Raw genomic sequence first — 57,912 nt, forward strand, 5'->3', positions numbered from 1 at the left:
CTAGCAGATTGGCTACAATGATAGCAGGGAAGAGTAATGAATGTTGGAGGGCATGTGACAAAATTGGGACATTAATGCATTGCTGGTGGAGTTGTGAACTGATCCAACCATTCTGGATGGCAATTTGGAACTATGTCCAAAGAGCTCTAAAAGACTGCCTGCCCTTTAATCTAGCCATAGCATTGCTGGGTTTGTACCCCAAAGAGATCATAGATAAACGAACTTGTACAAAAATATTTATAGCCGTGCTTTTTGTGATGGCAAAAAAATGGAAAACGAGGGTATGTCCTTCAATTGGTGAATGGCTGAACAAATTGTGGTATATCCTGGTGATGGAATACTATTGTGCTCAAAGGAATAATAAACTGGAGGAATTCCATGTGAACTGGAAAGACCTCCAGGAATTGATGCAGAGTGAAAGGAGCAGAGCCAGAAGAACATTGTACACAGAGATGGATACACTGTGGTAAAATTGAATGTAATGGATTCCTGTCCTGGCAGCAAAGCAATGACCCAGGACAATTCTGAGGGATTTATGGAAAGGAATCCTACCCACATTCAGAGGAAGAACTGTAGAAGTGGAAACATTAGAAGTGAAACAACTGCTTGAACACATGGGTTGATGGGGACATGGTTGGGGATGTGACACTAAATGACCACAGCAATGCAACTATCAATAATATGTAAGTAAGTCTTGACTGATCATATAGATTAAAACCAGTGGAAATGCACATTGGATATGGGGTGGGAGGGGCTAAAGTGGGGGTTAAGGGGAATGTAAAAACAGGAATCATTTAACCATGGAAAATTTTTCTAAAAAAAACAAAATATTTAAACTAAATTCATGAAGATAGTGAGTAGCAAAACTGAAATCTGAAACTACATTCTATATCCAAATTCACTTCTCTTTCCACAACTACATGTTAATCTAGAGATATTCCTGACTAGGAAGCCTCCTCTGGTGGGGTACACCTTAATCCTTCAAACTGTGTTGGATAAATCAGTGTTACCTAGAGAAGCAATGGAAGAGTTGAATAATATAGTTCTTTATCATTTTCTACTATCAGAACATACTTTCAAGCTCCTATATCATCTTTTTTTTGATCCCAACAGAACTTAAAAATGTTTATTGTTAAAAATGTTTGTTGTTTTCCATTATTTTCCATAATACAATAATGTAGACAACAGTTTTCTAGAAAAAATGTGGATAAGTCCTTAGATATTTCCATTTTTCCAGTAACATCTCTTCTGAGTAAAATTAGGTATAAGTCTCCCTAACTCTTCTCTCCTTCACTTGCTAACACTCTCCTACCTCTCAGAGCCTTCTTTGTTCCCTTTTGTACCCCACCAAACTTCTATAAGAAGTAGTTCTGCAATATCCTTTCTTGCACAGGCTACACCTGGTGTATTATGGTCAGTCTGTGGCACAACATTTTAGAAAAGGCATGGACAAGCTAGAATGTGTCCAGAAGATGAAGAACAGAATGTGAGGGAACTAGAAAAAGTTATGAAGTATTGATTTAAGGAAATTGGAGATGTTTACTGAAGAGAAGAGAAATTATGGAGGGGATAAAATGGTTGTCTTCATATACTTGAAGGATTGTTTGGAAAACAGCATGAGATGATTCCAGGAAGACACACCCAGGACCTAAGTAAACATTGTACTGGTGCTGATTTCACGTCTAGGTAAGGAAATCTTCCTATGGATTAACCTATCCAGAAGTGTAAGGGGATGTCTCTGGAAGTAATAGCTTCCCCCTCCTAGGAGGTCATGAAGAGGATTTTAAATGGCCACCTGGATCAGAAGTAGAAAGGTCTGCTGTTCAGTTATGAATTGGAGTAGATATCTCAGGTACCTTAGAGTTCTTAGAGTCTATGATTGTGAGTTATCAGCCCAAACACATCAGCATTCACACTAGCAAGTGAAAATGCCATTTTTTTTCTTTCTAGTTATTTCAGTGGGAGATGGAGGGGAAAGGAGGAGATATCCAAGGATCAAGATCATGTATATTCCTCTTGTTTTCTATGAGTTTTAGTTCAGGATTAAGTCTGCAAAGTAGGAGCTGGGGTGGAATTCATTGCCATAAACTGTGTTAAGTGGAGGAACAAAGGGAGCCATTTGAGGCACAGCAGGTTCTAGATCATCTGCAAAGCTAGGGATTGCAGTAATCAAAAGGAAATAATAAGAAGCAAATGCTAAGAGTTCTGTTGTTGGGGGCAGCTGGGTAGCTCAGTAGATTGAGAGCCAGGCCTAGAGATGGGAGGTCCTATGTTCAAATCTGGCCTCAGCCACTTCCCAGCTGTGTGACCTTGGGCAAGTCATTTGACCCTCATTGCCTACCCTTACCACTCTTCTGCCTTGGAGCCAATACACAGTATTGACTCCAAGAAAGAAGTTAAGGGTTTTTGTTTTGTTGTTGTTGTTGTTGTTGTTTCTTAAACAAACAAACAAATAAATAAAAATTTTAAAAAGAGTTCTGTTGTTTTCGGTCATGTTCGACTCTTTATGACACCATCAGTGGTACTGGTTACTGAAGTGATTTACCATTTTCATTTCCATCTCATTTTACATTTGAGGAAAGTAAGACAAACAAGATGAAGTGATTTGCCCAGGGTCACACAGTTACTAAGCGAGACCAGATTTGAACACAGGAAGAGAAATCTTCCTGACTCCAGCTCTGGCACTTTATCCAATGTTCCTCCAAGCAACCCAAGTGCTAAGAGAGAGATAGCCAAAACCTTTTGACTTTGAGTAAAACAGCTAGAAAACAGCTGCCTAAGGAAGGAAACCTGAGATATTTTGTCCCCACCTTGAATCTGTTACCCAGAGCAGGGTGATGAGTGATAAAGTTGTCAGATGACATTCATTCCAACTCTCAGCACTAGTTCCAGAGTCCCCTAGGATCTCTTTCTACTCTGGAGCTTCCTGCTCAGACTCTCTATCTCCAACTCATTTTTTCCCTCTGGGCAATGAAATGCTCCTCACTATTGCCTGCCTGTTCCACTCATTGCTATCTCCAACCCCAGTGTCAACAGATCTCCCTATCTTCCTAAATTGTCTTGGACTGAAAAAATTGCTCACTGTAATTTCTCTTGACTTTTTCAATCTGAATTTGATCTGACATTTTTTAGGTTTTCATGAAGGATATCAGCTGAAAGTATGAGGCAAAAATGTTTTCTCTGAGTCTACCATCTTTACTACTTCCACATTACTAGTTTTGGAAAGACCAATTTGAGTTGAATGAATGGGGTCTGAAGGAAAATTATATAGAATTCAGAAGAAAGTTAAGAGGAGAGGAAATGAGTCACTGATTTTAGAATGCCTTCTCAAGGATTTTTGCCAACCAAAGAAGATATTCATGGGAAGATAGTTGGGATGGATGGACCACATGAGAGTTTTCTGAGGAAGTAAGAGACATGGGCTTTTTGACTTTCAAAGGAAGAAATCAGAACTATCAACAACTATATGGGGAAATGCTCTAAAACCATAAAAATTACAGAAAACTTATTGAATATTTGTAGGCAGTGAGAAGCAACCCAAAGGCAGGGAGAACTTGAATCTAAGTGGAAAAATTAGGAATGATCAATGGGAAATGAACTGGAGGAGAAAGGAAAATAGAGGATCACTTGTGCATATAAATGGATTTGCCTTGGCAAGAAGAAAGGTAATCTCCTTTTCCTGGGAGATGGTGTGAAAGAGGAGAGAGAGTCAGAAAGTGATTAGGATTATGTTATATAAGAAGCATGGTATAAGAAACAGTTCTCTTTCAATGGCCTTAAATTTTTCAGATAGTAAAATATAGCTGTCTAGGGAAGAAGTCCAAGCTATTAACAATCTGACAAAATGATCAGAATCATTCATAATTAGAAAAATGCACAAAAAAGCAATTCGGAGGTTCTACTTCATTGGCCTACTTCACACATAGAATAATGCTTATGGTAGAGCATCTGATCATTTCAAATGTGTTTCAGTACATAATTTGTCAATCATGTTCCTTAATTCCCTGTTCATTTTTTCCACTTGCCCTGAGATCTGTGGGTGGTATGGCATATGAAAATTAGGCATATTTTGGCACAAATGTTTGTGCTAAAATTGAATCTGTAAAATGTGTTTCCCTGGTTTGCAAAAAACAGACATTTGACCATGGAAGAAATTCATGAAATTGTCCCATTGAATATGCATGTTGGCCTGCATTCTCTGTTGGGAGATTTGTTGTGACTTAACAGTCAAGAACTGAAAAAAGGAAAATTCCAAGCAACATAAGGAGAAGGAGGCAATCAGGAACCTTAAAGGTTCCTAATTGGGCAAAAACCATAAGAGTTTCTAGTAGAGTAGCATTCATACTGCTGAGTATTATAATCAAAAAGGGTAGATTAAAGGAAAGTGGAAAAGAGAATAATTTTCAATGTATATATTTTTGTATGTATTTTTATTTTTAATTTTTTAATGTATTTTAATTTTTTTTTAATTTGGGGTAGGGGCAGGGGTAGAGTATTTTGTCTTATTTTATTTTATATGATGTTATATGATTTTATTTGCAAAACAATTTTTTTATTTATTTGTTTGAGTGTTTGCTGCCCTCTGGTGGCAGAAAACAGCCACTACAGCTCAGCAGGAAAAGGGAGGTGGGGGGAGGTGCTCAATACTGTCCTCTGTTGGCTAAGGCAACATTACAATAGGGAGGGGGCGTGGTTGTGTCTGCCAGAAACCAAAATGGAGGATATGACTACAAAAGAGTGCGGGTTTGATGCTCAGGGGTCTAAAAGGGTCTAAAAACTGCCACAGCTGGAAAATGGGAGTTGAATTGGTTGCCTTGCTTTTTGAAACCCAAGTTGGGGCAGGGAGGGGTGTGGGGATCTTACCTTTTCAACAGGGCCAAAGAAAGCGCTTCCAAACAGCTATCAGATCTTCCAGTCAATGGCTGGGGCAGAAGCAAGGAGAAAGCAGGGAGCAGGGAGCCCGGAGAATGCCAGGGCAGGAGGGATGAAGTTGAGAGGAGGGGTGCAAAGCCTTGGAGTGGACAGGTTCAACGGGGGTCAGAAAGGAAGGGAGAAAGAGGAAAAGAGCAACAGTAGCAAGAAGCAGGAGGTCTGGATCTGGCAAAGGAAGGAGAAGGAGGGGAGGGATGATAGCAGGAAAGCAAGGAGAGAAGGGGTCTTTTAAGCTTACCAGTCATGGAAGAAGTGGCAGAAGCAGGGATGGTCACTGCAACGGAAGCCACACCAGGTGGTGGGGCCTGCTGCACCTTCTAGCAGCACCTGGAGGTACCTTGAGGAGGCAGCGGCTGGATGCAGGCAAGAGGGGAGAGAGGAAATCAGCAGAAAAGAGGTAGAAGCAGGGAACTCAGGGATATGGCAGGAAAGAGTCCCCCTGGAGGGCTCAGAGGGGGAGCTGGGAAACTTAGTTCAGGAGGAGATCTGGAGGGAAGGAGGAAGTAGAGGAAAGGATGGGGAAAAAAGGGAGAATAGGAAGGATGAGGGGGACAAGGGATCAAAAGGCAGTAGATGGAGTGGAAGCCAATAGCTGGCTTCCTGCCTCTTGCATGGGCAGCAAGGGGGGGATGTTTCCTACTTACCAGTAGGTTGGGTTCTGGGGTCCCTTGTAGGTGGCCAAATGTAGAGTTTAAAAATTAATATTCAATATCTTCAATGTATAATATTTATAAAGATTTATTAATATTTAACTAGAAAGCTAGAGAACACAGGGAGCATCCACCACTCCCAAGGAAGAGAGAGCCCAGGGCCCTGCAAAGAAACAGGTAACAAGCAAAAGTGAGTATATCTATAATCACATGGCATCTTCTGAGACAACTGTAGGATCTGCAACTCAGATGTCAGTTCTAACACATCATCTCTAAGAGCAGATATAGCTGTAGAAAAATCATGATTAATTCTATCCTGTGACTGAAAAGCCTTGATTACATTGTATGCTAATACCTGTAGGTAAGCAGCTTGATGTATTTGAGTCTGCACTGTTTGCACAGATTGGCTCAGTGAAGCAGAGATAATTAAGAGAAGCTAATGCCATAATACCAATTACAACACAAGATATACAACATTTCCATCTAGGCTTAATTAAGCCATGCAATGACTCAGTGACCTGATCCCCAGGTGACCCATACCAATGTTCTTCCTTTGATGCCATAAGTGTGAATGGTGTACAGCTAATTACAAATATAACCCCATGATTCTCATTTTGACTGTCAAAACACTTTTGAAGTGAACAGTTCTTACTGCCCACAAAACAATATCTATCTGTGTGTAAGGTGATGTTAACATTAGCTGAAGCACAAATCAGAAAAGCATAATTATCTTCTAAACAAGCTACAGAAGATGCATTATATGTAACATGATGCACATGACCAGCAGTATTAGAAGTAGCCTGCTCCAGACTAGTGGCAGCCAGCATTTTCATATCTGAGCATTTGCACTCTGATTTCCAGTTCACCATGGCTCAGGGTAGTCACCTATTTGGCAATGTGGATTCATGCTCCTCCTGCAGGTGGTGTCATTGTGTCAAGACACCAGGTGCCAGCCTTAAATGTAGATGCACTGAGAGCAGGACATATGACATTGGAAAAATGCTGGGTCGATACTTTGAGCCCGTGCTCCACCAGACTCACAGAGAAATGAAAATCTGTGCCCTTGGGTAATAGTACAATGTGTCCCAAGTATCCCATGCATGGTGACAGTGCTGTCCCCATAAGCATGGGTCAGGCTCCCATCATATAGTTCCATTCCAACTATCCGGATGTGAGTATTCTTATTCATGACATCTCATGACGCTACTAGGAAACAAACTATAATGAAAATGTGAAAAGGTAACATTCTGTATCTGGGCACATTCTGAGAAATTAGTCAATAATGAAAAATAAAGCAGAAGTGTCTCCACTGCCCCATGGAAGGTAAAATTCCTGATTTTCTCATTTTTCCTTCTATTATCTTAAGGGTCCCAAATTCCTGTGCAATAAATCTATTCCATCAAGAGTATATGACAATTTGGAACTATGCCCAAAGGGCTTTAAAAACCTGTCTGTCTTTTGATCCATCCATACTACTGCTGGGCTTATACTCTTATGGTAAAAACTGGGCTTAACTTATATATTTTATCTGGGTTCAGAAGGGTGAGTAGGAGACAGGGATGGACAATAGACTGGACAAGTTAGGGAAATTGGGTTTGGCAGTTTGGGAAATGGCAGTTGACAGGAGTGACTGTCAGGTCTTAACTGTCACACTGATCCACCTAGCCAGGGAGTCTGTGAAACCAACAAGTGACAGGGCAGTACAAGGACAAAAGAATTATAAACACAGGGTTTTAATAATAATTGAAGGTCAGGGATAATGGGAAAAGGTCACACTGAATCTGATCACTTGAGACCACACAGGGATTGGGAGAATGGGTTAAAGCCTACACTGCACTATCAGACTATTACAGACTAGAAGGGAAAATGGGTCTCTCACAAAGCCATGTCCACTTCAGCTCCTCTTGATGGCACAGGAAATGGGTCCACAGAAAGGTAAATCCAGGAAATACTAATCAAAGAGCTTGTCTCAGACTGGGATGTCCACCACCCCAGCTAGATCTTCTTGTTCACTTGATCTTCCCTGGCAGGTCTTCCTTCTCAGTGGTAACTCCATACTCCTTGGGATCCTCACTGGGCAGGTAAAGGCATCCAAATCCTCTCCCTTTCCCAGCTTGACCAGAGTCCTCAAGGGCAAACAGTTTCCTTCCTTCATTCTATTTAGAATGTCCCTGGCTGACAGCCAAGGCTTTTCCCCTTAGTCTGTCTGCTAAGTCTGCTTTCCTACTTTTATTATTATTATTATTTTTTTAACCCTTGTACTTCGGTATTGTCTCATAGGTGAAAGATTGGTAAGGGTGGGCAATGGGGGTCAAGTGACTTGCCCAGGGTCACACAGCTGGGAAGTGGCTGAGGCCGGGTTTGAATCTAGGACCTCCTGTCTCTAGGCCTGACTCTCACTCCACTGAGCTACCCAGCTGCTTTCCTACTTTTAAAGTATATTTCCTATTACAACACCTCAAACAGATTATAAGGAAAAAGACTGTACAAAAACAGTTATAGCCGTGCTCTTTGTGGTGGCAAAAAATTGGAAAATGAGGGAGTATCCTTCAATTGGTGAATGGCTGAATAATTGTGGTATCTGTTGGTAATGGAATACTATTGTGCTCAAAGGAATAATGAACTGGAGGAATTCCATGTGAACTAGAACTGATGCAGAGCGAAAGGAGCAGAACCAGGAGAACATTGTACACAGAGACTGATACACTGTGGTACAATCTAATGTAATGGACTTCTGTACTAGCAGCAATGCAATGATCCAGGACAATTCAGAGAGACTTTTGAGAAAGAACACTATTCACATCCAGAAAAAGAACTGTGGGAGCAGAAACACAGAAGAAAAACAACTGCTTGATCATGTGGTCCTATGGGGATATGGCTGGGGATGTAGTCTAAATGATCACCCTAGTGCAAATATCAATAATATGGAAATAGGTCTTGATCAATGACACATGTAAAACCCAGTGGAATTGCTCCTTAGCTATGGGAGGGGGTTGGGTGGAGAGAAGGGAAAGAACATGAATCATGTAACCATGGAAAAATATTCTTAATTAATTAAGTAATTAAAACTTTTCAAATTAAAAAAAAAGTTTATGAGCCATTACTATATAATACAGGTTCAGGTACAAATTGGTCCCACCCCACCACCTCCACAAATGGAGGATCCTTCCACAGAGCTCAATGTTCCACCCCACTGGCCACTTTCAATTGTTGACACCTCACCACTATGGCCTTCAACAGCTTCCAGTAATTAGTAGCATCTTTCTTTGTTCTTCTCCTCCCCCTCCAAGCAGCTCTTTTAAAGCTCAGTACCTAGAGACAAGGCCGAAGCAAGTTGGATCCATCGCTTGGGCAACCAGAGGACTCCTTCATCTGAAACAATAGAAACATGTCCTGGACCGTGTGTTAAGACTTGCAGTGGCCCTTCCCATTCATCTTGGGGTGTCCTGTACATGGTTTTCTCCTGATAAGTACTTAAAGATGAAGCACAAAATTCAGGTGGAGCCCACAGCTGAGCAAAAAACTTTGAAGCTGGGGTTTCATTATTATCATCAGAAGTCAAAAAATTCATAGTGTAGGTTGCCATAACCAGCTAATATCATACTGACCCGTGGCTTCTCCCTTTTGTTTTTGTAAGAAAGTTTTCAGTGTCTGATGTTAGTGTTCCACAGTAGCTTGTTCTTGAGGATTGTAAGGGATTCCTGTAACGTGGCTGATAGCCCACATCTTACAGAATTGTTGAAATTGATTTGGGGTGTAAGCTGGACCATTATGGGTTTTCAATTTTTGTGGTGGGCCAATAACTTGAAAAATGAGAAGAAAATGTTCCATCACGCCTTTACACTTTTCTACAGAGTGACATGAGGTAAATGGGAGACCTGAGAAAGTATCAACAGTGATAGGAATGTAAGCAAGTCTGCCAAATGCAGAATAATGAGTTATACATATATATATATATATATCTGTCTGCCATAATTGCAGAGACGTAGTACCCCAGGGATTAACTCCACTAAGAGGGGCTGGCTGAAAAGGAAGGCAGGCAGAAGAACCCCTGACAAGGTCTCGAGTTTATTGCCTGGAGATTGAAAACATCACTGCAGCACTTTTGCAGATTCCTGGAAAGTGGAATGTGAAAGCTTATCCTGTCTCAGGGCACAAAAAAAAAGGCTGATCCACTATGCTTTTCCAGCTGTGATAGGGCCATGAATCTTAGTATGGGAATATACGTGTAAAATGTATAAAGGATATGCCCTTTGCTGAACAAAGTTTTGCCATCTTTAAACAAGTAAAGTACTGAATTATGTCTGCAAATATTAGCTGTTTCAATTCGTTCAAGCAAGCCAGTAGCATATTTAGAATCAGATATAAGATTAATGAACTGAGCTTGATATTTGTAAAGAGAACACAAGAGGGCGACAAGTTCATTCTTTTGAGTGGAATCGAAAGGAGTTTGAATAACTGTGATGGTGGGATCCTGCTCTACATAATAAACCACTCAGTGCTAAGCACTGGAATCGGTAAAGACCTTAATTAACTCTTTGCACCAGCGTGGCGGAGACCACTTGTCAAAATATATGAGGGGTGATTTGCAAAACTGCTAAAAATCCTTGAGGGCTTTTATGGACAAAAGGAACAGAAAAATGCAGCAAATTTTGCCAGGATGAAGAATAACTGAGATCATCAATCTGCGCATTACTCTAAGGGAGAAATATATGGGAGGGACACTGTTAAAGCCCCGAGAGGGGGGCTGAACAGGCCCAAGAGTACCCCAGGTAAGAGCTAGTGAAAAAAGAGTCAAGTCAAAGTTTGGGGTCAGAAGGGCTGATTGCTGGTGGCAATTGAGTCCAGGCCTTGATTGCTAGTGACAATCAAGTACAGTTTATTGAATGAATTGTATATTTTATATATATTCTGCTTTATAAAGGCAGAAACCACAAGGAATTTTTCTCAGGGAATTGAAGCAACTTTCTCAAAACAAGGTAGCCTTGAGAGAGAGAGCCTTGAGAGAAGAACTGATGGTGGGGACATAACAGGAACTGAAAAAGGGGAGAAGCAGGTGCTGATCAAACAGAACAGATATTCTGTCTGGAGAAAGGTCTGGTAAAGAAGCCTGGGAGAAGATTATTGCCTCAAATCAGCAATTTGTTGATTTGTGGAAACTGAGGTAATCAGCTATTTTGATGGTGGAAAATGTGGAAACTGAGGGATCTCAGGCCTTAGTCAGACCCTGGACCTAACCTGACATCAGGGCTTAACAAACCTTTGCCTTTTCAGACCCTGAGACCTCAGTCCCTAACAGGATACAATCCTGCTAATTGAAGTAATCTTTTAACCAGTTTTTCTAAAGTTAGAGCAACCATTTCTGGATAAGTTTGTACAAAAGATGTGGGCTGGTGAGGAAAATATCGATACTCTGATATTTATTCAACTGAATTAAAGCACCAGTAGTGCTTTTTTTTTCAAAAACAATTTGAATATCAATATCTTTGCCCAATTCATATCTATCCAAACTAGCTCTAGTAATAGCATTGCTAACTTTTAGTAAAGCATCCTGGCCTGTAGGGGTTAAGAGATGTGGTGATTTTAAATAACAGTCTCCTGCTAACAACTGGAATAGTGGAGCTAATACATACATAGAATCCTCAAAAAAGATCTCAGCCAATTAACATATCTGAGTAACTTTTGAAAATCATTTAATGTTTTTAAGTAATCCTGTCTTATCTCCATTTCCTGTGGCTGTACATGAGTGTCATGAATTTCATACCCCAAGTATTATAAAGGGATTTGCATTTATTTCTCAAGGCTTCCTTATAATTCTGGATAAGCCCCCCCTCAATAGAGGAATGAGCAATAAGGATGTCATCTATGTAACGAACAACCAGAAATTGAGGATATTTTTGATGACATCTGATTGCCTGAGCTACATACATTTGACAGAGGATCTGTGAATTTCTCACATCCATTTCATATCAGTCATGAGGTTCTTGCAAATGAATAGAGGGAAATGAGAAGGCAAATCTAGCACAATCCTGTGGCTCCCGTTGCCTGATCTTACTCAAGAATGCTAATGGGAGGGGAACATGGCAAAAAAAGGATTCAACTCTTTGCATTCTCTACATAAGGCATCACCTTACACCTAGTAGATTGGCTAATATGACAGTAAAGGGAAATAATAAATATTGGAGGGAATGTGACAAAATAGGGACACTAATACATTGCTGGTGGAGTTGTGAATTGATCCAACCATTCTGGAAAGCAATTTGGAATTATGCCCAAAGGACTTTAAAAGAACGTCTGCCCTTTGATCCAGCAATACCACTACTAGATTTGTACCCCAAAGAGATAAAAAAGTTTGTACAAAAATATTTATAGTCCATGCTCTTTGTGGCGGCAAAAAATTGGTGAATGAGAAGGTGTCCCTTGACTGGGGAATGGCTGAACAAATTGTGCTATATGATGGCGATGGAATACTATTGTGCTATAAGGAATGATGAACTGTTTGATTTCTATAAAAACTGGAAATATCTCCATGATTTGATGTGGAGTGAAACGAGCAGAACCAGGAGAACATTGTACACAGTAACTGAAATATTATGGGACAATCAAATGTAATAGACTTTGCTAATAGCAGTGCAATGATCCAGGACAATTCTGAGGAACTTATATGAAAAAATGCTATCCACAGTGAAAGAAACAACTGTGGGAGTAAAAAACACAGAAGAAAAACATATGATTTCTCATTTGTTTATGTGGGTATAGGATTTGAGGGTTTGGTTTTAAAAGATTATTACAAAAATGAATAATATGGAATTAGGTATTGACTGATAATACTTATATAACCCAGTAGAATTGTTTATCAGCTCCAGGAGGGGGTAGGGAAGAAGGGAGGGAGAGAATGTGAACTACGTCACTTTAGAAAAATACTTAAAAATAAAATTTAAAAATCTGACCTCAGACACTTCCTGTGTGACCCTAGGGAAGTCACTTTACACCCATTGCCTAGTCCTTACCACTCTTCTGCCTTAGAACCAAGGGTCAACATACCCCAGGTGAAAAATCTCTAACATAGACAACTATTACTTTTATTTTGAAGTCTAAGGACCCAATCTTGTAGAAATCCCAGACCTTCTCTACACTCCTACAGTTGACCTAGCCTGAACTTCACAAGCTAGTATCTAATCATCATCCTGTATGATATACAGTCATTTCATATGTGAACAATTTATCCCAGTTACCCAGAAAGCAGCTTAAGGGCCCTCTAGTTCAAGAATCTTCCCCCTTCACTAACTTGTTATTTGTCATCATTCTACTCAATAATCAAGTTTTTAGAAATTATCAAGCAAATTTCACTTTCATAGAAACCCTAGAGATTGGAGGAATTGATTTGAATATTGGAAATTGTTTTAATTGATTAATGAGTCAGTCAACTAGAAATTTTTTTTAAGAGGCTTCTCTATATTAGACAGTTCCCTAAGCACTGGGAATAAAAAGAAAGGGAAAAAACCCTTTTTCTCAGGAGCTCATAGACTAATAGAGGAGACAACATGTCCCAAATTTTGTATAAACAAGATATATATATGCAGGGTGAATTAGAGATACTCTCCAAAGAAAGGGATTAGGATTAAGGAGGACTTGTAGAAGGTGGGACCTTAGCTGAAGCTTGAAAGAAGTCAGGGAAGCCAGGAGGCAGAGATGAGGAAGGATGTCTTTCCAGTCCTGGGGAATGGGACAATGAATACCTTTGGAGTTGGAAGATGGAATATTGTGTTCATGGAAGAGTAAGGGGGTCCATGTAATTGGATTACAGAGCAAAATATCTGGAAAGGAGTGACATGTAAGAAAATTGGAAAGGTCAGAAGGCAATGAAGAGCTTTGAAAGCCAAAGAAGGAGTTTTATATTTGATTTGGAAAGCAATCAGGAAGCACTGGATTTTATTGACTAGGGATATGATATAATCCAATTTGATATTTAAGAGATCAGTTTCATAGCTGAGTAGAGAATGTTGAGCCTAGAAACAGGAAGACTCCTCTTCTTGATTCAAATCTGGCTTCAGACACTAACTAGATGTGTGACCCTGGGCAAGTCACTTAATTATTTGCCTCAATTCCCTCATCTGTCAAATGAACTGGAGAAGGAAATGGCAAGCCACTTCAGTGCCTTTGCCAAAAAACCCCAAATGGTGTCACAAAGAATCAGAGAACTGAAAAAAACAGCAATACACATCAACAAGAATCTGAACTGGAGGGAGACAGGGTGGAAACAGGGAGACCCTGCATCAGGGTGGAGAAAAGAAGAGGGCACAGAGGGAAGATGGGACCCAGAGAGAGGCAACAGGACTTGGCCACTGACTGGATATAGGGTGAGCACAGGAGAAAATGATAGCTCAAGGAAAACAGAAATAATAATAGCTACGATTTGCATAGTACTTATGTGCCAGCCTTTTCTATATTATTTCATTAGATCCTAACAATAATCCTTAGAGGTGGGTGCTAGTATTATCCCCATTTTACAGGTGAAGAAAACGAGGGAAAGTGACTTATCCAGAGTCACACCATGTGTCTGAGGCCATATTTGAACTCAAGCCTTTCTGTCTCCAGTCTAGTGCTCTATCCATTGTGCAGACTGGCTGTTCTGAATAACATTAGTTTTTTACCATGAGGAGGGGCTGGGTGAAAGGCAGTAGCCTAAAAACTAATAAGGAAGTGAGAAAGAAGGATTGGAAGGCAGAAGATAATTGGTTCAGTTTTGGATCTATTGAGTTTAGGATGTCAACAGGATGATCAGGTTGGGGTCTAAAGGTCAGTTGGAGGTGCAAGACAAGTGCTTGGGAGAGAGATTAGGGCTACCAAAAACATCAGAAAGTCATCTGCATAGACATGGTCATCAAAGGAAGTAGTACACATAGAGAAACACAAACAGCCCAGGACAGAGGCCCCACAGTGAGTGGGTGTGATCCCAATAGATAAAGTAGTCAGACAGCTGGGAGATCCTGGAGGAAGCAGGGTCACAGAAGCTTGGAGAACATAAGGGAGAAGAGGGTGGTCTACTAGAGAGATATCAAAGCAGCAGCAAAACTCCTGCATTCAGCCCCAAATCAGAGGAATGAAAATGAGAAACAACAGAGATAATGGTAATTTTTGGTTTTCTCCCTCACTATGTGATCTGCAAAGTTGGGTTTGTATATGAATTGGAAATCACTGATATACAGTGTCAAAAGCTACCAAGAGGTTTAAAATGGATGAATACTGAGAAAAGGTCACTGTCTATTCAGAAATAACTGCCTCTATGTGACCCCATTTGAGGTTTTCTTAATGAAGACACAGGAATAGTTTGCCCTTTCCTTCTTCAGCTCACTTTACAGATGAGGAAACAGAGGCAAACAGGGTTAAGTGACTTTACTTAGGTTGACTTAGGATCATCCAGCTAGTAAGTACCAGAGTTCTGATTTGAACTCAAGAAGAGGAGTCCTTCTGATTCCAGGTCCCACACTCTTATCTACTGCAGCATCCAGCTGCCCCCAGATAGAAAGAGAAGCCTCTAATCCTTGCATAAGGATCCTAATAGGCCATAGATTGACTTCAGTGTAAAATGGAATGTTATTTGCTTTACTTTTACTTCTTTGTTAAATATTTCCCAATTACGCTTAAATTAGGTTCCAAAGCACTCTGGAATATTACAATCAGGCAGCAGGCTGTGTATTTGACATCTCAACTGAAACCTAAACCTGCATGGAATCCACACTGCAACAAACCACACCAGAGTTGGTCACCCAGGCAATTCTTTTTTTTTTTTTTTATAAACCCCTTACCTTCTGCCTTAGAATCACTATTGTTTATTGGTTCCAAGGCAGAAGAGCAATGAGGGCTAGGTAATGGGGGTTAAGTGGTTTGCTCAGGGTCACACAGCTAGGACATGTCTGAGGCCAGATTTAAACTCAAGACCTCCTGCCTCTGCCTGGCTCTCTATCCACTGAGATACCCAACTGTCTCCCACACATGGGCAAATCTTGATGACCGTCCAAGGAGGAGTTCACAACCTCCTGAAGTGGCCCCTTCTGCTTATGGACACCATTAATTGACCTTTAATTGCTTTTTCCCCCCTTCTTAATTAAGTCATGTCACCTCCCCAGGCCTTAAAGATAACCAAGGAGAAGAGAAGAGAAGAAGGAAATAAGATGGTTGTCTTCAAGTGTTTGAAGGATTGTTTGGAAACAGCATTAGAGGAGTCCAAGAGGGTACAACTAGGACCTGAGAGAAAATTGCAAAGTTACTGATTTCACTTCTAGATAAGGAAATCTTCCTAAGGATTAATCTATCCAGAAATGTAAGGAAAGTAATAGCTTCCCCCTCCTTAGAGGTTCCTTTGCAGACACTAGATAAGCACAGGGTTAAGATCAAAAAGAGATTGTGGTTCAGATATGAGGCACTTTGGAGCTCTCGGAGTCTACAATTGTGAGATAACAGCCCCAACCATCAACATCCACGCCTGCAAGTGAAAATGCCATTTTTACTCCCCTCAATCATGAGAGGAAAAAAAAAATAAGAGAACAAGGAAGAAGAAAATATCCTAGAACCCCCAAGCATAGATGCTTTTTTGTTCATATGAGTTTTAATCCAGGATTAAGTCTGTCGGTTTAGAGGGTGGCATTGAATTCAGTGGCCTCAGCTGTAGTAACTGGAGGGATGCCCAAGGGACCACAGGGCCCTCTACAAACCTAAGGATGACCTTCCTAGAAAGAAAACTCTAAGAGGCAGAGTCCAGCAAGTACTAAGAGATAGATAGCCACAATTTCTTATCTGGAGAGAAGAACTAGAAAACAGTAGGAAAGACGGGTGGCATATTCATTGGTTTGGTTCCTTAAGAAAAAATACTGCAGAGACCAGAATAAAATGAACATCTAAATAACGAATGGCATCTTGAGGTCAAAGAAATATGTTTACATTCACTAGACTGAAAGTTAGGTGAAAGGTTTTTCTTTAGAGCCATCTACAGGGACTAAAGAAATTAAGAATGTGGTTAATAACTGTTAAGAAAAGGATAACCAAAATGGAAAACGATCAAGGGCAGAAGGGGTTGGAGGAAAACAAGTGTACTGATGCCCTTGTAGTGAGGCTATGAATTGGTACTGACATTTTGGACAGAAGTTTGAAACCATGTCTCAAAAGTAACTAAATTGTGCATATCCTTTGACCCAGCAATACCACTTCTAGGTCAATATCTTAAAGAGATCAAAGAAAGAGGAAAAGATCACACACACACACACACACACACACACACACACACACACACACACACTAAAATTTTTTTTTAAACCCTTACCTTTTGTCTTGAAGTCAATACTGTATTGGCTTCAAGGCAGAAGAGTGGTAAGGGTTAGGCAATGGGGGTTAAGTGACTTGCCCAGGGTCACACAGCTGGGAAGTGTCTGAGGCCACATTTGAACCTAGGACCTCCCGTCTCTAGGCCTGACTCTCAATCCACAGAGGTACTCAGCTGTCCCCACAAAACAGCATTCTTGTAAGGGCAAGGAGCTGGAAACTAAGGAAATATCAATTCATTTGAGAGTGGTTAAACAAGCGTAGGTATATGAATCCCAATGAGATGGTTTCAGAGAAACAAGGAAAGCTTTGTATGAATCAAGGCAAAGTGAAATCCAGGTGAACAATTTATCCAATAACAACACTGCAAAAAAATTAAAAAATTTGAAAGCCATGTGAACTCTGATCAACATAAATATCAACCATATTTCCGGAGGATTAATGATGGAGAATGCTACCCACCTCCTGACAGATGAAATAAACAGAATAAGACACATTTTGGGACATAGCTAATTTGAGAATTTGTTTTACTTGACTTTGTTTATAAGATGGATGAAGGCAGGTAGGAGGAAAAAGAACAAAATGCCAGATAACTGAAAAAAAATTTAAGACATAGGCTAACACTAATTTACAAAGGGATTGTAACAATGGTGCAACCTGGACTTCTGAGGCACAGCAATCTCTAAATGTGTAAGAAAGAAACTCTAGGAAAATGTGTGGGTGAGTGGTAATGATTTCTAGAGCTGTCCAAGAAGAAAAGATAACTAAGAAAGTGTTAATAATTTAGGGTAATTTTAAAAGTATATAGAGACAGCCCCCACCCCTTCCCAGAGACCATCTGTTAAACATTTACCAGCAAAACCCTGATTACAAGTCTTCAGAGTAACCATTTATTCTAAGCCAAACTCCAAAACAAATTGCCTTTTATATGGTTTTTTTTCTAATTCTATCACCTCCATTAATTCCATCAATGATTTTTGGTGTATCTCAAGAAATTTCTAGCTTTTTTGTTTGCTATTACTGTTTTTCTTGCTCCTGCTTCCTTTCTTTTTTCTTGCCTTTAAAGACAACAATGAGACAACATAGCAAACATTATGGAATACTGGAGAGTAAAAATGATGGGATGCAGGAGAGGTGAATCAATTTGAAAGAAAAAAAGATTGAACTAATTGTTATGAATAAAAATTAATCTTGAAGACATTATATTAAACTTATAAGTATTTACTAGTAAAGAGAAGCAAAGTGAGAAAGAGAATTTCCAGCCTTTTTATCTTAAAGCAAGTCCACAGCAGAAGTTGCAAATCATAGCTCCTGGATTTTGAGGAGGGCTTTGAGAGAGCTTCTTTTACAAGCCAAAAAAATAGCCAAATACCAGCCCACTTCTCCTGGCTCTTTTATCTTGTGCATGATGTTACATTACTCCACTTTCAATAGCACAGTCTGAGTCATGTGTTCTGACATCCAGTCCCATAATTACACTGTGCAGGGGAAAGAGCTTTCCTCCTCTCTTAATGTACATGTGCCAACTATGAGTTATATTTCTCTGTTAATTTCACACGAAATGAAAAGATTTAGTTTTTGTGAGGGAAAAAAGACAATAAAGTAGATCAAGCATTGGCTAGTCTGATTTTTTAAAAAAAGAATAAAACCAAATTACCAGTATCAAATACGAAAAGTGTGAGTATGTTGTGGGAGAGCTAAGATAAACCTGGGAGGGAAGGATACTTTTTTCAAGAATGACAGGCTTCAATGATATCTTCAAAAAAGAGAAATTTATTAAGTTGAATGCAAGTTGAATTATTGAGTTGAATGGCTGAAAGGGAGGTGCAGGTGAACTCCTTCCTCCCCTATGAGAGAGGGTTCAGGATTTTTATACCTTACTGGGAACAGGGACTACAAGAATAAAAAGGAGGGAAGGAGGATGTGATCTACGATTGTAAGGGACCTTAGTATCTGGGGTAGAAGTTCAGTGTCCCCAAATACAAAGAAGGGGACAGCTCAGGAGATGAATTTGATATGGGAGATGCAAATGGATGCTTATCAAGAGCAAACTGAGAAGTATATATCTGTTTGTCAAAAAGTAGGGGAGAAAGCAAAGAGAGTGTCTCACTTAGAAGCTCCTTCTTATCATATTGACTTTTGTTGCTCAACAGCCAGCTCTGCAGCAATGCAAGAAAAGGATTTCCTCACATGGTCTCTGACCTGGGATATCTTTGGGGTTTTTCAGTGTCCAGGGGAAACCTGTCCCCCATATCAAATACACAACCAATGAAGATGAAATAAAAGCAACTATCAGAAAATATATTTCCGGGGCAGCTGGGTAGCTCAGTGGAGTGAGAGTCAGGCCTAGAGACAGGAGGTCCTAGGTTCAAACCCGGCCTCAGCCACTTCCCAGCCGTGTGACCCTGGGCAAGTCACTTGACCCCCATTGCCCACCCTTACCAATCTTCCACCTATGAGACAATACACCAAAGTACAAGGGTTTAAAAAAAAATTCTAAAAAAAAAATATGAAATCTTCATATTAACTCATAAGAAAATACAAGATTTAAATAACCTTGGAAAGACATTGAAAAAATCACAAATTAATTCCTCCCCACCACAAAAAAAAATACCCTAGGATCAGATGGATTTACAAGCAAATGCTAACAAATATTTAAAGAAAAATTAATTACAACAATATATGAAATGCTTGAAAAATTAGGTAGAAGAGTCCTCTTAAGTTCCTGTTATGATACAAATATAGTTTTGATACCTAAATTAGGGAGAGAAAAAAACAGAGGAAAAAACTATATTCTAATGTCACCAGTTCACACTTTGGGCAAGAATTGGCTTAAGTCCCCTCTAATTCTGATTCTGATGGCTTAAGTCCATCCCATGATTCTAACTGTGGGAGGCTATCCCCACTGCTGGAGGACTTTCTCCAGTGTTGGAGGGGCCCCACTCCCTGTGGGATCACAACTAGGGAGCTTCCAGGTACAGAGCTGGGAGACCTGGATCAGATGATCTGCTTATCTACTACAGGTGTTGTGACCACAGACAAGTTCCTGGCTGGCTCTGGCTTCCAGTTTCCCTGACAAGAAAGGGACTTGGAGATAGTTTTCAAGATTCCACCTGGCTCTCGAAGTCTTTGAAGTTAAGAAAACTGGCTTCTCTCACTAGAGAAAAGAATGTTCATCCTGGAAATCCACTTTCCTGTATATCAGGCAAGGAAGGGAAGCAGAGAGAGGCATCCACATTGTCCCAAGTGTCCTGTTCAGCCTTTGCCCCATCCCTGCCCCATTTAATTACTTTCTCCTCAAGACCTGAGAATAGAAATAACCACTTTCCTTGTAAATAATTTACATTTAAACCACATGATTTACCTCTATCAGCCCTGGGGCTAAGGAAATGCAAGATTAGCCCCATTTTTCTGATTCTCAAGTCATTTTGTATTGTCTTCTCTGTGAATCCCCCCAAAAAACATCTGCTCCTCCAGGACAGAACTGCTTCATGTTTGTCTTTTGTGACTGCAGCACCTACTACGTGCCACCAGCTCCCGTGGGGAACCTGACACATAGTAGGTGTTTCTCAGACTGAGGATTGTTACAGAAATTGCTATTAAAGAAGAGCTCCCATTTTGCCTTTTATGGAGATGCTCTTCAATGAAAAGTAGGGCAGGTATTATGGCATTTGACAAAAGAGAAAACCAAAAACTAAAAGGAAAAGGCATTAGCACTGAGATTTCTAGTGAGAAAGAAGAGGAGTTTAAAGCTGATCTAGGGAAGGAGAATTACAGAGGTATCAGGCCCAGGACTGTAGCAGGAAGTGTAAGGGGTAAAAATTAAAGGGTTAGACTAAATATACAAGAGTGTGGTCACCAGAAATTAATATATCTCAAGTCAGAATGAGTTTTTATGGTAGTTTATTTACAAAAAGAGAAAGAGTGAAAGAAAATCAGAGAGAGTAGATATTTATTCAAGTCTGGTCCAAACCAGGCAGAGTTTCAGAGGCCCCAGCAAAGGGGACCCAGAGGTAAATTGAACAATGGTTTTAGCCATAAGGCCTCCTCCAACATGAGGGGCCTTTCAGAAGGCTAGTAACTACAAGAAAACCAGGAAAGGAGTCAGTCTTTTTCACTCACCTACTGGATTGTTCTAAGGGAAAACTGAAAGCAGTCTGAGGTCTCCAGCTGGAGGTCCTCCAGGGTCAAGTTGAAGGCTAAAGACCTCCTCACCGGAAGTTCTTGCCACTTTTAAAGACCATTCCTTTTGTCACTTCCTGTGCCTTCCTTACACTTTTAAGTGGACCAATTATAACTATAGTTTTGCTTAGGACTGCACAAAGGGCAGTCAGTGGGTTCTGATTTGTCACCCACTTTCACACACACATGGGTCACAGACCTCACTCACTTAAAGATAAATAGAGTGTATACACTTATGGTGATTAAATCTAAAAATGGGCAGGGGAAAGTTAATCCCATCTTCTCAGCAGTGCCATCTGGGGTACTCCCAAGGTTTACAGGAGTGGGGGAATAACAAGACATATTTCCATATGGAGATCAAGATGGCTACCTGAACCAAATGTTGTATCCTTGCTAAGTATCCTTTCTGTGTTTTTGTTAAATAAACTTTTTTTTTGAAAGAATGTGTTGAATTTATTACATGCTTCTTTAAAAAAACAAATCTGTACATAATAAAGATTCATGGTTTATTATGCAAATATATTTTTGTTCTTAGTATGTAGAAATGCTTTCCTGATGCTATCAACTTCAGAAGAACAAAAAATTAAAATTAAAAAGGGTAGCTCTTTTCCTTCTAGAGAAATCTTTCATCTTCCTTTCTAAAAGCTCTTCATTTCTAACGCTAGAGGACTCTCTTTGCAAAGATCTCCCTTTGCCTTCAATCCAGTTCCTTTTAGAGCTTTAAATCTTGTCATGTGACTTAGGGCAGCAAGATCAATAAAGAATAACCTGATAACTGTGTAAAACCAAAACAAACTTTTTGTTAAGTGATAGATGGTCATAAGTGTCCAAAACCAAAGTGTTATTTTGTTCCATTCTCAAGTTTGAATCAATGGACTCACCTAATACAAGCCTTCCCCATAGAAGCAAGTATTGAGCCACAATTTTCTATTTTTCTGGATCTTGCTACTATTTTGTTTGGATTGGCATGATTCTATTTATTCTATTTATATTTTAGAGATGGTTGGTGGATCTGGATACACCAGAATTAACAGAATCCTATTAATATCTATGGGGAAAGAAATTCAAGTTCCTTCTGATAGTAATTCTAGATCTGAAGAGTGTTTATCAGTTAGTCCAAATTACAAAAATTTCAGAGACAGTAAAGGTATTTTCTTCCAGATATCTCTGATAAAATAATTGGAATGTGTGATAACCTGGCATCCACTTGCCAGGGCAGCACTTATATGTGTTAAAATGAAGTAGCTGTACACAATCAAAAGAACAAAGAAACATTAACTAGTTGATTAGAATGACAACCTTTCATATAAGATGTATAAGCTGCTTACATTCACAATTATGAGAAAATTCCTCACATCAATCTTTAGACATAACCTAGGTCTTTGGTTGGGGGTTTCTGGACACCAAGTTCAGGTGATTCAGTTTCCCAATCACACAGGATTAGGGTCAAATAATATTTAATTTCCACATTCACTGCCTTTCTTAGAGTCATAATAGAAAGGAGCAAAACTTGACCTAAAGTTGCCCCAGGGAATTTAACATATCATTAGCATTGTAGTTTGCTCCTCCTCCCCACCCAGTGGGCAGAGTGAAGTATGGGTAAAGCCACAAAGCCCAAAATGGACCATGGGTAAAGTGACATCATTTCCTTGGAAACACAGGACAACTGCCAAAATAAATGACCCTTTCCTTATTAATTAATCAAGATAAAAAAAGCATTCCTGAAAATCCCTACCCACTCTTACTGTTACTCTCTTACCTTTACCTTTCCCTTTGCTTACCTTACCTGACTTACTATACTAGCCACCCTGTTACTATATAGAAAGCTGGTTCCTCACAATGGAGTCAGATTGAGCCCTCAATCAATTCCTTGGCTGAGACTCAATGAGCATTGCCCATATTACCATGACATGGATAATGAGTTGATTCTCAATCTTTACCAGCACTCCATGTGTGATCCTAAAAGTCCAAATCGGATGGATCCATAAACATCTGCAGAAGAGCTCATGTTTGAGGTTTTTTGTGTCTGCTCCCCCATGACCTTCTTCCCTGGTTCCATTGCCTTTCTGTAGCACCAGAGTGATAGTCTTCTTACTACTGCATACAATTTACACGTGGCTATGCTCCTCTGCCTTTCTCTGGTTGTGATTCCATCTGACGTTGACATTTATATATTGAGCTGTTGTGATCTCAAGTCCCTTGTTCCATTCCCTTTCCAAGTGAAAGTTTTCTCTATGATCCATTTGTAGAGAGAAAGGTCCCACACATAGCAAAGCCACCTGCATTATGGGAGTTGTGCTGAAAACTTATTACTCGATATACAAAAAATAAAAACGAAATCTCCAAGCCAAAAAGAAATAGGTTTATTGAGAGAGGGCTGGTCTCCCAATAAAACTGGACTCTGGTCAGCAACCAAAGATGACTAGCCTTGAGAGGGGACCCCTTATATAGCTAGTTGTACAGAGATGATGTCAGTAGTGTAATGCCATCAGACTCAAGTAAACTGTCCAGTACATCTTCATCCCGTATCTTGTTCCCTACCATGGCCAGTCATGCCTTGACGTGAATCCTTTACCTCAGCCTTTAGCACCAATGTTCTGCATGCCATGATGATTCAACAGAGGTCAGCATAAAGAGAGGCTGTCCTGGACAGTTACAAGGCATTAGCCTGTGGATTGGGCCCAGGCCCTTGGCCTAATTTGGGAAAAGCACAGAATAATAACAGAGCAGATAAGAAGGATGTACAGCATGGGTGGTCTCTTATGCTTAACATCAGAAGTTTAAATTATGGCAAGATAGCAATATTAGAACAGAATAACTATAAAGTAAAACATAATTATAGAATATATAAAATATTACAGAATCATACGGGAAATGGGGTTTTCACATTCAAAGGGTGTCATTGTATGGCTCAAAGGGAGTCAAAAGAAGTATCTCTGGTCTCTTCTTCCCCAACTCTTCTATAAGGTAGGCTTTTTTTTTTAAACCCTTACCTTCTGTTTTAGTTATAAGGCAGAAGAGTAGGAAAGGCTACACAATGGAGGTCAAGTGACTTGCCCAGGGTCACACAGCTAAGAAGGGTCTGAGGCCAGATTCGAACCCAGGATCGCTGGTATCTAGGCCTGGCTCTCAATCCACTGAGCAACCTCACTGTCCCCTACAAGATAGACTTTTCAAAGACTTGTTCAAAAATATTCATAGCCATGCTCTTTGTGGTGGCAAAAAAATTGGAAAATGAGGGAGTGTCCATCAATTGGGGAATGACTGAATAAATTGTGGTATTTGATGGTGATGGAATACTATTGTGCTGAAGGGAATAATGAACTGGAGGAATTCCATGTGAACTGGAAATACTCCAAGAACTGATGCAGCAAAAGGAGCAGAACCAGGAAAGTGTCATAAACAGAGACCGCTACATCATGACACAATCGAATGTAATAGACTTCTCTACTAGCAGCAATGCAATGACCCAGGGCAATCCAGGGGACCTTATGAGAAAGAACGCTATCCACATCCAAAGAAAGAACTGTGGCAACAGAAATGCAGAAGAAAAACATATGATTGATCATGTAGTTCAATGTGGATTTGATTAGGGTTTTTATGCTAAAAGATCATCCTACTGCAAATATGAATAACATGTAAATAGGTTTTGAACAATAATACATGAATAACCCAGTGGAACTACTTGTCAACTCTGGGAGTGGGGAGGAAAGAGTGGGAGGGTGGGCAATCATGAATCATGTAACCATGGAAAAATATTCTAAATAAAAAAAGGAAAAAAAAGAAAAAGAACCTTCATTCCTGCCAGGAAAGAAAGCAGAAAATTGTGTTCAGAGGCCACCACTCTGCTCTCTTTAGATAGAAGGAATACTAGAGTAGAATTATGTCTAGAGAATATGATTAAGTTCAATCAAACTTTTTATTGCTGTTGTTATTGGGGAGGAGAATCTCAAGCTTTACAGCTGAGTCTTGATTAGTTTCCTAACAGTGCCACAATGAACATTCATAGAAAAATACACAAAAAACAGTTTTTCAAACTGTAGCAAAATAGAAAATCAGAGGGGTGTTTACACATATGTATGTAGGTGTAAATTACACACCTACATATATATATATCAGTTTCTATACCGTAAAAGAGCTTTCTCACTGGGAGAGCGGTAAATCAACTCAAACAGGAGAGTTCTAGATCTTCTCCAAAGGTAAATTCTATTGTAACCATCTAGGCGTAGGGACATGACAGAGTGGGCCAGCACATTTCATGTCCTCTCAAAGTCTTTTCCTTCAACAACCTAAAGTGGGATTAGCTTCTTCTATCTGCTGTTCCCAATGTTGGGAGTGAAAAACAGCCAAAGTGATTTAAAGTTTGAAGAAGACTTGGAGAAGTCTGCACCTTCATGAGATTCAGAGTGTACACTAAGGTACACATTTGTAGAAATGGCCAGAGTACAAAATTGTTTTGTGTGATAACTGCATATTTGTTACAAGGTTTTTTCCCCCTTCCATTTTGTGGTATTGCAAAAATTAACAGTAAGAGGGGATTTGCAATAAAATTACTCTAAGAAAAAGAAACTAGAATCACTGACACTTTTTCTAAAATACACGGGAAAGGTCAGAAGGAAACTGGAGATTTAAACTCCCCCAACTCAGGAAGGATAAAGATAAATAAGTACCAAACCCAAATTGATTCTCTCACATTTGATCACAAAGCAAGGAAGTGGTAGGCACAGAAGAAAGCCGTTAGAGAATGCTACTTCTTGTGTAATATTATCAAACGCTAGGATAGTATGGTCATTTACCATTGCTTGTTGGGTGCCAAATCTCTAGGTATACCATTATATCATCTGCAAAGAATGGTAACTTTATTTCTTCATTGTCTATTATTATTTCTTCAATTTCTTCTCTTATTGCTATAGCCAGCTCTAATCCAATATTGAATACTGGTGGTAATGGTGGGCATCCTTCTTTCACTCCCATTTTAGTGGGAAAGCTTCTAGCTTATCCCCTTTTCAAATAATATTTGCTAATGACTTTAGACAAATGCTATTTATCATTCCGAGCAATGTTCTAATTATTTAAATGTTCTCTAGTGTTTTTAATAGGAATGGGTGTTATATTTTGTTAAAAAAAACTTTTTCTGTATCTATTGAAATAATTCTATGGTTTCTGTTGGTTTTGTTATTGATATAGTCAATTATGCTGAGAATTTTCCTAATATTGAATCATTCCTGCATTTTTGGTCTAAAAATTACCATCTACTGTACACAATAACAGCAATAATGGACAATGATTGTCTGTGAAAACTTGGCTACTCTCAGCAATACAATGATCTGGGACAATCCTGAAAGACTTATGATGGGGAATGCTATCCACCTCCAGAGAAAGAACTGTTGCAGTTGTCTTTCAATCAGTGTATTTTTGGTTTTATTTTGGGGTTTTGGTTATGTATGAGTTTTCTCTTTCAACAATGACCAATATGAAAAAAATTTAATAATAAAAATAAAATCTGCCATCAAAGAATTCCCTAAGAGAAAAGGCCCCTGGACCAAGTGAATACTACCAAACATTTAAAGAACAATTAATTCAAACATTATATAAACTATTTGGAAAAATAGCTGAGGAAGGAACTCTACCAAATCCCCTTTTATGAAACAAATATAGGTGTTGATACTTAAACAAGGAAGGATAAAAACAGAGAAAGAAAACTATAGACCAATATCCTTAATGAATATTAATGCAAAAATCTTAAACAAAACACTAGCAAGGAAATTACAGAAATATATCACAGGGATCCTTGCCTAATACTAGATTGTCAAGAAATGGAATGGCAAGGGAATACATGTAAAAACCTGGGAAAAGGGAAAACTATTAAGCTTGAATGGTAAAGCTCAATTTGGACTGGACTCAATAACTGAGATTTATAATTGTGGGAGACAAATTTGGTCGGATATATACAAGACCTCTGATTACAGTAAGGTGTACATGCTTTAAAAAATGGTTAGCTGTGAAAGACAGCTGTTTTGGTCAATACGATTATCCAAGACAATTCTAAAGGACTTATGAAGAAAATATTATCCCCTTCTAGAGAGATGTGATAAACTCAGAGTATAGATTAAAGCATAATTTTCCACTATTTTTTATCTTGCTTTTTTGGCAATATGACTATTACAGAAATATGTTTTGCATTATTCACATGTGCAATTTTATATTTCATGTGTATAATTGTATATTTCATATGTAAATTTGATATCACATTTACTTTTAGTGGACAGAGGATGGCTACACATATGCAACCTTCTTTGCTTTGCCCTTTTACACCAGACCCTCTCTAGTTCCAAGGCCCCCAGGGTCTCACCTCTTGCTTTAAGAGAAACTCCTTCTTACTGTCATTGCCTGGAGGGAAACAACCCAGTCAGGGACATATTTTCCAAAGGAAAGGCTACTGGGGTAAGTCTCTCCTGAGTCCTCATTTCACATGACCCAAAGATGATATGGGCTAGTCCCTTTTTTTTAATTCTCCATGTCAACCCTTCACTTACCTGAACATAGTACCCTCCTTTTCAACCTAGGAAAAAAGAAAAAAAATTCCAGTAGAGAGGCCAAGAGAGGAGACCATATTAAGGCCCCAGAAGTCCACTGATTTCTCTTGTAGACACAACAAATTACCAACGTGGCCACCTCCAATCTCACTCTAGTACACAAAATATCTAGATCCAAGAGGAAGGGAGAAAAGAGGTACCACAAATGGGCTCTTTCCACTTTTAAGTCCTCCAACCATGGGTTTCCAGCTCTGGTCTATAACACCCATCTAGAGAGATTCCCAATTCCTTTGACCAAAATCCCTATATTCATTTCTGATCTGAATCTGAAGCAGTTTCACCACTCAGCCAGCTCATTCTACCACTGTAAGGCATCCTCCATAAACATGTATTCTACTGAAAAGTTTATTCAACCAGAGACTTCAGGTCTACCTCAGTCTCTTACATAGGAAATAGAGACTTAAGGGGAGAAAAACAAGGTGCTAGGCCAGAGAAAGCCAGAATTTCCACTGTGGCAGCTGCCTGATGACCCCTTCTAGTCTTGCTTACCTGCATTCTTTCTCTTCCAGAACCAAACTCCTGCAACAAGAGCAATGACCCCCACAAAGACCCAAATAATCCAGAGGAAGGAGTGTGACTCTAAAATGAACAAGAGAAGTGAACGGCCCTGATTCCTCTCTGGCCTGAGATTCACTAACCCCTTCCCCAACTCCCCCAAACATTTCACAGCCCTCTGCTTTTTGGGGGGGGGGAGGGGCTTGGAGGATGGCCTTATCCTCCTCACTCTCCTTACCCCATTTCAAATTGAGGGGCTCAGGCAGTCCCTCGTGCTGAACTCTGCAGGTATATTTGCCTTCCTGGCCAGAGGTCATCTCCACAGCTGCCCACTTCTGGAAAGTTCCATCCCCAGAAGGCCTGGTCTCAATGAACTCCACGTCTTGAAGCTGTTCCTCTCCATCCCTCAGCCAAGTCAGTGAGATGTCAGCAGGGTAAAAGCCCTGGGCCCAGCATCGAAGAGTCACTTCCCCTTTGCAGTAGGGGTGATGGGTCACTCTGGTTAAAGGTGGTTCTAGGGGATCAGGGGAATTGTCGGTCTCTCCCTTCTATCCCTCCTCTTCAGAGGCACAAGGACAGAGGAGTCAACAGAGAATAAGTCTTGAGTTCCAGGGGGTTCCCCGGGAGTTGGGAACCACGGGCTTCGGCTTAGGGGACATGGAGAAGGGCCAGGGAACACCGAGCCTGGGCATTGAGTGTCACACACACTCGGGTGAGGCTGGACCATACCTGTCTTCAGTAGGGCATCCTTCCCGATCTCCAGGTACTTGTGCAGCCATAACACACACTCCTCCTTCAGATAAGCTTTATGTCTCTCCTGGAAGCTTCTGTCCGCCTCCCAGCTGCGCTTGGTGTACACAGCCTCCGGCACCGACGCCACCCACGAGAAAGTTTCAGTGTCCAGGAGGAGGTAGTCCCGCCCATCATAGGCAAATCCTTTAAACCCGCGCCTGAAGCTGCCATCTGCGGAAAGCTCGCAGCCGAACATTTTCTGGAGAGTGTGAATCCCTGCCCCGCCCCCAGACCCAAGGTCAGAGCTGCTGAACCTGTCCCCACCCGGCGCTGCCCCAGAACTCACCCTGAGACCTAGGTAGGAGCCAAAGGAGTTCCTTCAGCCTCGGATGGAGCTCCCACCCTGTGCCCCCAGAGGCACCCACAAGTGATCCTGGGACTAGTCCCGGCAATGACCTCCTCCCATCCCCACTCTGGTCGATGGACAGGTCCTATGATCCCCGGGTCCCCACATCACACACCTCCCTCGCTCTGATTGTAGAGGCCTCGCAGGGTCTCCAGGTATTCTAGGTTAATCTTGGCGTCCTTCTTGACTATCCGCGTGTGCTCCTCCCAGTAGTCCTGATCTATCTTGTCCATCCAGGGCGCCCGCGGCTCCAACCTCTGACTCTCGCTGTAGCTGTCGAAGCGCACGAACTCCTGATCGTCCACGTAGCCCACCGAGATGAACCGCGGCTCCGGGCGCTCACTCCGGGTCACAACGGTATAGAAATACTTCAGGGAGTGAGAGCCTGAGACGAGTACACGGGCTGGGCTCAAGGTAGTGAATGTGCATCCCCGCCTGCCCCCTGGACACCCTGTAGAGATGTCTAGAGTTAAGCTCCGGGTTTAGGAGCTAAATAGCCAGGGCGGGGTGTGACCTCTGACCTCACGACCCCAAGGTACCACTCCCAGCCCCTTCGCCCCTGAGCTGCTGGTGCAAGGCGCTGGACCCTAGTAATTCACAAGATTACAGAGCTCTGAGAGGTCTGCAAGACCGCTTCATCTGCAACAGCTTGGTCTTGGCGCCCCTATTTGTAGAGGATTCTGTACGGGTCCCAGGTCTCTCACATGCCCCACTCTCACTCTCTTACCCTGTTTTTCACCTGGCCCGGGCCTCAGAGCCTGGGAATTTTTTTTTACAAGGTTTCTATACGTTCCTCAATCTTCGCCCTCGTATTCGGGGGTGGAGGGGGGGGGTAACTCTTCTTAATTCCCCAGGACTGTCGCGTCCGCTCCTCAGCGCCCCGCGTCCTCACAGTCTCCTACCAAGCCACTCACCCTCCCCTCAAACTTAAGGGCCCACACCAAGAAATCCCTCACTCGCCCCCAAAGCCAACTTCCTCCAACCAAAGCACCAGAAAGGCCAGACGACTGACTCCTTCCTTTCACCGCCACTGACTTCGTTAGAGATTTAGCAGCTTGTTCCCTGGAAAACCACTGTGTGCCGGCGTTGGAGGAGCTCTCTGCAGCCGAGACCTTTCCTACCCACACATCCACATCGACACGCTGTATCTACTCTCCGGGCGGCCGATTCCTACTTACCTGCCCAGCTCTCTGTCAGGACCAAAGTCTCTAACAAAAAGACACAGAGTCTATTAGACTTCATGATAGGTAAGCAAATAAAGCACAAGACCACTGCAACTCCTGCATGCTGCTGGATTTATAGAAGGGAAATACTTCTGATTGGCCTCTCACAGAATCTGATGGCCAATAGTGAACGTAGTACAAATCAACGTCATTGGTGAAAGGGCAGAAGTGGCACTCGCAGATTAGAAGACCTAAACTGAAACATTCAGGAAATTCGCAGAAATAGAAACCTTTCATTTCTCGGTGTCTTTCACAAAAATGCCTCTAATTCTACGTAGCACCTGAGTCTCCCTCCCTCCTATCGACACACCAGGAACGCCCAGCTCTTTTGCGTCTAGACTGAATCAGAGAATCACCAAGAAATAAGATCTTAGCCCTCAAGCATTTTCCTTCTTGCCCCTGCCCTCCTCAGTGTGACTCTTTCCTCTCTTTGGAAGTTAGGAAGAAAACTTCCTGACACAAAATCCAGAGCATCTGGTGACTGAAGGAATCTACTCATCAATTTGTGTTGTGGTACCACTGCCATCTTAATGATTTCCACCCTAGCTGTGACTCAGGCAAGTCAAGCCCTCTCCTCGGGAAATAACTAGGCAAGGGACCCAAAGAAAAAGAGTCACAGTTCAATAACTGGAATTTGAATAGAGAGTAGAGTACTTTGTTTCTGGGCAACTAGGCCAGTGGATAAAGCTCTGGACTTAATCGGGAAGGTGAGTTCAAATCTCACCCCAAATACTGCCTAGTTGTAACTGTGAACAAGTCACTTTTCCCTGTTTGCCTCAATTTCTTCATCTGCAAAATGAACTGGAAAAGGAAACAGTAAACCATAGCAATGTATTTGCCAAGAAAACCTCAATGGGATTAAGAAGAATCAGAGGTAACAACAACAAAAGGAGAGTTTAATAACAATAGGGAGCGATGAGGGAATATTTTTTTCAGCACAAGTTGATTCTGAACTGCCTGAAATATGAAGGTGCAAATTACTAGTAACTTGTCAGACAATTATAAACAAAAACCTGGACACATTTGGTAGGATTTTCCCTTTTTATTGTCTCATCACTCTAACCAGGAAAGCTCTAAACCCCAAATTTTATGGAAAAAAAAAAAACCTGAGAAGATAATCTACTTTACAGATTAGGAAGCATAAAAACAATGACTTTAAAAGGTTTTTCTTTTTCTTTTTTTTTTTAAACCCTTACCTTCTGTCTTGGAGTCAATTGACTCCAAGGCAGAAAAATGGTAAGGGTAGTGTTATATTCAAATCTTGAGAAATGTTGGATGTCATCTTGATTGACAAGGGAGGCAGTTGGAGAGATTGGAATGTTCCCAGATGCCCTGAGCCAGGGGCAAAAGGCGGTTGGCCTGGGGGTATAAATAACCCTAACAGCCATGGGGAGGGGTCTTTGGGCTTTGGGGCTTTGGGGCTCTTGGGTTTTTGGTTCCTTAGATCTTTAGGTCTCTGAATCTTCCTAGCTCTTTAGGTCTCTAGATCCCTGGGTGGTGAAGGAGGCTGGGAGGTCTGAAGAAGAAGAGGGTTGGTAGGATCTGAATATTTCCTGAAGGCTGTGAGAACTAGTACATCACCAAACACTGATAATGAGAAGCTGAGAGAATAACATCATCAATACAGCTGAATCAACAGCAGTCACTTTCTTTGGTTTGGCAATGGTCAAGCTGGGCCAGAAGGGTTGTGAAGAACAAAAGCTCCAGCTTTACTAAATCAACAGCCTCCAGTCCTGAGGGATTATAGATTATAGATATTAGATTGACAGGGTCTCCAATCCCCAATCCTTATCCTGATTATCCTTTGCTGATTTAGATATAAAGAGTGTTTAATAAATACCTTCCTGAGTAGTCTTTATACCACGACCTTTGGGGAGGGAGCAAACGCAGTCAGATAAAAAACATGATCCAAGGCTAATCAGAGCCCAATATTAATAATTGACCCAACCCCAGGTTGGACCTGAAAAGGTTACCCATCCACCTAACCTTTCAGGGGCCTTCCCTGAGCAACTGTTTTTGAAAGGGGAATTATAACAACCAGCAGGCGTAATTGGGGTTGGTGTTCCCCCATCACCAGCACCTAGGGAGAATACAAAGATACATCCACCTCACTGCATATCTATGTCTCCCTAGGACTCTCTCTTTATAACAGTAGGCAATGGGGGTCAAGTGACTTGCCCAGGGTCACACAGCTGGGAAGTATCTGAGACCAAATTTGAACCTAGGACCTCCCGTCTCTAGACCTGACTCTCAATCCACTGAACTACCCAGCTTCCCCCTATAGGTTTTTTTCACTGTCATAAATTTAGTAACAAACTGAGATTTGGTCCTAGATCTTATTCCAAATTAAATCTTTTTTCTACCACAGCATGGCATACTAGTTTAGAGATATTCTTGAATATGAAGCCTTCTCTGGTAGAGGTTATCCTAATTCTCCAAATCCTGTTGAAGTCAACACTACTTGAAGAAGCGATGGAAGGATGAATATCCACTTTATTATTTTCTATCTGACCAAGAGGACATAACATGGAATTGAGTGCATATTGCAAAGATGCTAATTTCACTTCTATAAGGAAATCTTCCTATGGGTTAAGTCCAAACTATTTGGTAAAGATGTGGTAAAGATGTTCACATAGAAGATGAAATAGATATCAAAAGTACCTTGAAGCTCTTAGAATCTAGGAGTCTGAGTTATCACCCCAACTATCAACATCCATGTTTGCAAGTGAAAAATGCCATTTTCTTTCTTCGGTTATTTAAAAGGGAGGGATAGAGAAAAAGAAATATCCTAGAACCCAAAGCATACACCTTCCTCTTGACTAATATGAGTTTTAATCCTAGATTAAGTCTTCAGAGTTGAGTGGAAGAGATTCAGTGACCTTAGCTGTGTCAATTGGAAGTAAATAGGAGCTAGCTCTTCCAGGCACTGTAGGCTCTAGGTCCTCTCCAATCTGAGGGATTATGCTGATAGGAAGAAAACTCTAAGCAGCAGGAACTAAGAGGGATGCAAAGAGAGAGATCTCACCTGCAGAGAAAAGGAGCTAGAAAACAAAACCATAAGGAAAGAAACTTGAGATATTACTTGATTTGATTCTCTAAAGCAGTGATGGGCAAACCTTAAAAAAGGGGCCAAAGGAAAGGAAATGTTCATCTGTCAGTCTGTTTCTAAGTTTCATTATATTGTACCCTGCTCAATGTATTCATCAGATTAAGAATAATGTCACCCAGCCTGATAGAACATTTCAGGGGGCTGCATCTGGCCAGCAGGCTGTAGTTTGCCCATCACTGCTCTAAGGAAAAGGTTTTTATGGGCCAGAAAGAGTCGTTTTGAGATTAACTAAATAATTCTGGTTACTCATATCATATTTTAGGGTTAGCAAGAAAAGCTGTTCCCTGGCTTCATCTACGGGGTTCAAAGAGTGATGGACTAAGTTAATAAGTGTTCAGAATTATAGTTTGTCCCAAAAAGAAAATGACAAATGTTGAAGGGCTGCAGGTAAACAGGTGAGGTGGAGCATATTTGGTGAGACTGTGAATTGGTTCAGCCATTATAGAAAGTAGTTTAGGGCTATACCTCAAAAGTTATATTATGTATATCTTTGACTCAAGAGTACCACTCCTATAGCTGTACCCCAAAGATATCAAAGGAATAGGAAAAGGTCTCATATGGTGTGTTTGTTTGTTTTCACATTATAGCACCTCTTTTAATAGTAAAGAACTAGAAATTAAAGTGGTGTCCATGAGTTTAAGATTGGCTAAACAAATTCCAGTATATGAATATTAATGAAAGATGGGGTCAGAGAAACTAGGGCAGTCCTGTATGAATTAATGCTGAGTGAAATAACATGAAGCAGAAGAATAATTTGTGTAATAACAATGTTGTAAAAATGAACAATTTTGAAAACCCTTCCCAAGTCTGATGAAACACAACTGACCATGATTCCAGAAGACCAATGATAGAGAATGCTACCCATGTGAGATGATGAACTAAATATGCAGAATGAGACACATTTTTGAAAATTTCTAATATGAGATTTTTTTGCTTGACTGTGTCTATTTAATACAAAGGTTTTGGTTTTCTTTTTTATTCTGGGATAAGGAGATAAGTGAGGAGAGAGGGGAGGGAGGAGAAAAACAAATGCTTGATCATTAAAATCATTTTATTTTAAAATTTTATTTAAAGAATTAATTGAAATGTAATTTAAGTTTTAAAAGGCTTATAGGCTTTCACTAATTAGAAAGGGGTTGCAAAGAATGGTGTAACCTGACCTTATGAGATACAACAACCCCAAAATGTTCAAGAGAGAAACTCTGGGAGACTCTATGTAGTTGATTATAATATATAATATAATAAAAGTTTTCTAAGAAAAAAGATATAGAGAGTTTAAGAGTGGTGAATACCTTCTCCATCATGAAGGAAAGAAACACTTATCTGAACAAGCTTGGAAGCCAAGGACAAAGAGAGCCAACAGGAGGAGAAGGATGACCATATTGCCTGGTCATTCCTGGGAACCTCTAACCCTGACTTTCCAGCCTGAAACACTAGTAAGGATTTCACCCATTCTTCTCTATGTGTGGGCCAAATACCACCTGATACCTGGTGTAATGCAAGGTGGCTAACAGAAACTTTTTGCTTCTGTAATTTCTAATAGTCACAAAAAGTCAGTTAAACATCTTAGAATCTTCAGAAAGTCAGTTAGAACTTCAAGCTATAAATAGAGGTGAAGTTCCAACTGAGGGGGCTTTTGCCTTCTGGCTTTCGCTGTGGCTGGAGGCTTTTGCTTTAGCTTAACCTGTTGGCTTTGGCCTAATTGCTTCAGCCTTGGCCTGTGCTTATTTTGTCTCGGGGAAATTTGGGCCTATCTCATTTCTCTGGATCTCTCCCTGATCTCCCATCTCCATCCCTCCCCTTCCCTGAATTTCCTGTGGGTCCTGGTGGAAGGGAGGGCTTGGTGATTAGACATTGTGGGATTAGTTTCTATAGGCTAGTAGAGTATCCTCAAATAAGTTACCCCTAGTTTTAATGCTTTGATAAAGACTTTACTTAAAAGGCAGTCAAATCTTCCTGACTGGGAGATCGGGACTCTCTCTGTCTAAATCTCTCTGCAACCCATCCCCCACCATCACCCTCTCCCTAGCCGCAGTTAGAGAACCCCTCTCCCCTCTCCCCTTCTGACTGACCCTGGTATTAATAAATCCCCTTGTTACCTACTCAAAGCCTCTGGTGAATCATTGTATAGAAGATTGAGGCAAGGGCTAAAGAGGGAGGAATCATTTTCTTTTTATTTCTTGAAAGAACTGGGGGCATCCATCTTGGCAGGAAGTACCTACCCAAGGACTTCCTCCAGCCATCAGTTTGACTGGCAGGGAGGGGCCCTCTCTACTCCTCCCTTAAGAGACTTTAGAAATTAACAAGAGAAACCCTCCAGCCAAAACCTAAACATTTCTTACCATCCCTAGTTTCCTCCCTGTATTCTCTGTCTCAAGCCTCTGAGAATAAACCTGTTTGAGCTGCCCTCTCCTACATACCCCATTTCCTTTATCTCCTATATACCTTCCCATACCTTCATTCCTTATAATCACCTATCTCCTTTATTCTTCCTCACACCCAAATTGTCTTCAAGACCCACTCAGATTATCTTATTTACTTCTTGATAACACTGGAAAGCTCTCTAGTTCTTACTTCTCTGGGAATAAACCAGTGTAAATAATTGGGAGAACGTTGTCTCATAGAAACAATGCAGACTAGTGACCAATTTACTTTTTTTTTTTAATCTTTACTTTCCATCTTGGAGTCAATACTGTGTATTGGCTCCAAGGCAGAAGAGTGGTAAAGATAGGCAATGGGGGCCAAGTGACTTGCCTAGGGTCACACAGCTGGGAAGTGTCTGAGGTCAGATTTAAACCTAGGACCTCCCATCTCCAGGCCTAGTTTTCAATCCACTGAGCTACCCAGCTGTCCCCTACTTTTTTTTAATTCATTTAATTTTCAGTTACATATAGAATCAATTTTTGATAATTGTCCTCTGACATTTTAGATTTAAGTTTTTCTTCTTCCCTCCCTTTCCCACCTCCCTGGGGCAGGAAATAGTCTGATAAAGGTTATACCAGTGCTTTCATGCAATAAATATTTCCTTATTGCTTATTTTTATGAGAAAAGATACGTATTTATACACATAATAAAAAAACTCATGAAGGAATAAAGTAAAAGACGGCATGATTTGATCTGCCATCAGATTCCAACAGTTCCTTCTTTGACTGTGAATAGTATTTTTCATGTTGGGTCCTTTATGGATATCTAGGGAACTTGCTTAGCTTATTATGAGTTTAATCCTTAACAATTGATCATCATATAATATTTCTGTTACTGTAGTGGTATTTCTGGGTCAAAAGCTATGCTTAGTTTTATGATCTTTTGGGTGTTGTTTCCCTTCTCATTTTAGTTATATTGGTTTTATTCCTAAAAAACTTTATAATTTAATGTAATCAAAATTATCCATTTCATTTTTTGTAATGTTTTATTTGCCTTACTTGTGTAATATCATCTTCTGATAAGAAAATGGAGAGCAAGTTGAGTGACAACCAACAGTTTGGAATTTGGAACCTTACCCAGATGCCATGAGCCAGGGGGCAGAAGACAGTTGCTGCCAGCCCTATAAAAAGGCATGAGCTGAACAAAACTGTCTCTCACTCTTGAGAAAGGACCCTGGGTGGTGGGTGGATAGGCCAATTCACCTGCTCAAATTACCTGTATCCTGTTTCAATGATTACCACATTATCAACTACTGAATAGAACTGTGAGATAAATACCAATTACTTGATTATCAAGAAGAACATTATCATCAAACCTCACTCCACCTGGTCAGGGCCAAGGTGCCTGGCCTGATCAGGGCCAGAAGAGGGAGAGGAACCGCTCCAGCCAACAGTCACAACCTGATTATCAATTGATGGTCCAACTTTATCATCCATAGTCTAGCATTGATTCCTAACACCTCCTTCCTCAACCTCAATCCTTCCCCGAGTTTGTTATAATTAAATTCTTAAAGCTCATTTAGGTGAAAGCTGGTTTTATCCTAAAGATCAGTGTGATATTCTTGCATCTAAGGGGAAAGGAAATACTTAGGCAAAGTCTAAATCACAGTCAACCAAGTTACCCATTTACATCAACATTTATCCAATCAACCCTAACATCTATCTATCAACTTAATCCCAGGACAAGCAGCCAGAGAAGTTGTGTGATTCAATTCACAGCTTCTCACTGGATCACTTAGTTCTGGGCACTGTAGGTGGGATCTGATGTTCACTATCTCAACCTTGGTGTTCACTTATGTTTCCCATCCTTACTCAACTTAGGTCCTTAAACCATCTGAGGTCCTTGGGCCATCTCTCTATCAGGCCCAATCCAAAAGCACCACACCACCCATAACACTTGGTCATAAATTCTTCCTTTATCCATAAACCTGACAGGTACATTTTTCCATGTTGCCCTAAATTTTTTATGGTATCACTTTTTATTTCTAAACAAAGTATTCATACACCTAGTGTATGGTGTGAGATGCCAGTCTATGCCTAGTTTCTGTCATACTGTTTTCCAGTTTTCCTAACAGTTTTCATCAGATAATGAGGTCTTTTTCCTAAAACCTTGGATCTAACACTCGCATGTTGCCATGGGCATAAATTGCAATGTATTGGTTACCTAACCTGTCGCATTGATCCAATACTCTATTTCTTTGCTAGTACCATATTATTTTGACAATTACTACTATATAGTACATTTAGAGATTTTGGTACTGCTAGGCCTCCTTCCTTCATATTTTTATTGATTCTTTTGACATTTTTGGCCTTTTGTTCTTCCAAATGAATTTAATTATTTTTTCTAGATCTTTGAAATAATTTTGGGTAGCACCAAATAGGTTAATTAATTTTAGGTCTTTTTGTTTGTTTGTTTTCAATATTGGCTCAGCTCTGAATTTATTTTGTGAAGAGTGTTTTGTAATTGTGTTCAGATAGTTGCTGGATTTGTTTTAGTAGGTATACCCCTGTGGTATTTTATATTGTCTAGAGTTACTTTGAACAGAATTTCCTTTTCTATCTCCTGCTGTTCGATATTGTTGGTAGTAAAAAACAATGCTAATGATTTATGCAACTTTGCCAAAGTTGTTAATTATTTATCTTAGTTTTTTTGGTTATTTAAGATTCTCTAGGTATACCACATATCTGCAAACGTCTTCTAATTCCTTCAATTTCTTTTTCTGCTCATATTAATACATCTAGTATTTCAACAATATTAAATAGTAGTGATGATCCTAGGCCTCCTTTCACCCTAATCTTATTGGGAAGAGTTTTAGTTTATCTCCATTACAGATAATACTTGCTGATGTTTTAGGTAGATGATGTTTGGAAGAATTCACTTGTGAATCCTACCGGAACCCTGGGACCTTTTTCTCAGACAATTCTTTGCTGGTTTGTTCAATTTCTTTCTTGTGGTGTACTTATTTCTCTTTTATTATTCTTCTTTTGTTAATCGGGATGGTTTATATTTTTTGTAAATATTCAACTGTTTCACTTAGATTGTCAGACTTAGTTGACATATAGTCTCTCTCAGTCTCTCCATCTCTCTCTATCTCAGTCTCTGTCTTTCTCTTTCTCTCTCTTTCTCCTTTTATACATTCCCTTTTCACAGATGTTTTGGTTTTGGCCACCACCTCCCAACTCAGCCTATTTTGTTCATTCCCTCCCCTTTCTCTTGTTCCCTCTTCCCTCCTGCTTCTTCATGGAATAAGGTAAGTTTCTATAGCTGAATGAGTGTGGGTATTATTCCTACTCTGAGCTAATTCCAGTGAGAGTAAAGTTCATAGCTTGCTGACCCACTCTCCATCTTCACCTCCACTGTACTAACTCTTCTTCATGAGAGAGTTTATCCCCTTCTATATCTCCTTTTCTCTTCTCCCCAAGTGTTCCTCTTTCCTGTCCCTGATTTCTTTGATCTGGATATGAGCGCATCTTGTTCAGCTTTAGTCTTTCTTTCATTCTACACATAATCGTTTTCATTACCCTAAATCTGATAAGTTCTTAAATTGGCTAAGTACTGTAGGTATTTTGCATAATTTAAGTACTTTAAGTACCTCAACTATCATAGATATCTTAATTATTTCAATGATCACCTTCTCAAGTATATTATATTCAGTTCAACCTTATTGAAACCCTTTTCATGTTATCTTTTTATAATTCTCTTGGGTACCAAATTTGCTCCTAGAATTTTCTTTTCAGCTATGGTTTTTTGGTCAGGGAAGTCTGGAATTCCTCTATTTCATCAATTGTTAGTTTTTCCCCTTGAAGGATTATGCTCATTTTTGCTGGGTATGTAACTATTGGTTGTGGTCCTAAATCCTTTGCCTTTTGGAATATCATATTCCCTGTCTTCTAATCCTTCTAGTCCTAGAATCTGCCAGGCCTTGTGTTATCCTAACTGTGGTTCCACAAACCTCCCCGCCCATCCTTTGAATGTGTGGGTCAAGTAATTAATAAGAGGGTCAGCTTCTAGCATAGTAGATAGAGTGCCAGATCTGGAGGCAGGAGGCCTTGGGTTCATATATAGCCTCAGATACTTCGTAGCTGTGTGACCCAGGGCAAGTCATTTGACCCTAATTGCCTAGCCCTTGCTGCTTTTCTTCCTTGGAACCAGTACACAATATTGATTCTAAGATGGAAGATTAAAAAAAATTAAATCACAGAATTAAAGTTTGAAGTCACATGAATACTCTTTTTGTCTAATTCAAACCACTCCATCTCCTTTTATTCTCTTTTACTTAATTCTGTTTCGGTTTCTTTTGGTTTATATTTTGTCTTTTGAGAATTCCTGACACTTGCTTCTTCTGCCATTTCTATTCCTCTTTTGATGATAATTCTGAGGCAAATAGGCTTCCTTGAAACTGGTGATTGTGCTATTTTCCAGGATACTTCAAATAGGGGAAAATTTCAAAAGAATGAAAAAAACCCAGAGTATTATACCACTCCCAACTTCTCCTATAAATAAAGGCAATGAAGAAGACAAAAGCAACCCATGAGCCTATTGTCCCATCTTTGCAAAATTATGAGAATAGTCTCTTGACACTTAGAAAACTGTTCCTGGCCCCCAAAAGCCAGAGCCAGGTCTAAGTAGTCATTTCTTTGTTTCTTTTTTAAGGAGCTATCACACTGCAAACTAATCTTTTCCTAGAGTAACTAAGTTAAGGCATCATGAGCTTTATACCAGGGAAACCAAAATGTTGAATACTTATGTTCCTTCAACCATGAGGAAACAACTAAGCTTAGCACCTATTTTTTTTTAACTCTTAACTTCTGTGTTTTGGCTCATAGGTGGAAGAGTGGTAAGGGTGGGCAATAGGGGTCAAGTGACTTGCCCAGGGTCACACAGCTGGGAAGTGTCTGAGGCCAGATTTGAACCTAGGACCTCCCATTTCTAGGCCTGACTCTCAATCCACTGAGCTACCCAGCTACCCCCTTAGCACCTATTTAGCAAGAATAGTGAGTCAAAATAAGATCTATCTGATGGGATAACCACTGGCTATTACATTCTAGAATAGCTTTTGCTGTTTCCTGATTCCTTTTACTCAAGGAAGCCAGGTGTTTCTAGATCTTGGTCACCCCCATAAATGAATTTGTCTTTAAAAAATATTAATTTTAGAGCATTGTCTCTGACACATTTTGCAAAGATTATCCAGAAGTGTGCTAGTAAATGTTTAACAACTTTATTTTAAAAAATAAAAGTACCAGGACATAATTTAAAATTTAATCTTCATTAATGTTTCCTTCATTTTTTTTACATCTAGGTAATCAACAAAACAATAAGTTAATACTTGATTGACAGTTTTTGCTGATTTCCAAGATGTAAGTCCTTACCCTAAAAATTTAACAATCTTCACGTTTGAGCTGGCTTCTATACACCCATAATCCGTTGGAAAATGCTGGTTACTGCTTTGTTCTTTTTCTTTTACAAATGTATGGTTGGTTTATTTTTAATAATATTTTCCCACAATTACATATAAAAACAATTTTAATATTTTTAAATTTTTTGACTTCTAAATTCTCTCCTTCCGTCCTTCTCTTCCCTGCCCTCCCAGATATTTTACATGTACAATCATATAAAAGATTTTTATTTTATTTTTAAGATATTTTATTTCCTCAATTACATTTAATAACAATTTTCAACGTTTTCTGAAATCATAAGATCCAAACCATATCCCTCCCTCTCTTTTCTCCCCCAACTCAGAGAAAGTAAGCAATTTTATTGTGAGAGAGTTTGATGTTATCTGGTTTGGGAGGGTACCTTCTTAAAGAATTACTGGGCTCCAACAAATCTTTAAAAATAGAGGAATTTATTGACTAAATGACTAGGAGGCAGGTGCAAGTGGTCTGCCTCCCTGAAGAGAAGGGTCCAGGATTTTTATACCTTAAAGGAACAGAGATCATGTGACCAGGAACAGAGGGGAGAGAGACTAACCAGAAGGATTAGGTGACATTCCTGTGCAAGGTTGTCTTGGTATCTGGGGTAGAAGCACAAGTATACATTTCTTATGACATGTTAATCCCTGGGATCATAAAGGTGGGTGAGTTGCATATCTCAGAGAATCTAGTGATGTTTGAGATGCAAACAGAAGGAATACATCCTTGCTAAAAAATCCTTATCAGAAGACTAGGGGAAAATGCACCTAAAACAGAAAGAAATGTATCAGAGAATCCTTTGTTTATACAGTTTGTCCCTTTAGTTGCATCAGAGCCAGCTTTCTTTATCACCAGCACTCCTGGGGTCCAGGATTGGGAAATTCCCTATGTAGTCTTTGACCTTAGATTCTTCTAGAGACTTGGGGTGTCTGGGGACTCTGTACCCCATGCTAATTTAATCTGGGTTATATATTTATTATCATGCAAAACATACTTCCAAACTGGTCATCGTTGTAAGATTACACTCATATAAAACCCCACACCCCAAAATAAAAACACAAATAAACTAAACTGAAAATTAGTATTCTTTGATGTACATTCTGACCTCAACAGTTCCTTCTCTGGATGTGGAGAGCATTCTTTGTCATAAGACCTACAAAATTATCTTGTATCTTTGTATTACTGAAAGTAGTGTATCTTTGTATTACTGAAAGTGTGTCTTTCATAGTTGATCATCACACAATATTGTTACTATGTACAATGTTCTCCTGGTTCTGCTTATTTTGCTCTGCATCAGTTCATGTAGGTCTTTCCAAATTTTTTCTGAAATCTCTTTATTTCTTATGTTTTTCATTTCTTATGGTACAATAGTATTCCATCACTTTCATATACCATAATTTATTTAGCTATTCACCATTTGATGGATATTCCCTCCCTCATGGGTATGAACTGAGAGGGGAGCACCTTGGAATGGAGAGGACTTTATTAGTCCAGTTGGAGGGAAAAGACAAAACCAATAGTTTTAATGCTTAAATTTAATAGGAATCAACTATGTGAGGTAAGATTACAAAAGGTTCTATGATTTTAGGTTCAAAAGTCAGGCTAGAGACACCTTGGTGGTGGTGGTGCAGTGGAGACTGCTATTCTTAGACTCCAGAATACCTAAATTAAAATCTGACCTTAATTACTTATTAGTTGCATAAGTCTGAGTGAGTAATTTAACTTTTGCCTCAGATACCTCAACTGTAAAATGAGGAAAATAATGGCATCTAACTCCTAAGGTTGTGAAGATGAAATAAGATTAGATTTGTAAAGTGTTTAGCACATAGTGGTACTTAATAAATGTTTATTCCCTTTTTCCTGTAAAGTAAATCGATTGTTTTCAGCTTTTAACAGTATGAAAATGAGAGGGGCCATATCCAGGAAGGTAAGTGTCATTAAGTCCTCGTTATATATCCTTTCTTTGTTACAGCAAAGTAAATCCCCTTCCTTTAATTGTTTACAGTAGTACTAGGATCCTGTGACTTTCTTTCTCCAAAGTCCAAGGAGACCAGACAATAAAATAGACCAGATCCATTATAGCACTGTTGTCAGACTCAAACAGAAACTACAAAAGGATTCCTGAAAAATTGTGATTGACTTAGGAAGCCAGATTATCTCTATTTCTAAGAACAATTTACAGTTTAATGGTTTCATTTGGTGAGGAGACAAGGGAGAAAGTAATGTCTCTGAAAGGTTACTAGGAATTCACAGCTTCATATTTCCGGGAGTTCAGAATCAATTAGTATTCCCTGCCTCCAGTGTTTTAGTAATTATTTGCCTCACCTCATCCTGATAATTAATGTCTTGCCCTCTACCTTAATTACAAAGTTGTCTATTCTGTATCCAAATTCCTGTGGACCCTGATTTTCTTTTCATTCTTGGGTCCTTTGTCTGGTTTTCTACTCCATTTAGAGAACCTGGGGAGATCACAAAATTTGTTTAAGCCACAGCTAGGGCGGACGTCATTAAACGGAGGTGGCAACACACCTCTCCAATATTGGTCTATGGATTTCCTTCATTTCTCCACTGGAAAATTCCTTTCTAATTCTGCTAAGGAGAGGTGTAATATAGGATTTAAGCCAAATTTGAGTAGGGCTGGAGGTAGGAAGTTCAGCAAGGGAGAGAGAAGAGATTGGGGGTGGGGAGGGGGAAAGCCCTAATATGGTATTTCATAGTAACTCTCTGGCTCAAGATGGAAGCATAAGAGCTATGTGTTCTTGGGGTGATGATGGGGGAGGGCGTTACTACCTAGAATTTTTGGTTGTTTTGTGGATAACACAGAAGCAAACGTCTCTAATGCTAGGGATTCCCTCTGTGTCAGTTTCAGTTTTGGATTCCTATCCCGTGTGTATTTGTTCTGCCTATTCGCCAATGACGTATTTTTTATTCTAACTGCTACTGGGTAGCAGAGTCTGTGTCCAGCCATTCAGAAGTTATGAACCAAATATAATCTGGTTTCACGGACACTTGTTTCTTTTTCAAGCATAGAACCTTATGTTCTCTTCCTTTCTTTGGGGATCCTGGCCCTGACAGAGACCGGGACAGGTAAGTGGAGGAGAGTATTAAAAAGCCGGGTGGAGACTGGTGGTGTTCTGCTACCAAGAGTTAATTCACCGCCACCGCCCCAGAGTCATTTTCCAGGGAACACACTGCTTAATCTCAAATAAAATACTATCTAGGAAAGATGGTGGTGGAAGGAAGCAGCAAGGAATAAGCCTGTGTGCGCCTTGGGAGGGGCGGGGCAGTATAGGCTGTGCTCCTTTGCAGTTTGGAGCTGTCTTTAGCTTAGGGGAAGTGAACTGGTTGAAAGGTGCAAATGAGGACACAGAGCGCTAAGGCTAAGATACCGGGTGGGAGAAAAGGTGAGACAGTCCTAGAGGAGTTAAGAAGGGATCGGAGGTGTCTGGGAGCCCCCAGCATCTGCCTGGGAGGACAGAAGAGTCAGGACTGGGGCCAGGTGAGGACACAAGATAGGGGGCTAGAGCTCTGGGACCTGGACCAGAGCGTCTAGAGGCAGGGGCATTAGTCAGTGAAGCGATTTTCCTGACCTCAAAACGCTATTAGTAATAAGAATTACTGTGTCCTAGCACGGTGTACCAGCAATGAGAGGGGCAGAGGAACTAGGTAGGATGACCGGGGTGAGAGGCATTTCAGGGGCCGCGGGACCAGGTTTCGGAGTCGCATTCCGGGCAGGCTGGTTTGCTCGGGGACGCCTCGATTTCACTGTAGATGCCATAGCATGCCAGTGTCTCCACATTTCAGGCTCTCACTCCCTTAAGTATTTCGACGCCGCCATGTCTCTGCCTGGGCTGGGGGAGCCGCAGTTCGTGACGGTGGGCTACATGGACGATCAGCAGTTCGTGCGCTTCGACAGCTACAGCGCGAGCCAGAGGATGGAGCCGCGGGCGCCCTGGATGGACAAGATGGATCAGGACTACGGGGAGCGAAACACGCGAAACATCAAGATCGACGCACAGTTTTACCGAGTGGATTTGGAGACCCTGCGCGGCTACTATAACCAGAGTGAGGGTGGTGAGTGATATGGAACCTTAGAGTCCATATCACAGTCCAGAGTAAGGAGGAAGGGAGGCTGGGGTCGGGACCATCCCAGGGCCTCCAGCCGATCTCACTGGAGGCTGGAGGAACCAAGTCCCTTGCTGGCCCAGGTCACGTGTGCGAGTCACGGGGTCAAGGTGGGGTGGGGGCAAGTCCAAGGAACTGATTCCAGGGCTGGGGGCGGGGCAGGTGTTCACACACTTCTGTGCTTGTTTGGTTGCGAGGGCTCCAAGAACGGCAGCTTCAGGAGAAGCTTCTATCAGTATAGCTACGACGGGCGCGACTACATCTCCCTGGACACCGAGACCCTCACGTGGACTGCGGCCCAGCCCTCGGCTTTGAACAGCAAGAGAAAGTTGGAGGCAGAGAGGCGTATTGCGGAGAGACAGACAGCCTATCTGAAGAAGATGTGCGTTCAGTGGCTGCACACGTACCTGGAGATGGGGAAGGATGCACTGCTGAGAAGAGGAACTACCTGACTTCGCCCCAGTGTGTGCAGCACTCAGAGCTCTGGCTCAGCTGCAGGACTCCCAGCGACCTCTTGGACCTCAGGGCTGGGGCTGGAGGTAAGGTTAGGGGGGCAAATGAGAGTCTGGAAATGCCTCTGACATTTGCCCCCAGACCCACCTTTTGCCCAAATTACCCGTCGCACGGACCTCGATGGAGGAGTGACCCTGCGGTGTCAGGCCCAGGGCTTTTACCCCGCAGAGATCTCCCTGACTTGGCTGAGAGATGGAGAGGAGCAGCTCCAGGACACCGAATTCATTGAGACCAGGCCTGGGGGAGATGGCACCTTCCAGAAGTGGGCAGCTGTGGAGATGGCCTCAGGGGAGGTAGACAAATATACCAGCCGAGTTCAGCATGTGGGTCTGCCTGAGCCCACATGAGGAGGGAGTGGGGAAAGGCCTTTCCTCACGCCAGAAAGGGCAGAAGAATATGGGATTATTGGGAGGGGAGGGAGGAGTAGTGAATCTCAGGTCAGAGAGGGATCAGGGACTCTCATTTCTCTTCTCCGTTTTAGAACCACAGCCCTCATCCATCTGGATCATTGTAGGGGTCATGGCTGTTTTCTTCACTGCACTTATTGCTGGAGCTGTAATCTGGAGAAAAAAGAATTCAAGTAGACAAGACTGGAAGGGTCAGTAGGTAGCAGGTACAGGGGAGATTCAGGTTTCACCTGACCTGGCAGCTCCTTCTTCTCTCCCCAAGTTTTCTATTTTCTATTTAAGAGAATGTTAGGCTTTAACACTGTTGACAGAAAACACTTTTATGAAGGGTGCTTTACCACTTTAACAGGCTGCTGAGTGGAGAAACTGCTTTAGACTTAGATCAGGAATGAATATAGGGATTTTGGCCAAAGGAACTGTGTCTCCTCAGCTGAGTGTTGTAGACCAGAGCTGGAAACCTATTGATGCTGGATAAATTGGGAAGTACCTATTTGTGGTACCTCTTTTTTGCCTTACTATTGGATCTAGATACTGTATTAGAGTGCATTGGGAGTAGAGTCACAGTTGTCATTTGTTATGTCTCCAAGAGAAGTCAGTGAACTTCTGCAACCTTAGTATATGGTCTCCTCTCTTAGAATCCTCACTGGAAATTTTTTTTATTTTCCAGGCAGAAATAGAGAGGACTATGTTTAGACTGTAGGTAAGTGAAAGTTGACAGGGAAGATGGAAAAAAGGGGCCAGCCCATGTTATCTTTGGGACATGAGAAATGAAGAGTCAGCGAGAGGTTTACCCCAGTAGCTTTTCTTTGGTGTCCTCTTCTCTTTTCATGCCCCAATGCTAGGAAATATGTCTAGGTATATAAATATATAGGGAAATATATGACTAGGCTGTTCACTTCTTTTGTTTCCAGGTAGTGACATTGTGTATGGGTAATATGTCTCTCTCACAGCAAAAGGTGGGACTATGGAAGCCCTAGAACTAGAGAGAGACTGGAATAAAGAAAGCAAAGCAAAGAAGATGGATATGTGAGTGACTGTGATGAGTATTGGATGGGCAGTGAGGAGGACTCTTAGGAATGTTTGAGAGGCTTGAGGCCACAGGTGATTTTGAGGATATCCTTTAATCTTTCTTCTACTTGAGAGAATTGTGGGCTAGAGAAAAAAACAAAAGTATTCAAGACTGTGATTCCTGTCCTGTTTCTGTTGACCTCTGGCTTCTTTACCCAACATTAGCCAAAGCTGGCAGGAGTTCTGAGCTGCAGGGCAGAAGTGGAGGAGGAAGACCTAAAGCATAGAGAAAAATGAGGGAAAATGAACTAGAAAAAATGGTAGCAGCAACCAAAAAAAGTTAGATATTTCTCAAGACTCAGTAAAAATCACTTAAGGAATTGTTGGAGAAATAGAATTAGGTTTAAAAAAAAAAGAAGAGAATCAACAAAAGGAGATTTGGGGATTGGGATGGGTCAGAGTATGAATTGATTCAATGCTACTTGTGCTAATTTTGGCCTGATGGTTACTACCAAGAAAACAAATTCTCCATCCTCCAGCACTGCATCATCTATACATGAAACATTGGTTCTAGCAAATAGAGAAATGCTGGATTCTGTGGATAAGTTCACTTACCTGGGCAGTATGCTCTCTAGGCATATCCACCTAAATGATGAGGTTGATGTATGCATTCTAGAGCTAGTTCAGGGTCTGAGAGGATCCAAAGGAAAGCATAGGAGAGAAGAGGTATTAGGCTCCATACTAACTGAAGGTGTAAAGAGCCCTTGTGTTGACCTCATTATATGCCTGTGAAACCTGGACAGTCTATCAGACCCAAGCCAGGAAATTGAATTACTTTCATTTGAATTGTTTTAGGAAGATTCTGAAGATCATCTGGCAAGATAACTAGACACTGAGATCCTTTCTTGAGCTGAACTGCCAAGGATTCAAACTCTTCTGAAAAGGGTGGAACTCTGATGGTCTGACCATGTTGTTTGAATGCCAAACACATTTGCCAAAAGAACTATTTTAGGGAGAACTCACACAGAGCAAACAATCACATAGAGTTCAAAAAAATAATACAAGGACATTCTCAAGATCTCTTTGAAGAACTTTAGTATCATTTGGGATACACTGGCACAGGAATTGCACAAATTTAGAAACATGTCCACTCCAGAGGTTCATACTGACTGTATGGGACTGTGCATACTCCATGTGAAGTAGAGCTTTTGGAGCTTGTATTGTCCTGATCAGCCTGTCAGACATACTGTATATCAACTCCAACATGGTGATGCCATTTCCTTCAAGTAGGAAAAACAACAACCAGTCAAGCCGCTATTGAAAGATGTGAGTATAGCCACTAAGCAAGGTTGGTAAACTCAAAAAGTCTGTTGGTGTTGTTTCTTCCCAGGCACAGAGAGCAAGATGGCTGCCCTCAGGCCTGGAAGTCTCAAAAACACAATCTGACTTGTATTTTTGGTAAAAAAAGATTTAATGAAGTAAAGACAGGGTGAGGATGGAGGGCTAAGGAAATTCCCTAAGTTAATAAACTATACTTACCCCACCAACTAAGAGACTTTTACAAGTCTTGTTTCTTTTTCTTTAATGCTATCTCACACCCTTCCTAACTGTTCTATGTTCCCAAAAATAACTCTATTCTAGCTTCATAGTCTATAGCTTTCTCCAAAACAGGTTTCTGGTAAAGGTAACAGAACAAGTGGGCTGGATCAGGGTTGGTGACCAAAGATGGCCTGGTCACCACAGGTACAGGCTAGTGCCTGTTGAGGTAGAATAACAGTTCAGGTCAGACTGCATCTTCTTTCAGGTTTTCATAGATAGAATAAAAGTAGGATAAGGGAAAGGTGGGATGAATCAGGAACTGAAGTAAATTACGGGCAGGCTCATGATTCCAATGCAAACAGGGTCAGAGGGAGAGAAAACATCCAGAAGCTGGGAACTCCTCTCAAATCTCCCACTTCTACCAGACTTCAGTTCACTTTCACTCCCCAAGGCCCCCTCAGAGTTCCAAGTCCAACTGCCCGCTGCAACTTCAAGCCTTCTCTCAATTCCATTCCTAGATTCTCTGAGATCTGTCATTCCATGCAAAATCATTTGCTTTTTGCATGATCTCAAACTTGATTTTCACACTATATATAGTGTTTTTCTGGTTCTTCTTGCTTTCCTCTGCATCAGTTCTCTTCTTTACATGTTTCTGTGAATTTATGTTCTTATTATATTCATATTACAAAATTTTTAGCCATTTCCCAATTGATGGGTTCTTATTTTATTACCAGTTTCTTATTTTAATCCTCAAAAAGTGATGCTATTAACATTTTTGTTATATGTGGGGATTTTCTTTCTGTTATTGATCTTCATAAAGTGTATACTCAGTGGTAGGATTATTGGATCATAGGGTATAAAAGTTTAATATTAATTAATAGTTTTTATCATATAGTTCCAAGTCAATTTATAAAATGATTAGGTCAATAAACAGCCCCACCAACAGCCTATTAGTGTACTTGAATTTCCATCAATTCCAATATTTATTATTTTCTTATGTTTTCCAATGATATTTGCATGAGTTATTTTGATGTACATTCCTCTTCATATGTTTATTGATAGATTTAACTTCATTCTTGAAAACTTATGTATTTTGACCACATATCTATTTGAGAATAGCTCTTAGTCTTACATATTCTTTGTAAGTCTAAGACAATTATGTATCTTGGATATGAAAGCATCTATCAGAGACACCAACCATAAACAAATTCCACATGCATTAGTTTTTATTTCTTTTTTTAGTCAAATTTATTTTGCCCATTCAAAAGGGTTTTTGTGTGTAAAATTTGATTTTACACAATCAAAATTTTCCTTTGTTTTTTAGGCTCACCTTTATTCTTATTTCTTGTTTTGAATTCTCCTCTGTAACCATAATTGTGAAAGATAACTCCCCTTTGTCTCATTTTTCTGTTCTGATCTGCTCTTTGCTTATCTATTTGGAGCTAATTTTAGTATATGGTAAAAGAAACGAATTAAAAAGATTTTTGCCAAACTGCTTTCTAATTTTCCCCAAAGTTATTATTTACCTGTTATATTATTATAAGAATTATTATTATAATTATTTTACCCAGACCTGTGATTTCATAGATGTAGAGAAGTCTTGACCAAAAAGCTCCCTCTATGAACTGTAAAAATAATAACCAATGAATTGATTATTGATTTATAAACTGATTAAATACTCTGCTTCTTGTGCTTACAAAGTATCTTCAGTTCATATAATTGAAGTAAAGCTCATAAGTGAACTTCTCTTCAGAGCCACCCACAAGGACTCTAAGGAGACTCTTGTTATATAAAAATAAACTATTTGTTGAGGAATATAAGGATAAAAAAGGATTTCTAACTATAACCACCCAAAGAAAACTCCCTGGTTCCATAAGGAATCGCTTCTCCTATTTCCACAGGCTACACTGATCCTTCCTGATCTGACTAACCCAAATTTTCACTATTCTACAATATTTTGCAAAGGTATATCTGACATGTTGTCTAGGCTGTGGGGTTAACAAAACAGTCCGGTGGAGTGGAACGTACCCGGAAAGCAATTTCTCTATTTTTCATCCATTGTCCTCCTAAGTTAACATACCAAATCAGGGAAACTTGTCATTTCTGGTTTCCCATTATGTAAGCTTCTGTGTATGAGAATGGAAAACCTAAGTGCAGTTTTATTGGGGGTTTATGCCTAGGAATATCCCCTATATGACCCCTTAGCCAGATCTGTGCATGGGAGTCCTTAGTAGGTTGGGAAAATATTTGTTTCAACCCTGCAGGCATTTGCTTCTTATTTATGCAGTTTGCATAACCAGGAAAAGTCTTTAACATTAGATCACTTTCTGCAAGGTTGTTAAGAAGTGAGTTTAGGGGAATTTCTGTATCATTACATGTAAAGGTGGGATTTTCCTGGGAGTCTATAGAGGTCCTAGTAACAGCTTTTACTATTCTGTATTTCCCTGGGACTGAGCAGGGATATTAATCATAGCAATTCCAATAATAAGGAGTGTTAGTAAGAGAAGAATCACACAGGGCAGTCTGAGTAGGTTTTTTCATCCTCCAGGGTCCACTTTGCAGTCCCAGGTTTTTACCTGCAACCATGTCAGACAGCAAGGATTTGGTGGCTCCCAGCATTTGTCCAAAGCAGCATAACTAGCATGCATCAGAGATGAGATCTGGATGACAATTAGGAGCAGCTTGGTGTAGTAGATAAAGAGCTGAGACTAGAGTCAGGAAAACCCAAGTTAAAATCTGGCCTCAGACACTTACTAGTTATGTGACTTTGGGTAAATCACTTCACCCTGTTTGCCTTAGTTTCTCTATCTGCAAAATGATCTGGAGAAGGAAATGACAAAAGACTCCAGCACGATTGCCAAGAAAGCCCCAAATTGGGTCAGGCAGAGTGAAATACAACTGAAACAACTGAAAGCAATTGAATAAAGGTTATGGTGATACCAATGCTGACTTAATATTCATCAGCACACACTGCCTTTTAGAACCTCATTCCTGTTTCTCATTAGATGGCCCTCACAGATTCTACACTATGAAGTTGGTAATACCAGCTATAGTTTTGTACAAGTTTCTACCTCTTTCTGTTCCCCAGTTTCTCTGCAGAATAGTCAGTGAACATTAACTGTCTACTATGTGCCAATCACTGTGCTAAGCACTAAGAATTGAAATATTATGCCAGTCTCCAAAGTCTCTTCCATAGCTAATGTTCAATGATTACTTCAGAAATAGCACATTTTGAAGATATATTCATATTCACATTTATCTTGTCTCTTCCCAAGCACCATCAGACATGAGGCACAATCAGAATAAGAACTATGACTAGTTATTTGTTTCCCCTACACTTCACAGAACCTAGTAAGAAAGCTCTTTCCAATACTGAAACCATGTTTTTTTCTTCTACTCTGTGAAAATAGGGCCTCTGAAGCTGGATCAGGAGAGAGAAGGAAGTGGTTGGTTCCTTGTTGTAGGGGTGCCACCTTCTTCATCTCTTTGAGTACTAACAGATTTATATTCTGTCAAACTGGAGTGAATCTTAGAGATCCCATTGGACCTGGTGAAGTATGTGGGGAGAACAGTTAGGGGTTCTACTAATTAAACTTAATTAAAACAACTAATTAACTGGGTTCTGTAAAAGGATGTGTAAGAAGAAGGAAGGACTTATATATCTACTTGGATTAGCTTAACAGGTTTGGGAAAAAGTTAGAAGGCCAAACTGCCAACACAGGCCCACCTAGCCAGGGAGTCAGAGAAACTAGCAAGTAAGTGATATTGACAAGAGGTTTAATTAAACACAGGTCTAATTAAAGAAAACTATAATCTAAAGAACGGGAATAGGGGTTTCTATACTTCCAGACTAAGGGCAAACCATAGGGTCACAGAATGGACTTACCTACACTGAACTGAGAACTAAAGCAAGACAGGGTCCAAAGAATAGCAGGACTGAAGTGGGTACCCTCACTGCAGAGTCCTGTCACACTCCAGCGATGTTGCAGCTCTTCCAGGACCACTGTCTATACTCCTTCAGGTGGCTAGGTCTGGGAGATAAACCAGCCCAAGGTAACCAGCAACTCAGGTCTCAACCAAAAACTCCCTCAAGCAGATGACTGTCTTCCTTCTGGATCCCAGGAAATCAGGGTACAAATTCCACTTCCTCTGAGATCTACCAGGGGGTCAGTTACAACTTAGCCCTAGCCACCATGGAGTCCATCTCAGAGAGAGAGAGAGTCCATCTTCAGCCCTGCCTGCTAAACCTCCTAAATAATAATTTAGTAATCTTCCTCACCACACTGGAGATCATATAAGCTGACTTGCACAGATGATAGATGAAGAAACCAAATCCCATAGAGGAAAAGTAGCTTGCCCAAGGTCATTCACCAAAATTATGGAAGACAAAGAATGAAGGCTACACTATCTTTAAATCTCATCTCAGGTAATCTTTCCATTTGGGAGGCTTATTCTCTTTTTATTGCTCCTTTCCCAAGGATCACCAATTCCCCTTCCCACTCATTCCTTCCACAAGGGATAGTTACGATTAAGAATGAATTGTGACAGGGACAGCTGGGTGGCTCAGTGGATTGAGAGCCAGGCCCAGAGATAGGAGGTCCTGAGTCCAAATCTGGCCTCAGACACTTCCTAGCTGTGTGACCCTGGGCAAGTCACTTGACCCCCATTGCCTATCCTTTACCACTCTTCCACCTTGGAACCAATATTCTATATTGATTCTAAGACAGAAGGTAAGGGTTTTTTTTAAAAAGTGAATTGTGGGTACTCCTCAGAGGACATTCTTAGTTTATAGGCTGCATCCATGCAGCCATGAATTATGTAGGTGCTCCCAGATCCCCATATAGCAAAAGGCTGCTGAGTCAACATCCCCTCTAAGGTCCATACACCTTTATTAAATAAAGTAATCAAAATGTAAGATGATAGTAATAATAATCATAACTAACACTTAAATAGCACTATGTGCCAGGCACTCTGCTAAGCATTTCACAATTATTATCTTATTTTATCCTTACAACAACCTAGAAAGTAGGTATTATTATCCTCATTTAACTGGTGCTACAGTCCTCATAAGTTCTCCCCACCATGTTACTCACCTACAGTCTCCTTACTCTGTGTGTTAAGTACCATTGAGGCAGGGGAATATGAGGAAGAGGGAGTTATAGTTTGGATGAGCACTCTATGAAGAAGGAAATAAAACACCCCAAGACTATTCTCGACTCATACACATGAAGTTCCAGCAGGTAGGTGGCCATGTGCACAATAGACTTGATCTTATAGAGGGGCCAGCTTGTTAAACACTCAGATCACTCTAGTTGATGTGAAGAGTAGAGAAAAATGATACGGGAGGGAGTATTAGGGAAGGGACATGAGGAATAGAGGACTGGGCCTTCTTTTCTAATCCTTTTCAGTTATGCTTCTCAATTATCCTGAAGTTCATACTCTTTGCAAAGATATCCTCCACCCCAGTATCTCTATTTGACCTAAGGATACCCTAATCTAGTCTACATCCCTTTAAATTTCCTTCCTTCCCTTTCCTTTTAGTCATATGTAACTCTTCCTGACCGAATTTGGGGTTTTCTTGGCAAGATACTAGAATACTTTGACATTTCCTTTTTTATCATTTCCCTGATGAGGAACTGAAGCAAACATGGTTCAGGGCCATACAGTTAGTAAGTTTCTGAAGTTGAATTTTAACTCAAGAAGATAAATCTTAGTCCCGGTTAAGATGGTGGCAGAGTAGAAGCAGCTGCTTAACCTCTCCTAACCCACACATAGAGAAAGGAAAGTAACATAAGAAGAAAGGAAAATGATGCAAGAAGAAATGGGCCAAGACTTCCAGGTTAAGATGGCAGCAGAGTAGAAGCAGCTGCTTACCCTCTCCTAACCCACACATATAAGACTCCTCAAGAAGACATAAAAACAAATCCAGACAAACAAAGGGACCCCACAACAGGGCGCAGCATTGAAGGTACGTGGGATCGGGGCATTTCCATGCTATAAGGGGGTGAAACAGCTCTCACTAAAACATGAGCTGAGCAACCCCCTCCCCACACACACACCACCTACAGTGTGAAAGCCAGTGCAAAAGAGTTAGAGCAAGCTTGGGGCACCCATTAAGTCCTTGGCACCTACCTGGGGTCACCAAGGTCTGCTCCTGAGAGCAGCAAGACTTAAGACCCCAAGAGGCTAAAGAACTCGTGGACTTTGAACACAGACCCTGAGCGCAGGTGCGGATGTGGACCTTGGGTGGGGACCCACTGCAGAGGGGTGCAACTGTGGAAGCAGCTCCCTGAGACTATTAAAGGAGCTGCGGACAGAGGAACAAGCAAGGGGACCACCAGAGACTTGACCGTGAGAACAACTAGACCTGAGACCTTAGGAGCCTAAAGAGTACAGTCAGACCCTGGGTGTGAGGATAAACCTGAAAGGGCATGCAGCTCACAATGGCAAGCCATCCACAGGAACCACAAAAGAGAAAGATCAACAAGAAGAAATCTGTAACACTGGACAACTTTTACATGGAGAAAATCCAGAAAACAGAGCAAATAGCAGAGGAGAACAAACAAATAATCATATCCAAACCTTCCCAAAATAAAGAAAACTGGTCACAAGCTCTTGAAGAATTCAAATCTGAGATGATGAGAAAGATGGAAGAGATTTGGTGAGAGAAGTGGGAAATAGCTCAAAAGGAAATTAAAAGGTTAGAAGACAGAAACTCCCAATTGGAGAAAGATGCTCAAAAATCTAACGAAATGGTAAGCAAATTGGAAACCAAAATCTGGCAAGAAAATAATAGTTTAAAAGGCAGAATTTCACAATTGGAAAGTGAGGCAAGTAAATTGAAGACCAGAAATGACCAGATTGAAAAGGAAAACCAGGCTATAAAGGCTAGAATTGAGCAATTAGAAGCTAATGATCTCTCAAGACAGCAACAGCAAATAAAGCAAAGTCAAAAGACTGATAAAATAGAAGGAAACATGAAATATCTCAACAAGAAATTGACAGATCAAGAAAACAGTTCTAGAAGAGACAATTTGAGAATCATTGGTCTTCCTGAAAAAGCAGAAATTAATAGAAATTTGGGCTCCATACTAAAAGAAATTATTCAGCAAAACTGCCCTGAAGTTCTACAACAAGAGGGCAATATAGACATTGAAAGGATCCATAGATCACTCTCTATACTAGACCCTGAAAAGACAACTCCCAGGAATATAATAGCCAAATTCAAGAGCTTACAAGTAAAAGAAAAAATTTTACAAGAACCCAGAAAGAGACAACTCAGATATCAAGGAGCACCAATCAGGATCACACAGGATCTGGCAGCCTCAACCCTAAAAGAACACAAGGCTTGGAATATGATATTCAGAAAGGCAAGAGAACTGGGTCTACAACCAAGGATCACCTACCTATCAAAATTGACTATATACTTCCAGGGGAAAGTTTGAGCATTCAACAAGATAGGAGATTTCCAAGTATATGCACAAAAAAAACCAGGACTAAATGGAAAGTTCGATATCCAACCACAAAAATCAAGAGAAACATGAAAAGATAAATAAGAAACAGAGGGGGAAAGAAAGAAAACTCTTATTTTTTAAATTTGCCTCTTTAAGGGCTTCAATGAGATCAAATTGTTTGTATTCCTATGTGGAGAAATGTAATATGTAATTCTCTGTAGTAAACTCTATTCACTATTATAGAATTCACTATAATAGTAATTAGAAGAATTATTCATAGGGAGAGGTTGGAGTACTAAATGGTCAAAGATGATATTGGGAGTGGGAAAGAGGGGGGTGAATAGTAGAGGACACCAAGAGAAATTTGAATGAATAAGAAAAATAGGATATTCTATTACACACAAAGAGGGCATAGGAAGGGGAGGGATGAATGCTATTATAAGAAGGAGAGGAAGAGAGCATTAAGAGGTAATATTTAAACCTTACTCTCAGTGTAATTAACACTGAGAGGGAAGAGTAGCTATATCCATTGGGATAAAGAACTCTATCTAACCCTACTGAGAAAGTCAGAAGGGATAAACCAAGGGGAGTGGGGAGGTCAAAAAAGGGAGGGGAGAAGAAGGGAGAGGGAATTCATTAGGCCTTAAAAATAAAAAGAGGGGAATAATAAGGGAGGGTGTAGAAAGAGAAGTAAATCAAGGGAGGGGACAAGGGTTACTGGCTTAAAGCAAACCACTGGTTTAAAAGGAAATAGTGTAAGAAGAAGAGGTAGAACTAGGAGTCGATAACAAAATGTTGTGAAATACACAACTGATAATTATAACTCTGAATGTGAATGGGATGAACTCGCCCATAAAACGGAAGCAAATAGCAGAGTAGATTAGAAACCAAAATCCTACCATATGTTGTCTACAAGAAACACATATGAGGCGGATAGACATACACAGGTTTAAGGTAAAGGGCTTGAGCAAAATCTTTTGGGCTTCAAATGAGAAAAAGAAGGCAGGAGTGGTGATCATGATTTCTGACAAAGCCAAAGTAAAAATAGATATGATTAAAAAAGACAAGGAAAGTAATTACATCCTGATAAAAGGCAGTATAGACAATGAGGAAATAACAGTGCTCAATATGTATGCACCAAATGGCATAGCATCCAAATTCCTAAAGGAGAAACTGGCAGAGCTTAAGAAGGAAATAGATAGCAAAACCATACTAGTGGGAGTTCTAAATATTCCTCTTTCAGATCTAGATAAATCAAACCAAAAAATAAATAAGAAAGAGATAAGAGAGGTGAATGAAGTCCTAGAAAAATTAGATTTAATATATTTGTGGAGAAAAATAAATAGGGACAAAAAGGAATACACCTTCTTTTCAGCTGCACATGGTA

At 40.4% G+C, this 57,912-nt stretch overlaps 3 protein-coding genes across 3 annotated transcripts in view; 2 read left to right on the forward strand and 1 right to left on the reverse strand.

Annotated features, from left to right (window-relative positions):
* LOC123246368 (antigen peptide transporter 2-like) overlaps positions 1 to 6,653 on the forward strand; it is a gene marked incomplete at its 5' end in the record, with an annotated part of 10,260 nt that extends 3,607 nt beyond the window's left edge. The window contains 2 exon segments of the mRNA XM_044675275.1: positions 4,875 to 5,089; positions 6,444 to 6,653. Coding sequence (XP_044531210.1) covers positions 4,875 to 5,089; positions 6,444 to 6,653 — 425 coding nt within the window.
* Positions 6,654 to 23,424: 16,771 nt separating this feature from the next.
* LOC123245212 (class I histocompatibility antigen, Gogo-OKO alpha chain-like) lies at positions 23,425 to 30,563 on the reverse strand. Its single transcript, XM_044673976.1, has 7 exons — positions 30,491 to 30,563; positions 29,428 to 29,697; positions 28,904 to 29,182; positions 28,413 to 28,688; positions 28,169 to 28,258; positions 27,620 to 27,645; positions 23,425 to 23,777 (listed from the first exon to the last, which is right to left on the reverse strand). The coding sequence occupies exons 1-6, from the start codon at positions 30,552 to 30,554 to the stop codon at positions 27,641 to 27,643; spliced, it is 984 nt and encodes a 327-aa protein (XP_044529911.1). The 5' UTR covers positions 30,555 to 30,563; the 3' UTR covers positions 23,425 to 23,777; positions 27,620 to 27,640.
* A 13,922-nt stretch (positions 30,564 to 44,485) lies between these two features.
* Positions 44,486 to 46,464, forward strand: LOC123245214 (class I histocompatibility antigen, Gogo-OKO alpha chain-like). Its single transcript, XM_044673980.1, has 4 exons — positions 44,486 to 44,566; positions 45,284 to 45,553; positions 45,767 to 46,042; positions 46,196 to 46,464. The coding sequence occupies exons 2-4, from the start codon at positions 45,316 to 45,318 to the stop codon at positions 46,462 to 46,464; spliced, it is 783 nt and encodes a 260-aa protein (XP_044529915.1). The 5' UTR covers positions 44,486 to 44,566; positions 45,284 to 45,315.
* Positions 46,465 to 57,912: the final 11,448 nt, after the last annotated feature.

The sequence above is a fragment of the Gracilinanus agilis genome, chromosome 4 (assembly GCF_016433145.1).
Source record: "Gracilinanus agilis isolate LMUSP501 chromosome 4, AgileGrace, whole genome shotgun sequence".
Classification (NCBI taxonomy): Eukaryota; Metazoa; Chordata; class Mammalia; order Didelphimorphia; family Didelphidae; genus Gracilinanus; species Gracilinanus agilis.

Excerpts from the sequence above, each read along its gene's own strand:
- LOC123245214 (XM_044673980.1), top strand. The coding sequence starts at position 45,316 with ATGTCTCTGCCTGGGCTGGGGGAGCCGCAGTTCGTGACGGTGGGCTAC. Across the intron at positions 45,554-45,766 it reads CTATAACCAGAGTGAGGGTG|GTGTTCACACACTTCTGTGC; the intron begins GTGAGTGATATG and ends GGGGCGGGGCAG. Across the intron at positions 46,043-46,195 it reads GAAGGATGCACTGCTGAGAA|CAGACCCACCTTTTGCCCAA; the intron begins GAGGAACTACCT and ends GACATTTGCCCC.
- LOC123245212 (XM_044673976.1), bottom strand. The coding sequence starts at position 30,554 with ATGAAGTCTAATAGACTCTGTGTCTTTTTGTTAGAGACTTTGGTCCTG. Across the intron at positions 28,689-28,903 it reads GGATGCCCTACTGAAGACAG|AACCACCTTTAACCAGAGTG; the intron begins GTATGGTCCAGC and ends CTGATCCCCTAG. Across the intron at positions 28,259-28,412 it reads GCCCCTCAATTTGAAATGGG|AGTCACACTCCTTCCTCTGG; the intron begins GTAAGGAGAGTG and ends TGTTCATTTTAG.